General features: G+C 37.4%; 1 protein-coding gene across 1 annotated transcript; it reads left to right on the top strand.

Moving 5' to 3' along the window:
• The first annotated feature begins 52294 nt into the window (after nt 1-52294).
• LOC149220210 (UDP-glycosyltransferase 86A1-like) lies at nt 52295-52693 on the top strand. Its single transcript, XM_089387023.1, has one exon. The coding sequence runs from the start codon at nt 52295-52297 to the stop codon at nt 52691-52693; it is 399 nt and encodes a 132-aa protein (XP_089243149.1).
• The last annotated feature ends 19396 nt before the right edge of the window (nt 52694-72089 follow it).

Genomic DNA, 72089 nt, shown 5'->3' with positions numbered 1-72089 from the left:
AGAGGGAAACTCCATCAAATGTGGATGTTCTTTTGGAAGCAACATAAGTAGAAGGATACTTGTGAGGATTAGTTTTTTTTGCATTAGGACATGCAACATCTCTACCTTGGGGGAGTTGTTGGGTCTAGTTTTTTATGCCTATTTAGTCTTATATTAAACCATAATATGGTCTTATTAAACCCATATCACACCTAATTTTCTATATTTTATTTTCATTTTGGTTTAAAAATACATCAGAAATGTATTTAAATCATTTCCTTTCAGTTTGTGAATATTTGGAAAATTTTGTGCATTAAAAGGTTAATTTTACTAGATTTTACAGAAAGTTAGGCATTCTGGTAGTCTCTTCTTTTTTGAGGTATTTATAAATGATTTGGGTGAGGGGGACATGGGTTTTGTTCCTTTTTTCCCTATATGGTTAGTTTCTTATTGGTTTGGTGAAAAATCCCTCACACGTGGATGGTCAACTTGGCCAATTTTGAGAAAAATACCATGTTTTAGGCCTCAAAATTAGAATAGATTTGGAATTCGTGGGATTTTGCTTGAATCTTGGCTCTCCAAGGCAGGAATTTGGCCCAATTAAATTTCTAAAATGTTAATTAGTTAATTCGGTAGAGGTTTGTTAGGATTTTAGTTTCATACTTTGATACACACACACATGTGAAGACATTTAGAAGTTCAATTTTCAAATTTTGGATTTGAAGCTTTTTGCTTGAGTTTTTAGTTCTCGGTAGTACTATAGCTTTGGAATTGACTTATTTATTAATGTATGTAGCCTCATTGAGTTTATCTAGGTGAGAGTACTTGAGTACATATGTTGGAGCTTGGAGGGTGCCCATTCTTCATGCTTTGCACCATTATTTCATGTGTAAATTTGTTGTAGATACTTTTCTAGTATAATCTCTTTGTTTTCTTCAGTGATTTTGTAATTTATGTACTGATCATATAAGTTAATGGTTCGATATTCATTGACTCATCATTGTATCCTTTTATGCTATTTTCTTACTAATTATTCACTAATTTACTACTCAATTACTCATTATCTTAGTTTCATATTTTAGAAGCTTATTTGTAGCATTTAGTTTCTTTTCCTAAATATTTAATTTACTTTTACCATGAATTTAGTAAACTTTATTAAATTCAAGTGTCTATACATATTGAAAAATAAGATATAATGTAGGGGTTAATATAGTCACTTTTTCTCTCAAGTCAGCATGGTTTGATGGCTTTTGTTACATACTTGGCTTGAGATTTTGATGCCTTTGTGCGATATAGATATGGAATTACAAGAAACAATTGAGTTAAAAAATTGGATTTGATGAATATCTATTTGTGTCTTGTTATGAGATGACTTGGTGAATGGGTATGCAGGAAACTGACCTAACACGAATGTTCATTTGTAGAAAACCAACCTAGTTGTGGCTAATATATTTTCCCTCATGTCCAAAGATGAAGCTCGCCATGAAGGGTATGCTATCTTACTTTGTAGACATGGTTTATCATATCAAATTTGTAGTTTTTTGCTACAAAAATGCCCCCCCTTTCACAGCTACCTATGTCTGTTGGCAATGTCATTTACTAGATTGGATATATTTCCATTTGAAAATTACATTGGATAAAGTATTTATATGGAATATATTTCTTTTCCACTGTAATTTCATTTTATGTTGTAATATATCTATTGAATTTCTCAACTCAATCTTTGACATACTGGGCTACAGGTTTATGAACAAGGATTTATCATATTTCAATTTTGCATTGGAGCTTGGTTTCCTAGCTAATGAATGCAAATATACTTTCTTCAAGCCTAAGTTAATATTCTATGCCACTTACTTATCTGAGAAGATCAATTACTGGAGATTTATTACCATCTATAGCCGCATAAGAGAAAACCCCGTGTGTCAAGTGTATCTTATATTCAAGTACTTTGAGAACTGGTGCTAGGATGAGAATATGCATGAAGACTGTTTCTTAGCTTTATTGAAAGAACAACCACAGTTTCTGAATGAATGGAAGACCAAGCTTTGCTCAATTTTTTTCTCTCTCGGTGAGTTAATCTTGAATTACATCTAATATAGCCTAAATATCTAGGTAATATGATGTTTGATATTTTCATTCAATATTTATTGGATGATTTTCTATTTCTTATTATGTGTGAATGGTTTCTTCTGGGTACACTTTCTTTCCTTTTGTAGGTATATGTGACAATGTACTTGAACAATTTCCAAAGGACAACATTTTATGAAGCCATTGGACTGAACACAAAGGGTTTCATATAGATCACAATACTTAGAAGCCATTTTGTGTGTCTAAAATTTATTTGTAGTGATGTTTTGTGTGGGAGGGATTTTAGCAATGTATTTTTCTAACTGATGCAGACAAACCAAACTACAACAAGGATTTTTCCTTTTGCTTGGATGTTGAGAATCCATAATTCAAAAAGAAACTTGATAGGATGGTAGACATCAACCAACAGATAATAGCAATTGGAGAAAGCCAAGCTCCTAGCTTTGTGAAGAATCTCCAAAGAATTCCTCTTATAGTTGTTTTAGTGTCAGAATTAATAACAACTTATTTGATGCCACCGTGGATTCTGGTTCTTTGGATTATGTTGATTTTGAGCCACATGTTGTGTACTATATGCATTTCATACATGCAGAATTGCACGGTTGCACTATATCGTTGAGAATGGAGCTTTGTGACTCTATGCCTTTCTTTGTATTTGTTTGAATTTTGAGATGTCCTACCATTTTATAGAAAAGCATTCATATTCTGGTAGAAGATTGTCTTTACATATGCACACACTATATGAAAAATTAGAATTATGTAATCTAAAGTTCTCAACAATAGAAAGTCCCTGTGTATTTTTAGTAAACAAAATATTTAGACTTAATAGGTGTTTTTATTCCATGATTTGTACAAACATTAACCTCTCATAGCTTGAAAAAAGTGGTAGAGAAATTATTAATCTCTCCTACCTCGACAGAAGTGGTGGTCAAGATCAACACATACAAGAAATTTTTGGTGGAATATTATCAAAACTGATAGAGGGATATGCAAGAGTGTACAGTAAGAACCTTGACAAACACGCCCATTGAAGCTTGCAACATTGTTTATAGGAAGAAAAAAATATGTTTCTTTTTTCTGAATGTGTAAGTTAGTATATTACAATTTAATGAATATGTTTTCCTATTATCTTATATGGTTTTATACTTTATCAAAAAAAATCCAAGACTTCACAATACTTTATAACTTAGTAAAAGAATCACCTAGACTTTACAAATTTTTATTATTAAGTGAAAGATTCACCAAGATCTTACAAGATTTTATATTTTGATGAAAGATTCTCCATGATTTTACAAGATAATATAATATGGTGATAGATTCGCCAAAAAAATTATATATACATATTATATTATTGATAAAATTGCCTTCCATTTTTCCGATGTATCATGGGGATTCACCCATTTATTATGCATATAACTTTAGGGGGGTTCTCAAAATTTTCCCCGGAGGTGGACTTCAGTGTGGAGAACAACTGGATCATGGGTTAATAATTCCAGTTGTGAGGGTGGAAGAAATTAATTAATCAATACAAATTCACAAGGAAATATTAATTTATGATGACTATCATGACAACATGCATCGGTGATAGGAAACCTACCCATGCTGGAATAAAGATATAAACCCATTGTTGAGTATAAATGAAACTACATGGAGAAAATAATTCATTATTATAAAATTACCTTGTTAGGATCGAATTGACTTGGGTAAGAACATATCATGTATGGCCTTAAGAACCTAAGTTCAAATACATATACAAAGTGCCATATGGGAAACTAATCATAAGTTATCAAGAAAAAAAATAGAGTATCAAGGAGGGATGTGACATATGGTATCAGAGCCCCAATCACCACACTGGCCTTTAAAAGAAACCACCAAAATTATAGAACAACAATTAGTAGCTATCTCATATTTGAAAAAACAAATACTATCCATGGGACATCTAAATCGAAAATGATTCGAATCAGCGCTGACATAAAAATTGGTTCCTTTGGCAGATTGCTATAAACTCACATATGCCACTTAACTATGCAGAACATTCAGAATAAACAAAGGAATTTCAAATTCCAAGTTCATTATGAAGGGAATAAGATGGAAATCCTTTTTACCAAAATCTCTCTTAGAATACTCCATCGAATTTGTACAGTGTTGGACCCTTTCCCTATTAATGGGTTGTGGAGATTGCAGAGACAAGACAAATGATGTTATCAGGTAGAGAAGTGCAACTGTTGGAGGAAGCTTTTTCCATCGGCATTGTTACCAATTCTCGAAATAGTGAAGTCATCCATGTAGGAATCTATTATCCTCCTGAGTCACTCAAGGCAAGTTCAGTTCATTCACCGGTTTCTAGTAACCATTGTTTATGCATTTTGGTTTCCTCGAAAAATGATTGGGCAGGCTTGTCTATGTGAAAAAGGGATGAACCTAATGTATGGATATTGCAGTCTTCATGGCGTATGTTGGGCATGGAATCCCCCCACAGTATGTTTTGGGGCTTAAATCCCAAGTTTTAGTCAAAGGTTTTGTAAGACTCCGTGAATTGTGGGTGTGGAGTGCGAAGTATAGGTTAAATCAAAGGGTTGTCCACCCTAAAATATTGTAATGTAATGTAAATTCATGTTGGCCTACCTAGGGTCCGCGGACCATGGGATTGCATAAATAAGAGTGAGGTTCTAAGTGTAAAGATAGCTAAGGAATAAGAGAGAAGAATACGAATGGTTCAAGCTTAGAGTAGGAGTCTAAGTGTATTGGGTTGTAGTAGTAGGAAGAGGCTCTGCAGCTGAGTGCGCAGAGGCCTAGTAGAGTCCGCAACTGAGTGCGCGGACCCCTGTAGCTGAGTGCGCAGGGCGGTGTTGAGTCTATAATCTGGATTGAAGATTAATAAAGAGAAGTTGATTCCTATTTTTGTGTATCTGTTGTGCATTGCCTTCTTTACGTTTATACTATTTTATTTATCGCACGCACTGATATGATTGTTGAATATGTTGTAATAAGAATTAGTATTATGTAAACAAGTTAAGTAATCGGATAATAATAGATTAAATAGCAAGGAACTTGGGTATTATACGAGTTGCGCCCCGAGTAGGGCTGCGCGGAAGCAGTATTGCAAGTTGCGAAGGGATAGCAAGTGTGTGTAGCGACGTGCACGAAGGGTCAAACTGCGGAGCTCCAGAAGCTCAGCAAACATCCCCAAGGTGCAAAAACCTGGTTCTAGCACCCTCCCAAACTACTTCGGGTGAGACCTCAGTTCGTGCTCTGTGGACTATTGTCGAAAGGGCCAATAGTATGAGGATTTGCTTGGCTAAATCACCTCCGAACCTGGTTCAGGCCCATATAAGCGAACAAATGGTTTCGTTGTTGGGATCAGGATCTGCATAAAGGATGTCTGATGTTGTGCCACTGGAATCCAACGAAGAAAGAACTTGAAGAGTGGTTGGACAAGAAGATTCGCGAGTTCACGTGAAAGAAAACAGAAATCCGTGATTATCTAAGGAAGAGTGGTTGGAGTGCTACTTGTACACAGAAATCCACGAAATTTTCTTTGCATCGTTTCCTTCTGAGTTGTATGAGTAGATCGCGAAGTTAGCAGACAGCCAGGGAAGGTGTAGGCTCAACAAACCAATAGTGTGGACTCTGGAATTAGTGCGTAGACTAGAAGCGTCAGGAGATAAGATCGCGCGAGCTGTGGACCATTGGCTTGATCGAATAATAGGAGGATTTATCACTGAGTTTGCGGTAGACACGACCGTCAGCTATAGTGAGGCAGAGTGACGTTTTCTCAAGGGACCGCGAGGTAAGTATATTAAATCTTTGAACACTTGGATTAAGATGCTATTGTGTGAAAATTAGGTTATGCGCATAAATTAATGTTTGGGACTACGCGAAATAGGAATATTTACATAAGTGGAAGTAGTGAAGAATTGGAAAACAGTCCCTTAATTTCACCCTCACGGGAAAGCGAGGAAGAGCTCGCGAAAGTTTCTCTGAGAAGCGCAGTCATTCTGATAAGGCAACATATTCCATGTTTACCACCTCCACCCACACCACCACCCATCTCACCCTCCTCACCTCCATCTCCACCCACCCCACCTCCGCCACCACCGCAGTTCAGTATTACAAGTGCGATCAAACTACCGGTATTCATAGGAGTAGGGAATGAAGATCCAGACCAATTTTGGTTCGTGGTAAGAGTAGTATGGGAAGCACAGGGCGTCATGGATGATAATATTAAAAAGGCTATGCTGGTGAGTGCACTGCAGGATCACGCATTAACGTGGTATATCAAGCATTCTAATGACCACCCGAACACAGGAATCGCAGAGATCCAGGCCGCGCTGAACAGGGAATTTAGCAGGCCAAAATCAGAAACACAATCAATCATCGGGTTTAAAGAGATCATGATGCTCCCGAGTGAGACCCCCTGGGATCTGGACCAAAGGCTGAAGAGTATGATCCGCGAAGCCAATATGACGTTAACGGATGCACAACATTGCGCATGGTTTGTGGCCTCACTTACGCCACACTTAAGGATGGCGCTGTCACAGCAAAAACTTTCCACCCAGGCCGAAGCGTTGGAGATGGAAATGAGATTACATGAGACCCCTATACAAGACCCTGGGTTGGGAGTCCAACAAATCCACATGCAACTGCAGAATCTGTGTCTAGAAATGCAAAGTTTGAAATAGGACAGGACACCTCGGCCGGAGGTGCGCGAGGAAGTATGGTGCATAAAATGCAAAGGCCAAGGGCACGACAAGGACCACTGTCCAGTGTTCGCGAACTACTTGGAAGGAGGAGGCCGATGTCATTAAGACCGGAGGCACAAGCAGGGCCGAGCACGGCATCTATACTATGGTGCGTGATCTTACTAAATAGGAGGAAAACACACTACGAACAATTGTCATCTGTTGCAGAAGTATACGTAGATGTCCTAGCAATTGTTCTGTAATTTTTGCAGGTCAGTAGGCCATGACGAACGCACCTGCCAAAGCTATGAACTAATGATTGATTGGACTCCTACCTATAGGGTGCAGAACGAAACGCGAGTCCTTGACCCAAATGCAGGGATGGCACGCGCTGGATTTCAGCAGTGCGATCGAGGTCAAGGTGGAATGGGACCAGGAAGGGGTCGCGGACAACTAATTTGCTACAATTGCAGAGGGCCAGAGCACTATGCCCACGATTGTATAAACCCGCCAAGTAAATCATGTTGGTACTGTACACAGTTTGATCATGAGGTAGAAGACTGCCCTTCACTGATAGCGAGGATGCACGAAAAGGGGGTACTCTAGCCCCTTCCAACTCAGAATTTACAGATGATGAGGTCTGAGCCATGTGAAGAAGACCCGAATGTAAACATGATGCTCAGGAGCGGTATGACCATGGGAGATGATAAGGGGAAGTAGCCAGAAGAAAGTGCATGGGTTTGCAAGGCTCCTACAAAGGAACCTGAGTTTTATTTAGAATGCGTGAAGGAGACATTCATGGAAGCTAAGAAGAGCTTCACGGAGGCCTCCACTTCAAGTAGTAAGGATCAACTAGAACTAGGGATGGATCCTTCAATGCTCACTACCTTTCTAGAGACATGCATGAAACTGTTACACGACAGAAAGGCAGTCAAAGGACTACAGGAACTTATCACTAGGTGTGTGGGGTCAGGAGAACCACGTGTGATCTGAAAACTGGGAAAGCATGCATTGCGCACAGGAAGGGAAATGAGGTTGACTGCGCAAATCGGCGAGTATGAAATGGATCAGGTAATCCTGGATTTGGTTTCGGATGTGAATGTACTACCAAAGAAAACATGGGAACACATGGGTAGACCCATGCTACAATGGTCCCCTATTCAGTTACGAATGGCAAACCAACAGAAGAATTTTCCCATGGGAAGATTGCAAGGGGTAACAGTCGATATTGAAGGTGCGAGCGCGTAGGCGGATTTTGAAGTGACAAAGATTGTCAATGACAATAATCCCTGTCCTACGCTACTAGGAATAGATTGGGCCACTGATATGAATGGAGTCAATAATCTGAAGAAGCGCAAAATGATCTTTGAGAAAAAGTCACTACACGTAGTAGTACCACTAGATCCAGTAGAAGGAGCGCAATACACTGAACCTCTACGTGATGATGATAGTGATGACGATCGTTACTGTATTTACAAGATAACTGCGCGAGAAGAATATTGGGTGAATCCAAATGTAGATGGAAGGATTTCGTGGGAGCGCGAAAGCTCTTGCACTTCTAATTCGAACGAAGAGATAGAGCGATGGCAGAATCGGTTGCATGAAGTAACAATGCTGAATTGCAACATGATGACTAGATCACTTCATTGCGTGACAACAGAGGCAAGGGAGCTGTCGACATATGATGTATTGTCAATGGTGGATTAATTCCTGAGAAAATTTGAAAGTGCAGTACCATAACAGCAGCGGTTCGATGTGCTGAAGTGGGCACTGTGCGCAACACCCGCACGGTGGTGGGGTACGCATCAAGGAAATTTTGAGGATTGGCGCGACTGGAGAAGAATGTTGCACCAATGATTTGGGAAACCATAAATACGGCTAGTAGACAAATATGACGGATGAGATGATCCACGCACGCACCTCGCGAAATGGACCAAGGTCTACAGGGAAGAGCCATAGCCTGAATGGCTACATTTATTCTACCATACCCTGGACGTCATACCCATGAATTGGTATACGGAAACAGAGCTCCGCCATGGTACGGGCGAATGGGATGTTTTGCGCGAGGGATTTTTGTTAACGTTCACATTCGAGGATCGTTGGTCGGATATTGTTGATGATGTGCTACAAGAAGTAAAATTCGCTATCTTCAAAATACCAGAGGAGCCAATGGGAGTAATTCAGCCAGAATGGGCGATATAGTTAAGCTGCGCACTAGAGTGTCATAACGTGAATGTTGAGGAGGAGGATTAGGACCCACGAAACATTAACATTTCAGAAACGGAAGGCTATCGTGAGATTCGTGGACCATTATTTGAAGACCTTGACATCACCACGCCACTAAAGACGAAGCAGGTCAACATTGGAACGGAGGCAGAGCCGAAGTACGCAACGCTTGGGGACTATTGGGAAAATTCCACGGTCGATAAAGTCGCTGAGTTACTCCGTGAATACGAAGACTTGTTCCTGGCTAAAATTACAGACTTAAAAGGGATCGTTGGTGATTTAGGGATGATGAAGATCACCCTGAAACCTTATGCGAAGCCAATTAAGCAGTAGCCTTACCGCTTGAATCTAAAGTACAAAGAAAAGGTCCACGACGAATTAGACAAAATGCTCGCAGCCGAAATTATTGAACCAGTGGAAGAATCCAACTGGGTGAGTCCTATGGTAGTGCAGGAGAAAAAACAAAAGAGTGAAATAAGAATATGCGTAGACCACAGGAAGTTGAACGACGCCTGTGTACACGATCCATTCCCAACACCATTCAAAGATGAAGTACTAGAGAATGTTAGTGGTCATGCAGCATACTCATTCATGGATGGATTCTTAGGGTACCATCAGATCAAGATCGTGCCAGAAGATATGAGCAAAATGAACTTCGCAACAGAATAGGGCTGCTTTCAATACACCATTATGCCGTTTGGACTGAAGAACGCACCAGCTATATTTTAAAGCATCGTGGTGGCTGCATTCAAAGAATACATCAACAAGTTCTTGGAGGTCTATCTGGATGATTGGACTGTATTTGGATTAGTTAAGAACCATATAGCGAGCTTATGCTTGATGCTGGATACTTGCCGCTAACACCAGATTGCGCTGAACCTTAAGAAGTGCACATTCCTCGTTCCTTTTGGAAACCTGCTGGGACATGTGGTCTGCAAACAAGGTCTGATGGTGGATCCTGCGAAGATTGTCGTTATCCTAAATTTGGAAGCACCGTGAAGTGTTAAACAACTGTGCGCTACCTTGGGACACAATGGATACTATAGGAAGTTCATCAAAAGTTATGCCCAAATAACTGTGCCGATGGAAAAGCTATTGAAAAAAGATGTTACATATTGCTGGAATGGTGATTACATGAAAAGTTTGGATGTCCTGAAGGGGAAACTGGCCTCTGATCCAATCCTGCTCTTCCCAAAATGGGATGTGGAATTTCATGTACATGTCGATGCGTCGTGTATCGCATTGGGAGTCGTACTCACACAGGAGGGCGCAGAGGGTGTGGATCACCTGATCGCATTTGCGAGTCGAAGATTGTCAAAAGCAGAAAAGAACTACTCTACCAACGAGCACGAGGGGCTGGAAATGGTGTACGCGCTCCAAAAATATGGAGACTATTTACTTGGAGGACATTTCAAGATGTATACTGACCATTCCGCGTTGAAATACCTGGTGAAAAAGCCTGTGTTGGGGGGGCGAATATGCAAATGGCTTCTACTATTTCGAGAATATGATTTTGATGTCATAGTCAAGTCAGGACGCTTAAATGGAGGACCAGACCACTTGTCATGAATTGAGACGGGCGAGGAACCAACAAATTTGGAGGAGGGACTACCTGATGCACAACTCTTTGCAGTGTGCGTCGCGGATGGACACTTCGAAGATATAATCCATTTTCTAACAATAGGAACTGCGCCAAAGGAACACACAATCCAATAGAAGAAGGAATTGGTGGTGCGCGTAATGGATTTTTCTATCATCACGGGGCACCTCTACAAGATGGGCAACAATGAGATATTGTGAAGATACATCTCTGAATTTAAACGAGGTCAGATCCTCGTGGAAGCACATGGGGGCGCTACAGGAGGACACTATGCAGGATGCGCAACTGCACAGAAGATTCTTCGCGCAGGGTTATGGTGGCCGAACCTGCACCAGGATTCAAAAGCGCACTGTAAGGCTTGTGATATATGTCAAAGGACGGGAAAACCATCATGAAGGGATGAGATGCCACTAAATCCCAAAATGACACTGTAGTTGTTTGAGATATGGGCAATCGACTTTGTGGACCCAATCAAACCTCAGGGAAAGACAGGTGCATGCTACATCATAACCGCAACGGAGTACCTAACACGATGGGTGGAAGCGCAGCCGGTCAAGGACTGCATGGTCGCTACAACTGCAAAGTTTTTGTTTGAAAACATGTTGACACGATTTGGCTATCTGAAAATCTTAATGAGTGATCGTCGAACACATTTCTTGAATGAAACCATCAACACCATCACAGAAGAGTTCCAGGTGTATCATCAGAAAAGTACACGTACCACCCACAAGCTAATGGGACAGTAGAGGCATTTAATAAAATACTGGAGACTATGTTGACCAAAGTATGTAACGTGCAGCGGAACGACTGGGACCTACACGTACCTGCTGTGTTATGGGGGTACAGGGCAATGTGTAAGAAATTGATGGGACAGACACAGTTCTGGTTGGTCTATGGTACGAAAGTTGTCATGCCAAATACATCGTACCTGGTCTACGAATAGCAGCACTCACAGGCATGACGGACTGCAGAGCTCTAGAATAAAGGCTCACGTAATTAGAAGAACGATTTCTTGCTTGATTTCATCAGTAGGTAAAAAAACAACATGAATAGGCCTGGCACGACCACCATATCAAGTTGCGCACCTTCAAGGTAAACGACTTAGTACTACTGTATGACAGTAAGTTTGAAAATTTTTGGGATAGTTTAGAATGCACTTGCTAGGACCATATGTGGTAAAGGAGGTCACAGATGTAGGTGCGGTCCAGCTGGTCAAACTAAATGGAGAACCCTTCCTAGGCAAAGTAAACAGTAGTCACTTGAAACCCTACATGAGTGGGTCGGCTCTCTGACTAACTGGCTGAAGCACAATCTTCGCAACCGGAGGAGCCGAATAAGGGCATGAGACTATAAACACAGGCATCAGATGCTAGTACCAAGGCAAGGACACGATTCAGACATGGATGATTCAGAAGCAAGAATGCAGCAGGGCTAGCAAACTGAAGAACAATGCGTCGCGAACCTCCAAGCAGTATGCGACCAGTTGGAGAGGCCCCGCGCCAAGGTCGCCACACCAACAGAGTGACTCGGGACGAGTCATGATGATTGTGTTGGGGGCCCGTTGGGCATGGAATCCTCCCACGGGATGTTTTGGGGCTTAAAGCCCAAGTTTTGGTCAAAGGTTTTGTAAGACTCCACGAATTTTGGGCGCCGAGTGCGAAGTAGGGTTGTCATAGGGTTGTTCGCCCTAAAATATTGTAATGTAATGTAAAGTCATGTCGGCCTACTCAGGGTCCGAGAACCATGGGATTGTATAAATAAGAGTGAGGTTCTAAGTGTAAAGATAGCTAAGGAATAAGGGCGAAGAATACGAATGGTTCAAGCTTGGAGTAGGAGTCTAAGTGTATTGGGTCGTAGTAGTAGGAAGAGGCTCTGCAACTGAGTGCACAGAGGCCTAGTAGAGTCCACAGCTGAGTGCGCGGATCCCTGTAGCTGAGTGCGTAGGGTGGTGCCGAGTCTGTAATCTGGATTGAAGATTAATAAAGAGAAGTTTATTCCTATTTCTGTGTATCTATTTATACTATTTTATTTATTGCGTGCAATGATATGATTGCTGAATATGCTATAATAATCATTAGTCTTATGTAAACAAGTTAAGTAATCGGATAATAACGGATTAAATAGCAAGGAACTTGGGTATTATTCAGGTTGCGCCCCAAGTAAGGCTGTGAGGAAGCAGCAGTGCAAGTTGCGAAGGAATAGCAAGTGCGTGTAGCGATGTGCATGAAGGGTCAAACCGTGGACCTCCAGAAGCTCATCAGACATCCCTAGGGTGCGGAAACTTGGTTCTAGAACCCTCCCATACTACTTCGGGGGAGACCTTAGTCCACGCTCCGCGGACTATTGTGGAAAGGGCCATTAGTATCGGTATTTTCTTGGCTAAATCACCTCCGAACCTGGGTCAGGCCCATACAAGCCAACAATGTATCGCATAAGAAGGTGGGTAAGCTCATAGTGGCCTAGTGGTGCGAAAGACCTTTGTAGAACACTGTGTTAGAGAATATGAGGTTGGGTATCGGAAATGGGGTCACAGATCCACGCATGATTGAAGAAGACGAATCCATTGAAACGAACCTGAGTTACACTATTCAGGACTCGGTGGTCTCCTTCTACTGGAATTATTAAAAGCCACGTCCTCATGCTTGCTTAGTAGATAGGAGCTAAAGAGCATAAACATAATTTTTGCTTTTAACACTTCAATTATTGGAGAAGATGTCATTCGTCTTCATATTTGAGAAACAAAGGATATACATATATTTGTTGATAATTTTGATATCCCACCATAGTTAATATTGGATTCCAACATAATAAATTATGCTGGTTTGAGAGCGCCATCTTATGTCAGAAGATTTGATGGTTTCCCTTATGAAGCTATTCCTAATGCTTATTATGCTTGTGGCTGTTATTTTACTCTTTCTAATCCTGACAAGGTTCCTTTCCACCATTTGATCTATCCAGTTCTAGAGGATGGTGGGATAGTAGTACATGTGACATTGGATATGGGTGGCCAACTAAGGTTGGATCAGATGTTGAATGGCTTGATGATATTGACGACAGAACAAGGTTTGAACATGTATGATAATTATATATATTTTATTACAAACTTCGTCATTTCTTTGCTTAAGGTTGTGTTTAATCAAAGTGGGAAGCAACACAAAAGAGTGTTGAACCTTTCCTCTCAAAAAACTGAACCTGGAACATGTGTAAAAGAACTGAAGTAAAACCATGAAACTTATCAATTCATTCATCTTTTAGAACCTATAGATGCCTTGGGGCTGGCAGTTTTCAAACTCACCAAAGCCCATATAGTAATTAGTGTATTGTTAGTAGTGAAATGATGAGATTTTGAACATCCATGGACTCTCACTTGAGTTGTTCTTTTAATCTTGTGTCCTTCCCTTGGTAGTTTTATATATGAATAATGGGGGCAGGATCCTCAAATGGGAAGCTTGAGATTTGTTGTTTGAAGACTGATGTCTTCAATGACACTCTCTGTTGAAAATAGCAACAAGAAATGATAAAAATAGAAATGCTAAAAATAGCATTGCTAAGGATAGAAATTCAGGATATTCCAATTTTAATTTGTCCTTGAATTAAAATTGAGAATTAAAATTCGAATTTAGTCTCACCAGCTGTTTGAAAAATACTGAATTAATTCATCCAGAGTTAATTAGTTAGAGAAATTCAAACATGAAGTCTTTGTGAAGTCATGCAACAATTATCCCTTTGATTGAGGAAGTTATCCCTTAATTAAGAAGATAAGGATGCGTTGTATTTTAGTTGTAATGCGTTAGCTCAGTTAACTGAGTTAAGTCCAGTTAGATTAGTTCCAAATAGTTTGTGGAACTGATTGTGAGTTCAATCAGTTAATGCATGCATGCATAAACTAGAGTACTCCAGATAACTGAATATTCTCTCATAAATAACTCATGCATGTCAGTTTAGACAAAGACCTAGTTGAGATTAAAGATAGGGATATTGTACTATTAGTTGGAGGAATTTTCCTATAAAGGAAACTCATCCATGTAGAAGGAACAAGGTTCCATGAGGATTGTGCAATTTTACAGGGTGTGAGATTAGCATGACTGATCAGTGTTACACTTGGTAATAGTAGGATCACCCAGGAGAAATAGCGCAAGGAAATAGGAGGCTTGGAGGGCAGAGGAGAAGGCTTGTGAGAAGCCTTGTTTGCCTGTGAGCATCCAGGAGGATTGTACTGAGAGCTGGTTAGCTGTGGGAGCTAAATCTTTGTCTAACCTTGATGTATTTCCACCTTGCATGATAATACAGATAGTGGGGTTTTTAACTGAGGCTTTCTCCTCAGTATTTTCTGTGTTTCATGTGCATTGATTCTTCTTCTTATGGCTATGTGTGTTCAGCTCTGATTCAGCTCGATCTTTAAGCTTCCTGAAGTTTGATAGTAGAAGGAGATTATAGTATTTTTCTTTGGTGTATTGCATTATCGAGTTAATCTATAGTGATATTTTCTACATAGATCTCAGTGGTAGATTTGTAGAGAATTTGTAGGAAATTCTACATGGTATCAGAGCTAGATTTATCTGAGCTAGATGTGTAGAAATTTATACATGGTATCAAAGCCAATTTTATTAGAGCAAAGGTGATCAGAGCTATGAATAATATACTGAGAAGGGAAATTCGAAGTTTGAAGTTCGGGATTGAAGGTACAAATCGAATTCATCTCATACTTCAAGTTGGTAAATGGCATTTTATGGCCTGAGACTCGAGTATGCCTTGGATGGCAGCTTGAATTACATAGCATGGAAATATCGCATGGAAGCAGTGGTAGAAGACAATGGTTTGAAGGATTTCATTGATCAAGAAATCCCCAAGCCAGCTGCAGCTAATGCACAAGAGTTGGCTGAATGGAAGAAGTGTGTGGTGAGGGCGAGATAGGTCATCCTTGAGGGAGTTCGAGACCATATTGTCTCGAGTCTCCATGGGAAGGAGACTCCGTTTTTAATGTGGAAGACATTGAAGGACTTATGTCAGAACAACAGTGACCAGACTAGTGCTAAAGGAGAAGCTTCAAAAATCAAGTGTGAAAAGGGAGACATTGTTTCTACATATCTGAACAAGCTCACCACCTATAGAGATGAGCTTGGAAGTGTAGGAATAATGACAGTCGATGATGATATGGTGAGTCTTGCTCTCCTCAGTCTTCCTAAGAGCTGGCATAGCTACCAGGACTCAATCAATGGAAGAGAGAAACTATTGGATTGGGAACGACTATGGTAAAATCTCATGCAGGAGGAGATCAGGAGGAACACACGAGATGGTTCTTCATCCAAGGAGGATGAAGAAAATCTGTCCTTAGCGAGTAAGGCAAATGAAATGGAAGGAGAAGGATTCTCATCCCAAATTGAGTTCTTCTCATGGAGGGAAGAAGGGTGACAAATCTAAAGTGAGATGCTTTAATTGTCATGAGATGGGTCATTATGTGACTAATTTCCCATTGAAGAAGTCCAAGAAGGGATCCTCAGAAGGATCTGAAGGTGAGGCATTGGCCTCTCAGTTCGAGATGGACTTCACCCTCATCGCATGCATGGTTTCTTCGATGATGGGTTGTGGTTGGTTTCTTGACAGTGGAGCCTCATTCCACATGACTGGCGATAAAAGTTTATTCAGTACCTTGGAGGAGAAAGACCTCAAGATACTCATAGAGATGGGTGACGAGGAGAGGTATAGTGTTTTAGGAGTGGGCATAGTTACTTTTCAGAGGGAGCATGGAGCTTCTATCACCTTGACAGATGTGAAGTATGTGCTTGGAATGAAGAAGAACTTGGTATCGATCGCGATGTTGGAGGACAAAGGCTACGATGTTGTCTTCAGTAAGGGAAAGGTTTTCCTTATACACATCACCATGGGACAGGTGAAACAGATCGGTTCACGAGTACATAACATATATGCTCTTAAGGTTCAAGATACATGAAAAGCCTTGAGAATCATGGAAAATGTTAGAGACTTGGTGGTTGAGAGGGAGAGTAAATTACCTCTCAACATGCAGCACCAAAGGAAGTGTCAGACAATTGTGGAAGAGCCACAATTGAAGAAGTCAGCAGAGGGATCACATGCATCCATACCTCCAGGTGTGAGGTGGGGTGATGTGAAGTGATAGTCCCATGAAGGCTGAGATAGGGGTAGGATCCATGAGGTACCAAGCCTCTTTGATTAGACATTGCTACGGGAGCCCTGACGAGGAGTAGCAGGACTAACTAAGTGCGTAGAGAGAGATGGGGATGGAGCGGCAAATAGAGCTTCAACATTAGAGGGTGTTTCTAGCCCAACAGGGAGGTCAATTGAGAGATCAGTTATTTACTTCTCAGTAACTAAGTTGCAGTGCAACAGTGGGTAGCACGATGCAACATGATGAGAGGAGGTGTAGTGCTAGGAGATAGGACTAGAAGCAGCACGTATGCAGCAAGAGGAATCAGTGTGATTGATGCAATCATTCATCAAAGTGACACAGGCTAGAGTAGTCAGATACTGAAGAGAACAGAGGTGCAGAGTTTTCAGTTGACAAAGGCAACAACAGTCAAAGACTTTGATGACAGAGGCATCACTCTGATTCACATTGGATGTTTTTTTTGTTTCTGGAGTTGTTGGAGCAACAACACTTGAGAGAAGTGTTGAATGCATAACATTCCAAAGGTTCAAGATCAGGATTGAGTTGAATTCCTTTCTTCTTGAGAGGGAGTGTTGAAAATGGCAACAAGAAATGCTAAAAATAGAAATGCTAATAATAGCATTGCTAAGGATAGCATTTCAGGATATTCCAATTTTAATTTGTCCTTGAATTAAAACTAAGAATTAAAATTTGAATTTAGTCTCACCAGCTGTTTGAAAATTAATTAATTAATTCATCCTGAGTTAATTAGTTGGAGAAATTCAAACATGAATTCTTTGTGAAGTCATGCAACAATTATCCCTTTGATTGAGGAAGTTATCCCTTAATTAAGGAGATAAGGATGAGTTGTATTTGAGTTGTAAGTAGTTAGCTCAGTTAACTGAGTTAAGTCCAGTTAGATTAGTTCCAAACAATTTGTGGAACTGATAGTGAGTTCAATCAGTTAATGCATGCATGCATGAAACTAGTGTACTCTAGATAACTGAATATTATCTCATAAATAAATCATGCATGTCAGTTCAGACAAAGACCCAGTTGAGATTAAATACAGGGACATTGTACTATCAGTTGGAGGAATTTTCCTATAAAGGAAACTCATCCATGCAGAAGGAACAAGGTTCGTTGAGGATTGTGCAGTTTTATAGGGTGTGAGATCAGTGTGAGTGATCAGTTTTACACTTGGTAACAGTAGGATCACCGAGGAGAAACAGAGAAAGGAAATAGGAGGCTTGGAGGGAAGAGGAGAAGGCTTGTGAGAAGCCTTGTTTTCCTGTGAGCATCCAGGAGGATTGTACTAAGAGCTGGTTAGCTATGGGAGCTAAAGATTTGTGTAATCTTGATGTATTTCCACCTTGTATGATAATACAGATAATGGGGTTTTTAGCTGAGGCTTTCCCCTTAGTATTTTCTGTGTTTCATGTGCATTGATTCTTCTTCTTATGGTTATATGTGTTTAGCTCTGATTCATCTTGCTTTAAGCTTCCACAAGTTTGATAGTAGAAGTAGATTATAGTGTTTTGCTTTGGTATATTGCATTATCGAGTTAATCTACAATGAGATTTTCTACATAGATCTCACTGGTATATTTGTAGAGAATTTGCAGGAAATTCTACATGGTATCAGAGCTAGATTTATCTGAGCTAGATGTGTAGAAATTTCTACATGGTATCAGAGCCAAGTTTATCAGAGCAAAGGTGATCAGAGCTATGAACAGTATACTAAGAAGGTAAATTCGAAGTTTGAAGTTCGGGATTGAAGGTACAAATCGAATTCATCTCATACTTCAGGTTGGTCAATGGCATTCTATGGCTTGAGACTCGAGTATGCCTTGGATGGAAGCTCGAATTACATAGCATGGAAAGATCGCATGGAAGCGGTATTAGAAGACAATGGTTTGAAGGATTTCATTGATCAAGAAATCCCCAAGCCAGTTGCAGCTAATGCACAAGAGTTGGCTGAATGGAAGAAGTGTGTGGCGAGGGCAAGACAGATCATCCTTGAGGGAGTTCAAGACCATATTGTCTTGAGTCTCCATGGGAAGGAGACTCCATTTTCAATGTGGAAGACATTGAAGGACCTATATTAGAACAGCAGCGACCAAAGGAAGCTGGTGCTGAAGGAGGAGCTTTGGAAAATCAAGTGTGAAAAGGGCAACACTATTTCTACATATCTGAACAAGCTCACCACCTACAGAGATGAGCTTGGAAGTGTAGGAATAATGACATCCAATGATGATATGGTGAGTCTTGCTCTCCTCAGTCTTCCTAAGAGCTGGCATAGCTACCAGGACTCAGTGAATGGAAGAGAGAAACTGCTAGATAGGGAAGAGCTATGGTCAGATCTCATGCAAGAGGAGATCAGGAGGAATACACGAGATGGTTCTTCATCCAAGGAGGATGAAGAAAATATTTCCTTAGCGAGTAAGCAAGGAAACGGAAGGAGAAGGGTTCTCATCCCAAATTGAGTTGTTCTCATGGAGGGAAGAATGGTGACAAATCTAAAGTGAGATGTTTTAATTGTCACGAGATGGGTCATTATGCGATTAATTTCCCATCGATGAAGTCCAAGAAGGTATCCTCAGAAGGGTCTGAATGTGAGTCATTGGCCTCTTAGATCGAGATGGACTTCACCCTCATCGCATGCATGGTGTCTTCGATGATGGGTTGTGGTTGGTTTCTTAATAGTGGAGCCTCATTCCACATGATCAGTGATAGAAGTTTATTCAGTACCTTGGAGGAGAAAGACCTCAAGATACTCATAGAGATGGGTGACGATGAAAGGTATAGTGTTTCAGGAGTTGGCACGGTTACTTTTCAGAGGGAGCATGGAGCTTCTATCACCTTGAGACATGTGAAGTATGTGCTTGGACTGAAGAGAACTTGGTATCGATTGCGATGTTAGAGGACAAAGGCTACGATGTTGTCTTCAGTAGAAAGGTTTTCCTTAGACACATCACCATGGGACAGGTGAAACAGATCGATTCACGGGTATAGAACCTGTATGCTCTTGAGGTTCAAGATGCATGCAAAGCCTTAAGGAGCAAGGCCAATATTAGATACTTGGTGGTTGAGAGGGAGAGTAAATTACCTCTCAACATGCAGCGCCAGAAGAAGTCTCAGACAATTATGGAGGAGACACAATTGAAGAAGTCAGTAGAGGGATCACATGCTGCTTTACCTCCAGGTGTGAGGTGGGGCAATGTGAAGTCATAGTCCCATGAAGGCTGAAATAGGGGCATGATCCTTGAGGTACCATGCCTCTTTGATTATACCTTGCTATGGGAGCCCCGACGAGGAGTAGTAGGACTAGCTGAGTGGGTAGAGACAGATGCAGATGTAGCGATAGAGGGAGCTTCAGCATCAAAGGGTGTTTCTAGACCAACAGGGAGGTCAGTTGGGAGATCAACTACTTACTTCTCAGTCACTGAGTTGTAGTGCAATAGTGGGCAGCACGATGCAACATGATGAGAGGAGGTGCGGTGCTGGGAGATAAGACCAGAAGCAGCACAAATGCAGTGGGAGGAATCAATGTGATTGATGTAGTCAGAGATCAAGTGACAGAGGCTAGAGCAGTTAGATATTGAAGAGCACAGAGGTGTAGAGTTTACAGTTGACAGAGGCAATAGCAGTCAGAGAATTTGATGATAGAGGCATCGTTCTGATTCAAGTTAGATGTTTTCTTGTTTCTGGAGTTGCTGGAGCAACAACACTTGAGAGAAGTGTTGAATGCAGAACATTCCAAAGGTTTAGGATCGGGATCGAGTTGAATTCATTTCTTGTTGAGAGGGTGTGTTGAAAATAACAACAAGAAATGCTAAAAATAACATTGCTAAGGATATCATTTCAGGATCTTCCAATTTTAATTTGTCCTTGAATTAAAATTTGAATTTAGTCTCACCAGTTTTTTGAAAAATAATTGATTAATTCATCTTGAGTTAATTAGTTGGAGAAATTTAGACATGAAGTCTTTGTGAAGTCATGCAACATTTATCCTTTTGATTGAGGAAGTTATCCCTCAATTAAGGAGATAAGGATGAGTTGTATTTGAGTTGTAATTAGTTAGCTCAGTTAACTGTGTTAAGTCCAGTTAGATTAGTTCCAAACAGTTTGTGGAACTGATTGTGAGTTCAGCTAGTTAATGCATGCATGCATGAAACTAGTGTACTCCAGATAACTGAATATTCTCTCAGAAATAACTCATGCATGTCAGCTCAGACAAATACCCAGTTGAGATTAAACACAGGGACATTGTATTATCGGTTGGAGGAATTTTCCTATAAAGGAAACTCATCCATGTAGAAGGAACAAGGTTCCTTCAGGATAATGCAGTTTTACAGGGTGTGAGATCAGTGTGAGTGATCAGTATTACACTTGGTAACAATAGGATTACCCAGGAGAAATAACTCAAGGAAATATGAGGCTTGGAGGGTAGAGGAGAAGGCTTGTGAGAAGCCGTGTTTGCCTGTGAGCATCCAGGAGGATTGTACTGAGAGTTGGTTAGCTACGGAAGCTAAAGCTTTGTGTAATCTTGATGTATTTTGACCTTGTATGATAATAAAGATAGTGGGGTTTCGAGCTGAGGCTTTCCCCTGAGTATTTTCTGTGTTTCATGTGCATTGATTCTTCTTCATATGGTTATGTGTGTTCAGCTCTGATTCAGCTCGATCTTTAAGCTATCGCAAGTTTGATAGTAGAAGTAGATTACAGTATTTTTCTTTCGTATATTGCATTATTGAGTTAATCTACAGTTAGATTTTCTACATAGATCTCAGTGGTAAATTTGTAGAGAATTAGTAGGAAATTCTACACTCTCTCCCCTGTTTTTGTTAAGGATTACATTTTTTCTAATCTTACGATTCATGAGATAGTATTGGTAAAATCTTTGGTTTTATTATGATCTAATTGCTAAGACCATAATGGGATATCAATGCCAGTTCTAAGGAAAGTGTGTACCACTATTTTAAAAAAGAAAAAAATTATAAATTTTTGGAGGTTGAATTTAAAGGACCAACAGCCTAAACGCCACTTTAATTTTTATTAACACCCCAGGTCTTGAGTAGTGTTGTAAGGACCAGTTGAGACAAGTGGTGAAAGGCACAATGAGATGAAAAGAATCACTCCAGTCAGGGATATATGTGGTGGAAAATCTAATCTTTTAAAAGGGAAAATGTGCTAAATATAATGTTTCCTAAGAAATGGAGGTTCAAATGTTCCCTAGTTACACAATAATTGAATGAGGTACAAGAATCATCATTGATTTGGAGGAAATAAAATAAAAACTCGAACTAAGAAGTTGAGAATATCAAGTATTTATAAGAACTTGTCAAAGTATGAAGGGTACCTATAATACATGATTCGAATGATGTATATCAATATACATAGAAAATGGATTTAGAGATGCAGTTAAAAAAATTATTAGCTCACAGTTAAGGTATACAAAATATTGAGTTAATGACAGAAGAACCATGCTATATGTAAGGAATAGTTCAAATCCAAAGTATGGTGAGTCTATCAACATTAATTGAGATACCATGCTAGGGATGTAATTAGGAATGTGAATGAGAGGTAGGGATTAAAGGGAGGATACAAGCATCGTTAAGTACAAAATCCTCAAATTTGAGTAGGGTCACATGTTCAAAAATTTAATCTTGTGACTAGGTAACCAAGTATAGAAAATTGAACTCTGGCACCAGCAACATGGTTTAGAGTGAACATACAAACTAACTAGGTAAAATATTTTTAAAAATGTGTGGGAAGAAAGTGAAAATTGCTACAAGAAAACCGATGGCGAAATTGGTGACCTCCTAAATGCAAGGAGTTAGACAGAATTTCCTGACGGATGAATATTATAAATCTCCACATCTAAATATCAATAATCATGCCAAATGTAATTAAACGAAAAATATTATACAAGAAATCAAAGAGAAACACGATGAGAATTGACTTGATTAAGGTCATGATTAAGGGGATCTGACCCATTAGATGTAGGAACCATGAGTGGATGACCTACACCTACATTTGTAAGACATTTTCATAACAAATGGGAGGATACCAAAATAAGGATTTCAAATTTCATTAGCTCCCAACAATAGCTAATAAATTCTAAACCAATGGTAATTACAGAAATGTAACAATCTCAAGATTGGAATTAGAAGTTGATAGGGCTGAAGGGAAAAAAAAGGTTGTATATCGTGTGAAACACAATATGATGAAATTTATGAACATGGAACTATAGGTAAGGGTGAACAAGTAAGAATGGGAATTGTGGATTCCACGTACATGTTATCTTAATCATAACCCAACATATAGTAACTACATGAGTGATAAAATTGTACTTAAATTATAATAAGCTACCAACATGTCCTTAGTAATTGTTATTCTGCTATGAGCAATGTGCTAAGAAAAATGAAATTTTGTATCTTGAAGTTATAAATGAGCATGGCTTTGGGTATTGAAATAATGAATAGAATAATGATGTTGACGTCATTTCGATGCATGTGAATAATATGTTGAATGCAATTGGAGGTTATAAAACATACATTCAATGTGTATGCTAGAAAAAGAGCATGGAATGAAGGTAAAATTGAGGGGGCATTCAAGTTGAGTCGGCTTCCCAAATGAAAAATAAAAAATTGATTGTAAGCGAAATCGGCAATGCAATATAGGATGCAGTTTCCTTTTGGCTGGGAGAAGATGGAATTTCGCTAACCATGCGAAGGATTCCGTAAAATACTAAAACTGCACAGAAACCACCGAATTGGAACTATAGCATACTAATCAGTATTTATTTTCTTCTCATTGTCATGTTCAAAATTGAAAAGTCTTTGAATATATCGTACTTACCAAAGAAAGTACAAGATAATCTCCATCTAATTGTTTGGAAATTTCTACAGGTAACATTGAGGGAGATCTCTAGCAGAATCCATGGTATCCGAAAGGGTGGACCCGACTGCGAAATTGAGAGGTTGCTTAGGATAAAAAAAAAAATTAGTGATGCCTAAGTGCAAGAAGTTGAAAAGTGGAAAATTCATCCAGAAAGGTTTTACCTCTGCAAAACATACATGGGGGCAGAAGAATATATCCAACAAGGTTTCCTAGAAAGGAAACTGGACAGAGAACACCGAGGATGATGTTAATAAAAGGGGAGGAAAATGAAATATCCCTCTGTTGCATTAAAACTACTCTGGTTAGACTGAGTTGGGTTAGAAAGAATGGCGTAAAAGCCAATGAAGAATATTTCATTAATTATGTAAATGATTTTTTTATTAATAAATAAATATATGAGATGTGTACTTGGGAATGAGACACATGAGAAAGAGATTCTTGCCAAAATAAAATAAAGATAAATCTCATTAATAAATAATATTTGATATTTATTTCATGATAAGTAATCTAGAATAAAATTCTAGATAAACTTAATGGATGGGAGAGAAATATCCATTAAGTTTCTTTGCTCGAGAAGGATGCTAAGCTTGGAAAAGCCTAAAAGAACCACTGGAGAGAAAGGCGGGTGTTTATGGAAAATCCTAGGCAAGTGGATAAAAGATCCATAAAAGAGGGACGCCACTAAAATAAACCTTATCATGAAAGAAGAGAATTAAATACCCATTGAAGGGATCAACAAGAGGTTGTTGAATCCTAGGCAAGTACTCTGACTCAGGGGTGAACTGAAGAAAGTGAGTTCTTGGTTGGGTGGAGGTGCTTGACTCCCAAGTGTCTCTCTATTGGTTGTTCTAGTTTGATTATTTACATTAAACTATTTCATTATTTTGGCTCTAAATGTTGGTATGTATTTTAGTAAATACTTCATTCGTTTGACTTTAAACGTTGGTATGTATTATAGTAACTACCCTATGGTTGTTGGTCAAAAATTAGAGAGAGTTGCGAATCTGAAGTGATAATGATGTACAATAGGAAGCTAAAATATTAAGCATGGGATCTGAATGATTGTACTAGTATTACAGGAAAAGTTAGATATATATATTGAGTTGATTAATTACAACACTAGGTATAATGATTACTTATGTATAATGAGAGATAGGGAAAAAATTTGGTCCCTCATAATTATAATCATCTCCTATTAGGAGAATCTTTTCGATGGTTATTATAAACATTTTCATATCATATGCATCTATGGTTGTAGTGGAAAAATTATGAAAATTACTAGCTATCAGTATTCTGCTGCGAATTGGGTTGCATGTATAACTATATAGACAAGCTACAAGAAATGTTGAATGGATATCTTCTAGGACTAACTACCAACCCATCATGCCACATCTGCATGGCTGGATTGGTTCTTATTAACAATTTGGGATTTTGTAAATTCACAGATTTATCTTGATTTCAAGGTTGATAAGATATATAAACCTTGGTTAAATGGCGTGAACAAGTATATCTATACAAAATATGTTTAGAGGAAAAGTGGGTGGAATTTGGTATGCAATATGGTTATATGGTAGAAAGTAAAGATTCTAGAATTTAGAAGCATAATGTAGCAAGAATGTTAATTAAATTGGATTCAATATTTTACTATTGGGTTAGAGTGTATAACTCACCTTGTGTCTGGTCAATAACTATAAGAGAATGGACAAGTAGAGGAGTAAGGCTTTTTAGGTTGGAACACCTATAGAAGGTTGTAAAATGAACCTATAGGTTGAACAACAAATATGTGCAACGTACGAGAATAGTTCCAAAGAAACACTTAACAAACATAGTGGAGTACATTAGAATCCAACTCAGTACTTTTTTTGCAACTAACAGGGTATGGTCTAAGTGAAACTGCAGTAACTTGGAAAAGTGTTTAGCATGAATTCTGAAGTAAAACCTGACAAGTCACTTCTAGAGGGTAGCATAGAAGAGTAAGTTAGTCAAATAAAAACTAGTAGGGGTTGGAAAAATAAGATTCACTCATAGCAACAATGATTAAATTGTACACCTGTAATAGAATCACAAACAATTTTGTATTGACTTTTATGGAAATTAACTTAATCCATTAAAACATTCAATTGAAACCAACCACAGGAAAATCCTTTCACCTTCATGATTATGTAGACATGAATCTGCATATAAAATGTAAATATTGAATTAAACATTGTAAACCCTACTATGGATAGATGGTTGTCATCTAAATATAGCTTTTACCAACCAGCAGTAGGTTCTACTGTGCATGCATTGAAAATTATAATCCTTACAAAAAGGCCATAAATTAATTCTGGCGATCTACTTGTAAATATATCCATATGATAATCCCAGTAGCATTTTAATGGGGATTTGATTCAAAATAAGGCTGTAAGGATGATTACATCTTATTAGATTCACACAATCATTATTCTCTACCCATTCACATCTTGTAGTTTAGTTAAATGACATTCACCATAACTATAATTGGAAACCTCCATTCGCACATCATGAAGTGAACGAAAAGATCAATTCTAGAATTAAGCTGATGCAAAACTCATAAGGAAACATAGTAGAAACATTAAATAAATTTTTAAGTTAAGCCCGCGTGGAGCATTATCCTAACTTCTAGTAAGAGGACCAAATTACAAGGGGTATCAGGAAAGAAATTGTGTGAGTAACCCCAGTGCCCAAATGCTACCAATAGAGAAGGGTAAAAGAAAATGATTCACTGGATATAAGTCATAATTCAAAGCAGAAATTAGAGTGCGATTCATTATAAGAGGAATTCCTAAAAGGAAAAAGAACAATGCTCGGCTCCAGGATGTCATGCTAGGCTCTAAGGTGTGGCATTCGGGGCTATTGAGCAAAGTGAGCATCTGACCAGGGAAGAAATCTTGCGGCTCAAAACTCAAAGTAGCCAAGTGAGATTAGGAAGGACTTCTGAAGTCTTTTCTCTACGCAAGAGCAATAGCATTTCCAGGAAGTTAAAACATAGGCAAGGTAACTGACCTATAGATAGAAAAGCACCCGTTAGCATTCGTCGAAGCTGGGGAAGGACTGGTTTCATAAGAAAGGAAGAATGTAAGCGTACCTTTGATGGGAAACCATTCGGAAATAATAAATATCAATTAGATAATGACATTAAATGAAAAATAGAGAAAAATACTTTGTTTTGGGAATGATGATAAGAGAGAGATCGCATTACCTATATATGTGCTGTGAAATAAGGGGTTTCAATTCTTGCACTGAACCAAAATGTAAGGTAAATAAGAAAAAGGGGAACCAATGAAAACCAAATTATTCTAAGTTGAAGTATAAAAATACAAATAGGGTAGACCAAGTTCTAATCCAACCAATTTAACGTGAGAATGGCCAAGTACTGGGAGAAGATTCACCATAGTTCCCTACTTTTGAGGTCGTACCTCTATCACAGCATGCTCCTTCCATCCTGCACCTGTAGGTGCAAAAACATTAAAAACGTAAACCTCTCCACATATCAATTGAAACAAATAGGGAAAACAAAATTCGAACAATGAATGGAGTTATTGAGGTTAGCAAGATGCTTCAAAATTACCTGAAAGCATGAGAAATCAATTCATGGTGGTATATTCCTCTACGAATATAGGAAAGATAGATTTAATCAAATCATCACAACGTCGAATGGATGCGAATCAGATAGTATCGAATTACTGAAATGGAGCGCCATGCATTTGGACACAATCGACAGACGATGGGACGTAGTGGTGAACTATACAGAGGCCACATAACACCATTGCAGAAACCTTGGCTCGAGCGACAGAGCAACAAAAACAAACTAGGGTAAGTTTAGTGGAAGGAAACCTTAGGTTTTGTGCGAACATGATGAGTCGTTGATGGGTAGGTAGCGATCTAAATCATTGATATTTCCCACCTTGAAATCAATGAGTCCCATGTGACAAAGTACTCAAATTCGCGTGGAAATTACACATGTAGTGAGCAGGTCGGAGGTGGAATTCAATGTGGAGAACAACTGGATCATGGGTTAATAATTCAAGCTGTGAGGGCGGAGGAAATTAAATTAATCAACCTAGCTTCACAAGGAAATATTAAGTTATGATGACTGTCGCGGCAACATGCGCCAGTGATTGGAAACCTACCCATGCTGGAATAAAGGTATAAAACCATTGTTGAGTATAAATGAAACTACATGGAGAAAACAATTCATTTTTGTAAACTTACCTTCTTAGGATCAAATTGACTTGGGTAAGAACATATCATGTATGGCCTTAAAAACCTAAGTTTTTTAAGTTCAAGTACATATACAATGTGCCATATGGGAAACTAATCATAAGTTATCAAGAAAAAGAATAGAGTATCAAGGAGGGATGTGAAATAATATGTCTTCTTTTAAGAAATTAACTCTACATGTTTCATATATTCATAATTACTGATTTACATAAAACATTGGATATATTTATAATTACTCACATGCATAAACCTAATTATTTTAAGAAATATACATAAATCCAATTCTACGCTTTACAAATATTTAATTTTAAAAAATTGTATTTATTATTTTTCTTATCATATGGCTGATAATTTATATTTATATATATATATATATATATATATATATATATATATTTTCTACTAAATTTTTTTAACATCTTAGCAATTTCATATATTTTAATATTATTTTTAGAACTTTATATTCATGTTAATTTTTATATATTAAATTTGTCAATTGGAGTTATCCCATGTGGTTGGAAGAAAATAATGGAATCATCCCCACCCAAATTCAATTTTGGTAAGTGACATGACAAATGTTGATAGTATTGAAAGTATTTGTATACAACATTGAACATGTGAAGGCATCACAAGTTGAAAATCATAGAATTGGGTGGGGAAGGAAAAATGGATTTCACGTTGGTTGATAGGGTTTGTGCAAGTTGTGTATGTTTCCCAACCTCCACCATTGGTTAGGAGTGCACTTTTACATTCAAGGATGGGCCGCATTGCGGTGATTTCACCTCTTGTTTTATACTAAGAGTCGACAGATGGGGGCATAGTTCTAGGTTTGTAGCTGAATGGCCCCTCTATTGCGTCAAGGTCTGAAGTATGACCAATATTTCAAATGTTGCCTTTTGAGGTTGGGTTCTATTTGGTCTGATATTAGTGTGATGGGTGTGCACTACAGGGATTTATTTCGAGTTCCATGTTCCCTCTGCCCTTAATTCTATAGCATGCTTTATCTTATGACCAGTGGATTTGATGGTGGCTTCATTCCCTGTGCATAGATGGGTTCTTTCTCCTTCAAGAGAACTCATCCACTCTTCATGGTCTGATCAATATGCCCCTATAGCAAAGAAGGATCAAAACACCTTTCAAATTTTTTCAAGAATGTTAGTGGAAAGACCTCTACTCTCTTGACAAGGAGCACAAACCTTGTCACTATTATGAAGTAGAGCATAGAGGATAAATGGGGCATACCTACAAATCTTGAAAGTCTAAAACATTAAGGGAAGTTTCTCTAAGATTCCTCCCAGATCAAATATTCTAACATCAAAAGTAACTCAACCATAGTCTTGAACTCAAGGCTACATGGAGGAGCTTTAGGACCTAGGATACAAAATGTAACATGTGTCTCTTTCAAGGATGCAGAGAAGGGGAATTATTCTATCCCAACATAACAGATTCAAAACAATCCAGGAACCTACATTGTAGAACAAATGGATGAAGTACTATTCATGGAAGTCAATCTTCGAAAGGTGAATTCCCTCTTCTTTATCCTCCATTCCAAGGTTATTATTTGTAGCTTTAATGGATTTTGACCAAAACCTGAAACTTTACACTGGTGGGTTTTCTCTTCTTGGACACTCACCTATGACATTTATTTATATTTTAAAGGATTTTCCAATGTCCAATTTGATACAGATAAAGGTTTGGAGTATGTTCTAAATGAAGGGTCATGGTTTTGGGATAGAGTTGGGATCTTCATTACTTCATGGTTCCCTAAGTTTGATGCCAAAAATATGGTGATCTTAACTATGACAATATGGGTGATACTTCCAAACCTTCCTCTCCCTTTATGCCATCATAAGATCCTAGAGGATATTTGAAATACTCTAGGCAAATTAAAAAAAATGGAACTTGAAAGGATAAAGAAAAGCTTTTTACTTTTTCCAGAATATGTGTGGAGATAGACATTAGCAAAGGCCTACCATATCACATAATATTGAAACACAAAAAATTTCATTAGTCCCAAGTTCTAGATTATGGGAACATGACATTTCGATGTTGAATATGTTTCCAAACAATACATTTGAATAACAAATGGCCTAAAGCTAAAAAAGAACCCAAAAAATAAAATGAGGCAGGCCAAAAGGACAAAAGTTTTCAGATCTGCATCTCACAGAAGAGGAAAAAGAAGATACCATGGAGATCCATCCTATCCAAATAGAAGTGGATGCATTGGCTCAACATGGAGACCAACCAGATGGGGATGTTGTGAAACAGTCAGTAAGCATTACCATTATTGAGAAGGGTACTAAATATAATGGTTTTTAGGCACTTGATGGGTATGGGGGCATAAAAAAATCTCATGGATCTGTGAGCTCAAACTCAGACAAAGAAGCTTCACAAATGGAAATAGGAAGATAATTGGCGATGGTTATTGTTGAATCAAATTGGATGGTCGGCAGAAAGTGCAAAAAATAAAGGGAAAAAAGTGAAGTTAAGTGAGAATTTACATACCTAACTTCATTTTTTTTTTTCATTGTAAGGGTTTTTTACAATTGTTTTTTTCTTTTTAGCTCAATGTCGTGAGGCATATTTCTGGAATGCTTACATCATATACAAAATGTAATTTTTTTTCCTTTAAGATAAAAAAAATTATGGGTGTCTTTTCTTTGGAAAAAAACATTGTGCTTGTGGGAATAAAAAAAAGGAAAATAGACTTAAGACTCTTAATTACTTATCAGAACTACCAAAAAAATAATCCAAGGTGGTTCAGTAGAAAAAATTTCTAAGAGTTGGAGACTTATAAATCTAATTTCTTGAATTCAACTACTTTTAACCCTTAATTTTGTTATCATGTCTCATACTTGGAGGACTAGAAATCATGTTGCAAACTTCTTAGCCAGTTTGGGTTGTGTTCAAAGAGGAATATGTTTTGAAGTAGTTGGCCTTCGGACTCTCAATTAGATTGGCACAGTAACCTGCACAACATTTTGGAAAATGATATATCTAATTCTCAAGGGACAACTAATAATAGAGATCAAGCCTCCTTGATGGGGGTGAATTTAGAGGACAATGATGGACTGGGGGGCTGTGTCTACCACCCTAGGGAGGTGAGATCATTAAAAGGAGGGGTTAGCATGGAAACCCCCATGCATGAAGAAGCATGTGACTATACAACCTCATGTGAATCATGTTAAACATCATTGAAAAGAGGAGATGGGGATGGTAGGTTTTCCTGTGATGCATACCTCCAAGGAAAAATCTTGGTGCCCCCAGATTGAGGTCTCTCCTACTTTTTGGGTGTTCTCTAAGTTAGCGAGAGGCAATTGGTTGAAATTACTATGGGAAGATAACTGTTTGGGTCCCCTGGGAGCGAATCTGGATGACAAAGAGGGCAGAGTGAAATTGTATGTCAGTTGTGTTAACAAAAGCCTTAGTTCTTTGTGGCTCTATGCTAAGGAGGCTTGTTGGGAGTTTAACCATATTGGGGCGACAACTCACCATGGCTTCATTTCTTTCATTGTTATTGCAACACAAAGTCTCTCATCTACCACCTACTCACATCACACAGGGGTCACTACTTCTCGAGTAAATATGAAGCCTTCTTGTAGTTATAATTTCACTATAGGTATTTTGTTTGGCTACAAGTATTTGAATTTGGTGTTAGCTTCTAGTCTTGGAATTGGCGTTGGTTTCTCACATGGGCCTAGTAGTTGCTTCATTTGTGTAGCTATAGAATTGTGAATCTATACATGTGCTGTGGTAGTACTTCTTCCATTCTTGTTAGGCCTTGCATGCACCAATTTATGTTGTTGGATTTTCCCTCTTTGGAGTTGGGTTGACCTTCCTTTGGGTTTAATCCTCTTGGTCTAGCTGCCAATTGTAATATTTCCTCACCTCTACACTCAATCCTTTTCTCTTGACCAAATCTATGTTGATTCCTCTTCTGATTCCTAGTTGTTGACATGGTTGTTGATAGTTTTTCATTTCTTGATTATGTAGTACATACTTTAATTATGCTACAATTGTTAATACTCTTGGGGTTTTTGACAAATTCTTCTATAAGAGTGTGGTAAAAGATATTTGGTTTTCCACTGGGTAGATTGAGACAGCTTACCAAAAAGCATGCTTAAGATGGTTGCACGATGATATACTACAAAACATGTTTTTGAGAGATGATAAAATATTAGCTTAAAAAAACTATATATATAGATATATATATATATATATATATATATATATATATATAATCATAACAACATGAAAAATATAAAAATTATGGAAAAGCTTATTTAATATTCTAACTTTATATATATATATATATATATATATATATATATATATATATATATATATATATAATTATATATATATATATATAAACATGGTCATAGAAATTAAATAAATTAAATGAATATTGATAGGTATGAATCCATAATAATCATCAAAATACATATTTCATTATTTTTTTATACATTTTACATCACTAAAACGAAAAATATAAATCATAAAAACTAACTAAACTGTAACTTTATTTTAAATTATTATTATTTTAATAATTATAAAATGAATTAATATATAAGTTAAACGTACTTACATTTGGAAATATATTGAATAACATTCTTAAGCATGGAGATTTAACGCTACTTTACTATGGAATTCTTACTTTTCAAATAGAATTTGTTTTACTATGGATTTTCAATACTGTATGTCCAGAAAAACCATAAGTCACTTCATATAACACTTCTTGATATGACAATTTTTTAATTAATTAATTTAATTAAAAGGAAAAAAAAACACAGCTACTTTGAAGATAAATCTCAATCTTTAATTTGTGTATAATATTAATAATATTCTAGAACATTTAGTTAAATCCTACCATGTGTATTTTGTAATACTGATTCCAAAATGTTAATTTAATTATCAATAATTATTATGCCCATTTAACTTCCATAGAATATTCTAGAATATTCATAGTAATATACACAAATCAAAGCTTGAGATTTATCTTCATAGTAATTATGCTCTTTTGACTCATTTAATCTAATTGATTAATTAAAAAAAAATATTACGTGAACAAGTGACATATGAAGTGAGTTATGGTTTTTTTTGGGTGTTATTAATAAGCCATGATAATGGCCCATAATAATCTAAAAAAACTATTTACAGATTAAGAATCTCCATAATAAAATAGAAGTGAGCATCCATAAAAAATTCCACATTTATTTTAATATATAAATGATTAATTTATTTATTAATTTTTATTATTTAATTTTAATAGTAATAATAGTAGTGTGAATAAAATTAATATTTATTTAATTTTATGATTTTCTTAATTTTAACAATATTAAAATACATTAAGTATACTTATTAAAAATTAAACTAAAAATATAAAAATCATATTCCAAAATACATACATCTATCCGATTAATAAATTCTTATTTTTGTTTTCAAACTGTTATTAAATATAAATATCATCAAAACCACCCAAGGTCTCATCCATACCTCCTTACCTTCTATTATCAACGTCCTTGTCATTCTCCTCAGCCATATTGGATTTACCCACTCATAAAAATCGTGATTAATGATTAATAATGGCACGAGACTTGACGACATGGTTCTGACAAAAAAAATTGTATCTATGTGCTGCTAACACAGGAGAGTCCTTGTATACCACGAGCCTGGTTTTCCTCTTCGTTTAGTACTTTAATCAATATTACAGAAATCAATATTATCCCCGTCGTCTTCCTTTACCCATCCTTTTCCCACGCGGGTCCCGTTGATTCAATCGGTATTCAAATACCAAACGACAAACGTATTGTCTACGAGTCTCTGGCTGCTTTCTACTGATTTTGGATTATTTTCTACTTCTCCATTAATATAAAACGAACGCTTGGCGCAACACTGAAACACTATTTTACAGGTAACGCTTCATGAAGGCAATGTCCCTGAACTTATCTGGATTACTGATTTGTGGAATATTCGGTAATCAGACGGACATAGACGTCTTACCTGTAGGTTGTCGTTTAAGTTATCGTTATCTTATATTAACCTGCAATTTACATGGAATGCGATGGAGAGCAGAGTTATTATATTGTTTAATACTGTTTCAGTATTGAGCATGGAATATCCCTGTAACAACTTTGTTGTTTGTTAGGCTTACAAGTTTGTTAAAATGGTTTTCAGCTTGGCATACCGAACACCGTCTCCTTCTAGTTGCGTCTATACTTGGCGTGGTCGACTTTTCAGCGGGAATGGATTTGATGGACAATGATACTATATTACTTCTCACCAAACTCATACGAAATTCCCATGCGAAGGAATATGTCACGATGGCCTGCCATACTCTACTTTGGTTACCTAATGTTCTTCGTCAATAGTTGGCATTGAACAGACTTAATCAAGTACGGTCGATGGGAATCATTATAATATTCGGCGACATGGAGACACGTCGAATATAGATCCAGTCAAATCTACTGGGCGTCTGAGATAGATTTAGAGAAAAACTGACCTCTATAAAGTTATTACAAAGACTTTAACGGTGTAGAAGACTGACTTTAATACTCATGCCACGCTAAATATAGGTCACTTGATTGAGACACATAGAAGCTCACCTTGCTCTTTATATAGACAAAGGCTTGGGTTCTCATAACCAGCAACTCAACTATGGATGAGAATAATCCAATGGCGCTCTTCATTACGGCATTGTTTTGCTTCATGGCATCAGCAATAGTGCCTCTGGTTGAGGCTAACTCCTACTATTACAAGTCTCCACCACCACCAGCCCCATCTCCTCCTCCCTATCACTACAAGTCTCCACCACCACCATCCCCTTCTCCTCCTCCACCTTATCACTACAGCTCCCCGCCACCTCCATCCCCATCACCTCCTCCTCCATATCACTACAACTCCCCGCCACCTCCATCCCCATCACCTCCTCCTCCATATCACTACAACTCCCCGCCACCACCATCTCCATCTCCTCCTCCCACCTATTATTACAAATCCCCTCCACCACCATCTCACTCCCCTCCTCCTCCTTACCACTACAACTCGCCTCCACCCCCATCCCCATCTCCACCTCCTCCCTATCATTACAAATCCCCACCTCCACCATCCCCATCTCCTCCTCCGCCCTATCACTATAAGTCCCCCCCACCTCCATCACCATTTCCTCCTCCCCCTTATCACTACAACTCCCCCCCTCCACCATCCCCATCTCCCCCGCCGCTCTATCACTATAAGTCCCCGCCACCTCCATCCCCATCTCCTCCACCACCCTATCACTACAAATCCCCGCCTCCACCATCCCCATCTCCTCCTCCTCCCTATCACTACAGATCTCCCCCACCACCATCCCCATCTCCTCCTCCGCCCTATCACTATAAGTCGCCGCCACCTCCATCACCATCTCCTCCTCCCCCCTATCTCTACAAATCCCCACCACCACCATCACCATCTCCTCCACCTCCCTACCACTACAAGTCTCCACCCCCGCCGTCCCACTCCCCTCCTCCTTACCACTACAAGTACACATCTCCGCCACCTCCTCCCTACCATTACAAATACACTTCTCCACCGCCGCCAATCTACTGAGAAGCTTATGATGAAATACAAGGTAACGACTTTTTTTGCTTCAATTCGCTTTTCTTACAGCAATTCCTTGTATATCTGCACAATGATGCCATTAATTTACTCTTGTTAAGGTTAATCATATTGTTTTCCGGGCAACGCAGGCATGAGAGCGATGAGTGCAGTCGAAGCTTGCGTGTTCACAACCTGGTGAATGTAACATCCCTGCAATTCAACAAGAATAAGATAATAAGGCACCCTTCGTATTAATTGGAGTCTGTAATAAGCATGGCCGTTTAGTTTAGTTGAGATTGGAGCCCAATCGTCATTGTGGGTACAAAGTTTCTGAATAATATTATTTCTACATTTTACTGTTTCACAAATTGCCAAATTGCTGAACTCATTTATGAACGCCTCTCATATATATTTGGATATATGCACTCTCGTTTCCAATACACACACAGTCAGTCTCGTTACGCCGTCTGAGCTTCGCTGTGATCACCATTAGATTGAGATAGTCAATACCTTCCAGCGTTCGACGCAATTAATGGATTTTGCAGCTACAGCGTTCCTCGACATCATAAGCAATCTCTTGCCATAAGTTGATAACAATTATGACGTCACTACGTATTATCACTTCGTGGAACCGGATTACCGTAATTGGTTTTAACGATTTTGAACGATTTATTTATTATATAAAATATTAAAATTTAAAAATAATAATTTTTCAATGATATCATAAAATTATTTTTTAAGTTGAAAATATTGAAATGACTGTTTTTCTATTTTCAAATGGTTCCGGTATTTTTGCGAGATTAAAAGATAAAATAAAATAAACAGGGTATGTGGTCTCTTATTACTATTGAACTTCAATAAATTTGCTGGAATTTGACGATCTCGTTCAACAAAAACGGCAAAGCGCTCTCGTTCGCATCACACCCCGCGGCCACTCCAAGACGTGAGGTCTCATAGCATCATGTAAGGCTTCAGCTTATTCATTCCTGAACCCACGCAGCTAACCCCTCGACATCCGGGCGACTTCCATCTTTTCTGTAGCTGTCCGTTGCTTCACAAGTCTGACATTTTCGCTAAACTCAACATGAGAAGAAACTTCCCCAAAGTATAGCTAGGTATATATTATTTCTTATTCTAGTTGAGGAAAGCAATGAAAATTTTTATAGGTGTTGTTTAGGAGTGGTAAATTTGTTTGAACGGATTTATTTATTTATTTATTTTTTTTTTAATTTGGTAATAAATTTTGAGTATTTTTTATGGTTAAAATAAATTCACTACCATCCAAAACTTTTAAACACCCAAAAATTTCTAGGCACTTAAAATTTTAATATTTAACCATTGTAACCTAAATTTACAAAATTTTATAAAAAAGCTACCCAAACTTCCCTAATTTTCCTGAAAAATTTGAAGCCTCCTAAACTACTGCATTTTGATATTTAAAACCTCACAAAAACGAATACAAAAATTTGAAGCCTCCTAAACTACTGCATTTTGATATTTAAAACCTCACAAAATCGAATACAAATTTTTTCATCAAAATATGGTAAAACAATCGTGCAAAGCACTAGGATTCGAACTCTCGCCGTTCAACATTAACCGAAAGCTATCTTTGAGCTTTAAACTTCCATTTTCCATGCAACGGGCCAGGTCGGATATCATCACTGTTCGGCATGAATTCTCCTGCAATCATAGTTATTATCCAATTAACGTCTAGCAATTACTTCTCAGGTCTGTAACCGGCAAACGACACATTCATGGCCTCCCTGACGGAGCCTCTTTCGGTATTTATGGTCTCTTGCAGAGTTTCAATACAAATTCCTTTACCCCTCACTATGGTGCTTTGTAGATTAAAGACAACGAGATCCAGTGCTAATTATGGGTTTCAACTTTCTACTGCCATCAGAGGGAAAAATGAAAGGCAACCGTTTGTTGAAAAGCTTGAACGAAATGCCTACTAGGAAGGGCTAATAGGGGAGAAAGAGAGCAATACGTTTGACAAAATTCCTCAATCACTTGGGGAAGGAATCAAGAATTTTTTTATTTTTTTTGCAAAAATATGTTTTTGATTTATATTAATAAAATATATAGTACAATTTTCATAGTTTTCAATATGTTTGCAAAAATACTTTTGTATTTACCTTACATTATTATTGTTACTACTATATCTCTTATGAATCTTGTATAATCCATAACCTCTTATTTTTCATTTATTGTTCAAAAAATAAAAACCATCTTTCTCTTAACAAATATGATAGGAGAGATCTCTTCAATCAAATATTTTGATGTTCCTCACATTGTCCAAAAAACATACCATCATATCTCCAAGCTCTAAGAAAAGTTTACGCTGCCAACATTTGTCATGGCTCCTTGTTCATACACCCAAATAAAAATGTACCAAGTTCCTTATCTATTCCTCTCTTTGATAGTAAGTCACGTACCAAGTTCCTTATGTATTCCTCTCTTTGATAGTAAGTCTGCAGTCCAGTTCTGCTCCCTATAAATGTGATCGAAATAGATATGATGATAAGTGCTTACCAGCGTCCTGATGTGTTTCATCCAATTGGTTAATATAGGAGGATTGAAACTATTATATCCTTTGACCCAGTCTATGATTCCCTTTGCATCACCATAGATCTAGTGTTCCAAGCCCAACTGTTTTTCCGTGATCAATCCTCCCCATAGTGCAACGATCTTTGCTTTATTATTTGTGCCTTGACTCCCTTCCCACCAGAGGTAAAAGAATTTCCCTAATTCTATAACTATGTAGGCACCACACCCACATTTCCTCATAGAGCATGCACCATTGAAGAATCCCATTGGATATGTTTGCCAAATGTCTTTATGTTTGAAAAATCTAGATTTACTGCTATTCTTTTATGGTCCATATTCCTTGAAATATGCAACAATTTTAATGACAATAAGTGTGTTTTGGTTGCGCCGGACAGACCAAATAAGATACAAAGGAAGAAATTTGCATCTATCATGTGTTTTGAACCAAATTCTGAAACAACACGTCAATGATGGATAATGCTGTAGTGGTAAAATGCGGAAAATGTCCAATATTGCTTCCCAAAGTGGTTTTGCATAAGGGCAATGCAAAAATAGATGAACATTATCTTCTGTGGTATTCTTACATAGCTGGCAGATCCCCAAGTCAAAGTACCCTCTATGTTGTAGGTCGTTCCAAGTCAATATCTAGTCCACGATAACCAACCAATTGAACCATTTTATTTTATTAGGTATTTTCCCTTTCCATATAACCTAAACTTGGGTTGGAGACTCATTCCCCTTCTCTTTCCTTTGCATTCTGTTGTTCTCTTTTACCATCAGATGTCCCTTTTTGAGGATACCCCCCATATCATTTGGTCCTCCTGATCATTAAGCGAGATACTTGCATTTTTGAAATTAGCAATATATACTTCCCATTCCCAAACATAATCCCCAGGCATCTATATATCCCCAGCTCAAATCCATGATTGTCGGTCAATACAATGATCATTATGATAGACAATTTGTTTTTGGAAGATAATCTCTTTAATAGAAATTAGCAAGACCCGAAAAGATATAAAGCTTTATTAGAGTCATTGAGGTTGGTCAATATTGAATGACTTGGATCTTGGTTGGGTCCAAATGCACCCTATGTTCATCCACAATGTATCCCAATTATTGAATTCTCTACATGCCAAATAACCAATTCTATAGATTAGCATAAAATTTTGGTTGTCATAGGGTGCTCAAGACCTGTCAAATGTGTTGGAAATGTTCCACCCAAGTTCTTTTGAGGTTGAGGATTTCATCCAAATATACAACCACAAAAGAGTTTGTGAACGATAGGATATCATTCATTATCCTGATGAATGTTGCTAGAGCATTAGTCATGCCAAAGGGCATGACCAACTACTCAAAAATGCCTTCTTTAGATTTGAATGGTGTCTTCCATACATCTGTTTGTTCAATTGTAACCAAGTAGTAGTATGAATTCCAATCAATAATGCTAAAGAAATTGGCACCCTTAAGATGGTCAACATGATTTCCAATCATGGGGATTGGGTATTTTTCTTGGCAATGATTTTGTTTAGGGATCTATAATGAATACAGAGTCTCCATGTCCCATCCTTCTTTTGCACTAATGCAATTGGACTCCCGTAAGATGAGGAGATCGATTGAATTTGGCCCTTTTGGATGAGATAATGGATACAATGCTTTATTTCCTTATTCTCTAAGAGATAGCATCTATATATTCAACCATTAGGTAAAGGAGCACTATATATTAAGTCAACTGATTGATTTACCTAGTAGTGCAGAAGCACCCTCATAGGTGGAGAGAATACATCTTTACATATGTCTTTACAATATTCTCCGACTTGATTTTGTTGTGTAGAGAAGCCTCATGCAGAGGTTGTGATGGTTGCACTGACCTTCCTTTCAACTTCTGACTAAAACATGAAGAGAAAAAACTTTCAAGTTTGATAGATTATCTTTTGTTTTCTGTTGAGATCAATGAAATTATAGTAGTTGGGACTACCTTTGGTATCCTATAGAGCTAACTTCTAAGAGTAGAAATGACATTGTGGAAATGAAACTCATAAATAATATGGGTTTTACACATATAAGGTTGTATTAAGAGAACATCACAACCTTCAAGTGTGGAAACATCACACAATACATCACCTTTGAAGGGTTAATTCCATAGGATATGTAACACTATTGCTAACATAGATGTTTTTTCCATGGATTAACCAACCAATGGTGTATGGTAGGGGGTGTGGAAATGTCATAGCTTCAATCTCTTGATGACCATAGTTGATATCAGGTTCTTTTGGCTGCCACTATCAACGATGAAATGGAGTGGGGGCTGCTTCACCCATATCTGTGGATAGAAGAGGTGATCCCCCTCTTCAACCTCTTCTAACTCGTGTAGTTGTATCTTTGTGGTCACTGTGGTAGCACTAGGCTTTTCATCGATGGTTTGCCTTCATTTATCCTATTCTGAACAAAAATTAGAGGTAGAGTCTATTTTATTTCTTTAAAGCTCCACAAATAATGATTATTTTGAGCGACATTCATCAATGTTGTGCTAGAGGAATTTGTGGAACTCACACCACTTTCTAATGTCCTTTTTTGTCTTCTCATTACCATTCTTTGCTTGCGAATTGGGGTAGTTATGTTGATGTTGGCTCTCCTTGTTTTGTTCCTTTTCTGTGAGTTAGGACCTCCTTTTCAAGCCTTTTTTTGTGGTTTATTTGTAGATCCAAATGCCATCTTATATCACTGCTTAATTTTCTTCTCAATTTTGATAGCATATCAATAAGTGGTTCTGAGTGAGGATATGTCTAGGAAATACATCTCCATTTGGATGTACCTATGTAGGTCACTATGATATTCAAGACCAAATGTTAGTAGTAAATTTTAGAGCGGTTGTCCCCGAAATATACTTTTTAGGACTAATGATGAATCCACCTAACAATAAAAAGAAAAAGAAAAAATCTGCAAAGCCCTATAATCTCTAGCAATAACCCTCATATCTGCAAAATATTTGTTAGATAAATCTACAAAAGAGTTCATAAAATATGAAAATACATGCAAAAAACTATAGGAGAGAACCCAATGGAAATAAATTTACTTTGTATTGCTATTACCTATGGAGTAGTACATAAATGACCTGTGCCTTTAATGTCCTCCTCCATGGGAGGGTTCTTTTGTGTCCCTACACTTCATATGGGTAAAGAAGAAGAAGGGTAGAACTCAATGTGGAGAGATCAAGAGTTATGAGATCAAAGTGATGACGATAATAATGATCATGAGTGTAAGGTGAGGAAAAACCTCTTTATTTGTAATAAAATGCTAAGATAGATCTATATCTAGTCAAATAATAAAATATCATTAGACCAAATCAAGGTCTAAGCATTGTGAGTGTTTTATTATATTTAGGAGAGAAAAATATTAATGAAATGGTCAACCATATTTATTTACTTGACTAACTCAAAAAATAATGATTAATTTAGTTAATAAAGAAACATAAGCAAAATATTATTAAATGAAAATAATTTATTAATTATTTCTATGAGATAAGGTCAAAGTAAGTTACAAATATTTACTAAATAGTGATTTAATAATTATTTCATAGGGAAAATGTGTAATGATTAATGAAAAATAAATAAATAATGATTTATTTAATTATTCCTCGATGATACAGTCAAAATGGGTTAGAAATAATTAATAAATAACTATTTAATAGTTATTTCAAGGGAGAGAAGCTAAATGATTAAGAAATAATAAATAAATATTAATTTCTTTAATTATTCCTATGGATGGGTACAAATATTTTTAATTATTTTCACAAAATGTGTAAATATGAAAATAACATGAAATTAAGTAAAGAATTTATGGGTTATTCTCAAGTGGGGAAACAAAAATAACTTAGGAAGAGTGGCTCTCTAAATTATTTTCTAAGTTGAAACTGGGTTTCAATGTTTAAACCCATACTACATGCTATATTTCAATTATCCTAGTCGAAATGAATAGGTGATCACTTTTGGGTGATAACAGATTGACCGCCAATGTATGATTGTTAGGAGCACATCATATGACTGAAATACATTGTAGGTTCACTTTCACTAGACACTGAAGGGGGAGTCAGATGGAGAGAGAGAGAGAGAGAGAGAGAGAGAGAGAGAGAGAGAGAGAACTATTGTAGTAAAGGGAAAAATAACATGCGGAAGAGGCAAATCTTACTTCTCAAAGAGAATTCTCCATATGGTATGTACATGAACTCAGTGAGGTGGGGTAGGAATACCCATACCCACCAAGATAACTTCGTGCAAATATTAATAGTGTTTCCATCAATGTCGGGCTTAGAAAAATAATGCATGATACATGGTGTGTTGGCATTAATGGGCCAAATAATAATACAATGGTAAAGCGAGTCCCATATATATGTGTCTAGAATACAAAGGCCAAGACTGATACAATGAATGTTGTTGAACTGAGTACATATGATCTAAAAATGAGATCTTAGATTAATATTAAAGTATTACATACTCATGTGCACGATTTGCCTATATTACTTCGTGCAACGGATCGAAAATATTGCAAGTAATATAGACAATGAGTAGTTAGAGAAACATAATAGACAAACACACATAACACAGCAAATAATCAAGGAATTCACCCAAAACTCTTGGGTCACGTCTCCTGTTCCGGCTTTCAGTGATGACCTCTCTATTATGTCTTTAAGAGCCGAGTTTTTACAAATGTGAGCTCAAATTGAGTTTCCACACAACAAGAACAAAACAACAAGACTTTACTTGGATCTCCCAAGTCTTTCTGAGTACACGGACTCTCCCTCTCACTCTTTGTCTCTATTTTCTCTCTTTCTCGGCACTTCCCGCTACTGTCTCTATCATTCAATGGCTTTTAAGCCAATCAATGCTTGTCTATTCATTTTCCCTTTCGGGCTCTCTGACTCCTGGCCTCTATCCGCTCAAATCCCCTCTGAGCTTTAAACAATTATTTTTAAACATCTTTTAGGGATGGTGGCCACCTATTTTGTAACGGAAGGGACCATCAGCGTGTTAAAATCCCAAAAATATTGTTCCTCTGTTTACACAGAGAAATACACATAAAACACTGTAAAATCCGCAAAAAATCCTTTTATCATACATGAAATATTATGGAATCCACCCTAAACTCCATCAGGTCCGCCTTTAAATCGCTATCGCAAATCACTCAGTGGTGGTTTCCTTCGTATTTGAGTTTATAGCGAAAAACCCTAAATACAAAGGAAAACCCCGCAAAATGCTCCATATCGGACTTCAAATATTATACTATCGCTTTCATAACCCTTTCGGGTCTGACTATATATCGCTATCACATAACCCTTTTGGCTTCCGATCACCGATTGCTCCGATCGGCCTTCTCAGCTATCGATGCATCGGCATATCGCATGGTCCCTGGCCTGTGGCATGTTGTATCGACCCCGCTCCTTGGTATTGCTGCGATGCGATATATCACGATCGCATATCTCATGCTCTTTGGGCCTCCCATAAGTCTTTCCCTTTGTGTTTTAGCGATGCAATATTGCAATGTAACCTAGGTTGTTGATCTGCGTGCTTGATCAACAGTCCTTGTTAAATCGCACTAATCGCTATCATGATTTCCAATAGGCCGCCTCCGATGGACTCTGCTTGCCACCCCGACTGTAATATGCCAATTAGATCTGGACCGTTGATTGACCATATCCAACGGCTCCTGTGCAACATTGCTTTGGCCTCTCATAGTCTTTGTTTCCACCATTTCTTCTTGCTTTTCCCGTGCGATAGTGTTTTCCATGTTCTGTGAAGGTTTTTCCCATGTGATAGAGTTTAAGTATTGAAGACTTAGAGGGTTTTTAGGATCCATTTTGGATCACGCCTTCCCAATGAAAAGCTTTTGGACCACCAAAAGTTGGTTTTCTAAGCATCAATCAAGTGAGGATATAGCTTCCTCACTTGCCCAATTTCTATCCATCATGCACTACTTGGTTTTGAACCTTTGAGTCTGATTCTCAGGTACTCAACATCCCCTTTGCGCGTAGTTCTCACCTTCCTGTCCAGAACTGTGTCTTCCTACAACTCATTGAGATATTTAGGCAACAGATCATTGATAGAAGGTAACTGACTTTGCTCTTCGGGATCTTCAACCAATGAAGGTTCATACAGTCTCAAGTTCTTTGTATTAATGACTCAATAGATATGCATATAAGCTAGAAAATCAAGGCGAAAGCATTTTCACCAATTTTCTCAAGTATCTTGAAAAGCCCATACATTATTGGTTTCAGCTTCTTACCTTCACCTTGCATTCTATCTTTGTTGATGTATAGACAGACTTGATCACCAACCTAGAAGCTATGCTCAATTCGATGCTTGTCATGCCTTACCTTGTACATGGCCTGGCTTCTTTCCAGTTGTTCCTACACTGCCTGGTGAATTTCTTGGATCTGTTCAATGAACTTGGTTGCTTTTTCCACATCACTATGTCCATCAACTGCTATGTCTTTACCAAAGACAAAATCCAAGGGAGAATTTGGTGTAAAACCAAAACAAGTCTCAAAAGGAGATCTCTGAGTAGAAGAGTGCTTGGCACGGTTGTAAGCATGTTGCACATAATGCAAATGCTCATCCCAAAGCTTGGGATGCTTGCTAGAGTAGCCTCTGAGCAACTGGATCACTATCCTGTTGATCACCTCTATTTGGCCATCCATTTGTGGATGAAAATTTGTGCTCTTATTTAATCTGGTGTCTATCAACTCCCATAGACTTGACCAAAACTTCCCAACAAATCAGGAATCTCGATCAGATACAATAGAAGTGGGTAACCCATACATGCTGAAAGAAAAACTTCGCTGTCTGTTCAGCTGTAACCTGCTTGTTACAAGGTATCAAAATACACATTTTGCTGAACCTATCCACAATAAAATACAAATAATCATGACCTTTTCTAGATTTTGGCAATCCCTCAACAAAGACAATGGAAACACTTTCCCAAGGATGAGAAGGAACTAGAAGTGGAGTGTACAAGCCTATTTTTCTATTGTTGGTCTTGCTTTTAGCACACATGGTACACCCTTTAATATATCTAGAAATTGTTTCATGCATTCTTGGCCAATAACAGAACCTTTGTAGCTGTGCAACTGTTTTACTTACACCAAAATGACCTGATATAAGAGAAGTATGTGCTTCTCAGATTATGTTAACTCTTTCAGTTTGTGGAATGCATAACTTTCCCAAATTATATAAGAGTTGGTCCTTAACATAATAATCCAATTCTTCTACTTGCTTGCCATGATTTAAAGTTGCATATACATCTTTAAAATCTACATCTTAAAATCTACATCTTGAGCATATTGTTCAATGTAGCTTTCATGCATTACTGAGTTATGCTTAAGTATAGTAGATGCATTTATGATTGGTCTTGATAGCATATCTACAACCTTATTATGCATGCCATTTTTATATCTGATGACAAGATGAAACTATTGTAGGAAACCCATCCACCTATAATGTCTTGATTGTTGTAATTTAGTTTGTGAGTGCAAATATTGAAGTGGTTGATGATCTGTATGTATAATTATTTCTTTGCCCATTAGGTAATGTTTCCACTTTTTCACACTCTGTACTAATGCATACAATTCTTTATCATATGAGGGATAATTAACTACTGCAGAATTAAATGTCTTAGAATGATAGCATATGGGTTTATCGTGTTGCATCAACATTGCTCCCATGGCATAGTCACTGGCATCTGTTTCAATCTCAAATGGTCGTTGAAGATCTGGCAATGCTAGTACTGGCGTTTTACTAATTTTTCTTTTAAGGTGTCGAAGGCTTTCTGCTATTTGCCTCCCCACTGAAACACCTTGTTCAATCCTGTTAAAGCATGTAAGGGAGCTGCAATAAAGGAAAAGTTAGCAATAAACTTTCTCCAATATTGTGCTGCTCCTAGGAAACTCCTAACTTCTGTAGCAGATTTGGGTTTAGGCCAGTTCACAATGACTTCAACCTTAGAGGGATCTACCTTCAATTCACCACCCCCTCCAATATGACCCAAATAATTTAAAGATGTTTTGGAAAATTCACATTTTGATAACTTCACATAGAGATTTTCTCTTTTCAAAACATCTAAAGTCTGCTTTACATGCTTCAAATGTTCCTCCCATGTTTTACTAAAAACAAGAATGTAATCTAAATATACAATTAAGAAATCATCAATAAAAGGTCTGAGTACATCATTCATAACTCTCATGAACATGGCAAGAGCATTGGTTAAGCCAAAAGGCATAACCAGCCATTCATACAGCCCTTGCTTTGTCTTGAAAGCAGTCTTCCATGCATCTTGTTCTGCAAATCTAACCTGATGATAGCCACTACGCAAGTCTAACTTGGAAAAGTAAACTGCTTCTTTCAATTGATCTAATAGATCATCAATGCGAGGAAGAGGATAACGATTCTTGATCATTATTTTATTCAGTTCTCTATAATCAATGCACATCCTCCACAAACCATCTTTCTTTCTCACCAGTACGATTGGAGATCCACATGGTGATGTGCTTGGTCTTATGAACCCTTTATCAAGCAGCTCCTGTACCTACTTCTTGATCTCTGCATTCTATAAAGCAAATAACCTTTTATACCTGTGGCTGTGGCTGTTGTTTCATCACCTGAATCTGACCCCAAGTCCTTCTGAATAACAACAACATTCTTCTTCTTCTTACCACTGAACTTCTTAGGTTTCAACTCCGGATGCAAAGACCATCATTGTGCATCATCGTGTCCATCCTTCTTGCAATGAGTGCATGAAGGTTTTTCCTTCTGTACAACATTTGTCTTCCTCTCCTTCCACTTTAGCTTCTTCTTTTCCTTGTTCTTGCTTGCAGAGGGTTTTGATGATCCCCCAACTTCTGGGTTCACATTCTTGCCTCTAGTCTCTAGATGTGTAGCCTAAATGGATACATCATCTAGGCTAGTGGGATCAAACATGAGAATGGTGTGCTTCAAATAGCTATGCAGACCACCTATATACTTCAACAAAGTTTCAAGTGAGTCTAGAGATATGCCTAGAGTTAAAGCTCTTTTTCTAAATTCTTGGGTATAACTTTGTACACTTTGGCCCTGTAATTGGTGAAGAGTTTGACAACTCATCATTGCTTGCTTCATATAAGCTAGAGGATAGAATTGTTTTTTCATGGCAGAAACAAATTCAATCCAGGTAGAAATAATTTTACCATGTCTCTTCAGATCAGCTTGTGTCTTGCCTTCCCACCACACTAGTGCAGTTCCTCCAAGGTGAAGGCTAGCCATCTAAATCTTTCTCCTTTCTGAATAAATGTTCTGCACCATGAAATGTACATCAATCTGTATAATCCAGTTATCTAGCTTTTTTGCATTTAGTTCTCCATCATAAATTGGCAAATCAAACTTTACATCTAATTTAATCAAAGATGTTTTCTTCTTTTTCTTATCAGGGCTAGGAGATGAGGATGATGAAGGAGATGGTGGAGGAGATGATGGAGGAGGCTTTTCCCCTTTCCCTTTTCCCTCTGGAGGGTCAACTAGAGAAGGTTCTTTTGCTCCCTTGTCTTGTTTGGGTGTTGAAGTGCTTTCACCTCGACCCTTCTTAAATTCCTGATACATCTCTTCCACCATGGCTCGCATGGCCATAAAACTGTTCATGAACTGAGATTCTATTTCCAATGGAGCTTCTTCAGCCATTCTCCTCTGAGGATAGACTCTTCCAATCTTTGGATTAGCCTCAACAAGTTCTCCTTCTCCTAGTTTGAGCTTTGACCTAGTTAGCATACAAAATCCAGCACAAGCTTGTCTAACCTTAACAAAACTAAAACCAAAAGCTTTGATACCACTTGATCTGAAAATGAGATCTTAGATTAATATTAAGGTATTACAGACTCATGTGCAGGATTTGCCTATATTACTTAGTGCAACGGATCGAAAAGATTGCGAATAATATAGACAATGAGCAGTTAGAGAAACATAATAGACAAACACACATAACACAGCAAATAATCAAGGAGTTCACCCAAAACTCTTGGGCTACGTCTCCTGGTCCAACTTTCAGTGGTGACCTCTCTATTATGTCTTCAAGAGCAGAGTTTTTACAAATGTGAGCTCAAATTGAGTCTCCACACAATAGGAACAAAACAATAAGGCTTTACTTGGATCCCCCAAGTCTTTCTACGTACACAGACTCTCCCTCTCATTCTCTGTCTCTGTTTTCTCTCTGTCTCGGCACTGCCCGCTCCTGTCTCTGTCATTCAATGGCTTTTAAGCCAATCGACACTTGTCTGTTCGTTTTCCCTTTCGGGCTCTCTGGCTCCCGGCCTCTGTCCACTCAAATCCCCTCTAAGTGTTAAACAATCATTGTTAAATGTCTTTGAGGGATGGTGGCCACTTGTTTGGTAACGGAAGGGACCATCGGCGCGTTAAAATCCCAAAAATATTGTTCCTCTATTTACACAGAGAAATACAAATAAAACACTGTAAAATCCGCAAAAATGCCTTTTATCAAACTTGAAATATTATGGAATCCGCCCCAAACTCCATCAGGTCTAGCTTTAAATTGCTATCACAAATCGCTCAGTCATGGTTTCCTTCATATTTGGGTTTATAGCGAAAAACCCCAAATACAAAGGAAAACCCCGCAAAATGCTCCATATCGGACTTCAAATAGTATACTATTACATTCATAACCCTTTCGAATCCGACTGTATATCTCTATCGCATATCCCTTTTGGCTTCCGATCGCCGATTGTTCTGATCGGCCTTATCAGCTATCGGCGTATCGCATGGTTGCTGGCGTGTGGCATGTTGTGTTGGCCCCACTCCTTGGTATCGATGTGATGCGATAATGTGATGCGATATATCACAATCGCATATCACATCGTCTTCAGGCCTCCCGTAAGTCTTTCCCTTTGTGTTTTAGCGATGTGATATTGCGATGTAATCTAGGCCATTTATCTATGCACTTGATCAATGGTCCTCGTTAAAGCGCGCTAATAGATATTGTGATTTCCAATAGGCCGCCTCCGATGGACTCCGCTTGCCACCTCTGACTACGATATATTGATTATATCTAGACCGATGATCGGCCAGATCCAACGGCTCCTATGCAACATTGCTTTGGCCTCCAATAGTCTCTGTTTCCATCATTTCTTCTTGTTTTTCCCGTGCGATAGTGTTTTCCACCTTTTGTTAAGGTTATTCCCATGTGATAGAGTTTAAGTATTCAAGACTTAGAGGGTTTTTAGGATCCATTTTGGATCAACATAAGACCAATTACCCCCGAGTTGATGAGGGGGAGATCATAACTAATGAAGCCCTCCTGAATAGGAAAGGGATTTGAAGATTGAATGATCGAGGTGAAGGAGGGGCTCATGTAGTGCGATTTATGATCAGTAGAAACTAAGTGAGTTAAATCTACTGAACTATATATGAGGTTATATAAAAAATTATTGATAGTCGGGCATATGGGGGGCTACTTGAAGGGTCACCCCCTCATGAGGTTTTGAACATATCACACATGCTCGGTGAAGGTAGGGAAAATATATTGGAGCACTGGACCATCAAAAGTATGATTCTTGATCATGGGATAATGAGTTAGAGTCGAGCACACAAGAAACAACCAATTTAAAGGGCAATGTTGGTTCCTTTTTCTTGATTCGAGTCACCTAAGAATGAAGAAGATGATTCCAAGGTACACGAACCACTAGGCCACTCTCCTAGATTAAATATGCTAAATTCGATAGGGGAGGGCACATTAGAGCTAAGGCAATGAGGAGTCCTTAACAAAGGCATGAGGAATATAGTAATATGATTGATATAGAATTACACCAAGGAGTATGATGGAGACTGAGCAACCGAGTGGGCTTATGACTTCCTTTGTCATAACATGCAAGGGAGACGTGGTAGAAATTAATATGATTTTGCAAGGAAAATAATGAAATAATCAATAATAAGTGAAATACCACTAGCATGATTGGTTTCAAAAAACTTTATTCTATAAAATGACCCAAATTTAAACAGATACATAAAATCCAACCATATTAAAAATTGATGTGGCTTAAATTGGTGCAATCTTCCAATAATTTTAATGGTTAAATATTTATAGATAATATAATAATATTTAATAAAATAAATATTAATTATAATATCTATGTAAATTATTATTAAAAATAAATAAATAAAAATAATAAAATCAAATAATAATATAATTAGATAAATGAAAACAATAAAATCAATACTAATATATTTGATATTAAAAAATTATAATCTTAGCACTAAAATCATAAAGCTAGTTTAAATCCACAATATTTATTACATAAAAAAAATGATGCTAAAATACGAAGAACTAATAGTATAACGGTTAATAGATGTAAATACAATATCAATATATAAATTACCTTGTTTAATTATAGCTCATGAAACTTATTACAATGTTAATATAATGAAAAATATCTTGGTGATAATGAAACTTATTACCATGTTAATACGATGAAAAACATCAAAAGATGGAAAAAAAAATATGACAAGACACGAATATGCCAAGGAAGCATTGTTTTCTTGTTTTAAAAAAACGTAAATTAGATATACAAAATGAAGGATGTGTTAAATGTGCTTACATAAAAGATGTTCTTAAAGAAACATGTTTAGATAAGAGTAATGCAATGTTGACTAAAAATGTGTGGATTTTTGTTTGGTAGTTAGTTTATATAGCTTTTGATTTGATTAGAATGATTAATCTATGGTTTCAATAGCTATAATTTAAGGGCATATAAGTCATTAAAATTACTCAAAATTATATTTAATTTAAATACATTGACATTTAACATAAATAACATTTTTTCCATAAAATTTCGAATTGGTAACCTTTATACTATAGAGTACGTCAACCTAACATATTATCACTATTCTCTCTTTGCCCATGAACATATCGTAAAGAATTATAAGTATGATGCAATGCTATTATATTACATTACAATAATTAAAACCATTATTAGTCCCTGCCTGGGACTATAGCGATCGATAGATCGTTGACTGCCTATTAATCCATTCGTTGACCATGTTTTTTTTTGCGTTATCATCGTTTAACCAATGTTTTAGAATGACAATTTTCGTCTATCAAAATTTTAACCAAAGTTTTTGGCTGGGCAAAAAATGACCTCTTATTGCAGGCTTCGCTTATACCAATGTAAAAATGTGGTGACAAGTTATATTTTATCCAAAGTCTGGAAAATTGTGGTGACAAACATGAAACTTAGGCGCATGAAAAGTTTATTATATAGCCGCCACCTCTCACCTCTCAGGCAGCTGGCTACCACTGTCTGCCACCATCTGCCACCTCTCAGGTAGCTGGCTACCACCGCCTCTCAATTTCTTGCCACCAAACACAATATGAAATTAGTCTTTACCATCTGCGGAGGAAGGTTTCCGGTTACGGTGGTCGCTGTTGGTTATCTAAACACTCGGCTTCTCCTGACATATGTTGGGGTTTCGCAGTGCTCATGGCGCGGATTTCGTCCGCGATCAGGTTCTTCAACCGAGTTAAACCAGGTATATCTTGCAGAATGTCATCATTAAGGTTTCTCTTTTGTTCTTATTTGTTGTGTTATGGTTTTTAACCTCTGTTTCTCCTCCCAGTTGGGGTGGAGGGTTTTTTCAAAGGCAAAGCGTCGGGCGAGGAACTGGATGAGACCGTTGTTCGGCTCCCTGAACGCGAATAAAACAGGCCCATATGCTTTCTGGGTATTTACATTGTGCATGGTTCCTTGCTTGGTTTATGAGGTGAGCGCTTCAGCTCCATAGGGAGCTCGCTGTATGATTTATTTTGTCGAGTCTGTAATATCACAAGCTTTTGCTTAAGCTTTTTCGAAAACTGTAAACACTTGTGATAGTTAAGGTTTTCTATGCGGCCCTCCGGTCTTTATAAACTTTCTGTTTTTATACCGGCATGTCAACCGGGGTTTCATGTTTGTATATGTCGCCGAGGGTGGTGAATTTCAAATCCTGGCTGGTAATGGTTACATTCGTTTTTTGAAGACAGTTAAGAAAATAATATTTCTATTATGACTATAATTACAATGTTTGAATGTATTATTTTCCATCCTTATTTCAGAGCCGAAGTTTGCAGTGGCAGGAGTGACAGCAATGGAGGAGTGGCAGAAATGGAGACTCCTTTCATCTGTGCCTGCACCACAGAAGACAAGGCAAGCACTGAGAGCAGAAAAGACATGCGTGAGAATCGCTGCAAAAAACACATGATTGACTGTGAGAATCGCTCCAAGTGAGGTAAGTTTAATGGTTAATGCTCATAGTCCAATATGTTACCATGTTCTTCATCTGATTCGCAAGCATACATCAACAATGTTGTTCAAACAACTGCTTTAGACATTCGTTGTGCAGAGATTTCAAATAACTTGGCCATGGATTTTGATAGGTCTTTGTACAACGAAGGATTTTTACAGTTTACTCTCAATACAATGATGCAGCCAGTGGACGAAGTAATCGAGACGCTGAACAAACAGGAGGACAATCAAATTTCCCGCATCATTGCAGATTCGTTTCTGCCATGGACGGTGCTCATTGCCAAGAAATTCAACGTTCCTCTCATCTCGTTGTGGACTCAGTCCGCTGCATCGTATATAATATATTATCACTCAGATATGCTCATTTCCAAAGGACATTTCCCCTGTAAAACCCACGGTAAGACTCAATCCTAAATACTTTCAGTAGACTGCCATTAAACCCCGTTTCTTTGGTTTATATTTAATTTGCTACTAAGGACTGAAATGTAATGCGTATTCCCAAAATAAAAAGAAAATAAAGAGATTGAGATTAGAGTTAAGGGAGTGGTAAAAAACAGACACTTATGCTAGGAATAGATTTTTTGTTTTGCTTTTGATGCTGAGAATAGATATATCGCTTCTCTTGAATTAATTATACATCTCCACGTAGAACACCTTGTATGAATGTATTCGCATTGCATCAGAGTTGGTGTATGAATGTGTTGTACTGAAATCATTATTCAATTGCGTAGGAGTGAAGCAAAAGTCGTGGTTTTTTAATTTAATATATTGTAAATCAGAATTCTAAAATGGTTTTACATAATATTGAATTTATTAATTATGAAAATGAGGTGTTGTCTATGAGGATTATTTAAATTTAAATCTTTAGATTTATACATGAGTTTAGAAAAATATATATTAAATATTTGAAAATTAGAGTGGTAAGGAACCTGTATTAGATAAATATACTAGCCAAATTATATCACAAAAATACAAAATTAATTATCAAAAACCATATTAAAAATAAACTATTGAACTGTTGCCAAACAAAATTACTTTGTTCACTTGTTAAGTGACACGACATAATTCTTTAAATCTATAAGATATTCTCTAAATATTAGGCAATCACATAGATAATATATTCACCAAATATTAGGCAATCAAACAGATAAAATATTCCCCAAATATTAGATAATCAAACGTTAAGATATTCCCCAAATATTCGGCCATCAAACCGATAAAATATAGAAGCATGAGGACGTTTCTCTTGGGGTAGTTAGGGTAGCTAGTGAATTTGTTTTCCTTACTGCACAACGTTTTGGCCAAGCAGATTGCTCTACTATGAGTAAGTTGGTTGTGTGCCGAGGCCAGCGGTCAGCTCGCAATCCAACCAAACATAAACACGAACCATGCTGAAAAACGAAGCAATGACATGATTAGTTTCATCCTGTGGTCTTCTGACATACTGACTATGTGTTTGGTTTTTCTTGATGCCCTTCTAACACAGGTAAGATATTACTCCTCCAGTTGCAGACATTCCAATCCTATCGGGTCACCATGACACGGGCCGCAGACACACATGCTTAGCTAAGCTCACATGTCGATATCGTGCTTTTGTTAGACATTCCCTCATTCATAGGGTTCCTGCTACACATGTTATCACCAATTTTCTTACTATTAACTCAATAAAATGTGATTTCAACCCAGCAACAATATTGGACAACGACAACAATCACAATTACACGTAGTTGGTGGAACTTGATTTTGTAACTTGATTTTGTATTGTAAATTTTGAAAGGTTTCGAAAATACGATGAGCATAAGCTAAGTGAAATCCTTGATTTTACTCATATTTATTTAACTTTGTTAATTACAGTTTAAAAATGCTATAAGTTTTATAATTAATTTAAAATTAATATAAATAATAAAACATAAATCATAATAATATTTTGATTTTTGAAATTATTATAAAGTATGTCAACATATCTATTTAATAATGTGTATAAGAAAATAATGTAAACAAGAACCCCAAATAGCTTTTTTGAAAATTGTCGTTGATATGAGACTTTCATAATATTAGGGAGATGTAAAATTTTATGTGTTCAATTTCTAATTGAAATACTTATTTTTTTAAATAAAATAAAACAAAAATATTTTATATTATAATAAAAAAATAAAATGAATATATATATTGGTTAATTTTAATTATAAATATTATATAATATTAATAATATTATTTTTAAAGTGTTTTTAATGTTATAACTAAATATGAGTGGCAACAATTGTCACACACTTGCAACAACTGTAATACACACTGGGTCAACCCCAACCCCACGAGAATTTCTTTTCAGATAACTTGCTAATTTTTCGGTTATATAGGCAGGGACTACCGGCTGCATGCAGCACTTGTTTGATTATTGCAATAAAATTCTTTGAATGATACTTATCTAATCCATTTAAAAAAATATGACTTTATTTTAGTTTATAAACAATGGTGAAACCTAATGTTACCACTTTCATACACATATATCATGGCATGTAGAGAAGGATTTCATACATATAATGTGTTTATATGCTATGAATATTAATTTTATTAATTTTATCAGTAATTCAATCATAATTATAAGGATACAATTATATCAACTTTAGATTTCTTTAATGAGATTTATTAATAACTTTATAGTAATGATTTCTTCTAAAACATTTTACTTTTTGATAACATTAAATGTGTCAAAGTTTTGAATATCTCCCTTAATATGTTGTGTAGTTGAATGACATCAAAATTATCAAGTTTAGGCTTGTGTGATCTATATCTACATTATAAGAAAAAAAATTGTAATAATCACATCAAGAAATATTTGTCAATGTATTTTGAACCAACTAGTGTGGTTCATCGTGAGGACAAGATGAAGAATGAGATCATGGCAACGTGTTAAATAGATAGATGGATCCTTCCAACATCTAACTAGAAACGACTATAAAAAAATAACTTCTTTTGATTGGGTCAAAAAATAAGTGAAAAATTAATTTAATCATAATTTAAATAATTAAGAGAGATGTATATAAATAAATATTAATATTATTTTTTACATAAATTTGAAAATATATTTGACTAAACTAAATAAATTAATCTTTTAATTTTATATATATATATATAAAAGAATACTAGATTCCAAAATAAATTTTGATTTGATTAAGAATCAGGAGAAAATTAATTTCCTTTCGTATATATATGTGTGTGTGTGTGTGGATGGAATATTATAACAGACTCCGTAAAATGAGGCCAAGGGTTTATTATTAAAATAATAGGAAACTTTATTCTAATTACAAAGCTTAATAAATAAAAAATCAACTAAATAATGAACTACCGAAGAGAAAGGTAGAATATAAAAATAAATTAAGATCAATAAAAAAAATATAATATATAAAAATATAAAATATAAAAAGGAAAATAAATCGACAAAGGGAAACAAAGAGGAATCAATAAACCCAAGGGGGAGAAATCAGAAGAAACTAAAATCAAGGAGATAAAAAGGGGAAATAAAGGAAATCGACAAAACCACTAGACCAAGAAGGAGAAAAACTAAGAGGAAAGGGTAGGGATCCAATAGCTACTAATTTTCCATTTGTCATCCCTGTTTAGATTACTCGATCTCCTCTCAATTTCAATGGCTTCCCTAAACTTACGGTGATGAAAATGAGAAATCTTCGCAATAACCTTAGCCTCCTCAATGCATATATGATGCTTAGTCTTCTCAGTATGTTCAGCCAAAGCTGAAGAGTGAGTCCTCCCATGCTTCAGGTCGACTGTGTGTTCCTTAATCCTCTGATTTATAGACCAATGAGTTTCACCAATGTATGAGGTTCCACAAGAACATGAGATAACATAAAAACATTTCATATCCATGGGGTCCACTGGGTCTTTAACGGACTTTAAGGAACTTCTAATGGTGTTGAGGTGTCTAAAGGTTGATGGAACATTATGCTTCCTCAATATTCTCACAATCATGTTTGTGGCCCCTTGGATGAAAGGGAGATGCACCCCTGAATTACGATCATTGGGGTCTTTCTTAACCTTGGGACCTTTGTTAGATTTGAGGAAAGCTTTAAGACCTTATTACCTACAATATCCATTATTAACGAAAACATTAAGGAGATGGATTTTCCCTTTGGAAAGGTAGTCTTCATCAGAAATTCTCAGTGTACGAGTAGCTAACGTGTTGAGAACACCTAGCTTTTGAGCAAGGAAATGACGGGACTTTGCATGAGGATAATTCTTAGTATGATTTTTCTTCTGAAACACTTGGTGGGAGAAAGAGCCATCATCCTTCCTCGAAATGAGGACATCAAGGAAAGGTAGGAAACCATTAACTTCCTGCTCCATGGTAAACTTTATGGAGTTAGATTGATTATTAAGATGCTGGAAAAAGAGATCTAACTTTTCTAGACTGTGTGGCCATATTGCGCAGGTGTCATCCACAAATATTTTCCAAATCCTCAGCTTAAATTGAGCTAAGGCGAGAGCTTTGGATTCAAATTCTTCCATAAAAAAATTAGCAACAATAGGGGACAATGGGGATCCCATGGCCACACCACATTTTTGTTCATAGAACTCCCCTTCAAAACATAAAAAAAGAAAAAGAAAAATTAGAAGGAATATCTCGACTAATTTAGCAGTGTCGGGATCAATGAGGCGATAAACGACCTCAATGGCTTCCTTAATGGGGATGTCAGTGTAAAGGGAGACTACATCGAAACTGAGAGGATTGTCTCCATGATCAAATTTCATGCCCCTTAACTCATTGACAAATGACGAGGAGTCTTTGACAAAGGACTCTATAAGGCCAACAAGGGGCTTAAGCTTCATGGCTAAATATTTAGCTAGAAGGTAGGTTGTCCCACCTATGGTTTTGACAATGGGTCTAAGGGGGGGCTCCTCCTTATGGATTTTTGGAAGCCCATAGATCCTAGGAGTGATAGGGCTACTCTCAATAAGCTTGTGGCTAAAGGAGCTAATAGTGCTACTGGACTTTATAGCTAGAGAAACCACTTCGGAGATCCTCTTCAAGGGATTCTTGTCAAGCTTTATGTAGCTTCCGCTATTATACAGGTGATCCAACATATTCTCCTGATAATTCCCTTTATCAAGGATTACAATGGTCCCGCCTTTATTGACTCTCAAGACAACAATGTCCTAGTTCCTGTTCAAAGATTTAAGGGCATCAAACTCATCCTTGCTAATGTTATTCTTATGGGGCTTTACTTTCCTAAGGATAATAGCATAGTCTTGCTAAATAATATCTTTAGTATTACTCGGTAAGCTTCGATCCCAAACTCGATGTCACACATAATATCATCCACTGGGATTTTCTTCGGAGCAAGGGAAAAATTTAATCCCTCCTCCAAAAGTCTAAAGACCGGAGGGGCAAAGGAAAAAATCGACAAGGTGATTACCTTATTATGAGAAAGAGGATCATCATCATCATCATCATCACCCTATTGTCAAACTCCAAAGAATGACCCTCATCATCATCATATTAGCCCTATTATCAAACTCCAAAGAATGACCCTCATTCAAAAAGTTACATGGGGTGCTAAAGGTAAACGAGGAGCAATTAGAATCAAAATCCAATGACTTCCCAAAATGGATATCACCAGTAGGGTGAACATTCCTTTTAACTAAGAGAATAGAAAATAAAGGATCACCTTAGGTAGGGGAGGAACGAAAACCTGCATTGGACAGGAGGATGATCGAAGAAGATGAGGAGCAGGGACGGGAGCAGAGAACCAAGGAATGAGAAGGGAAATGGGTTGATCATGAAGGGAGAGGGTCAACAGAATGAATGAAGTCGGGGGTAACCACGACCTTGGAAGGATGGTTCGCAGCCTACGAATAACTGCCTGGACTAACATTGGTCACGAGGGATGAGTTGTCAACCAGGAACGAAGACTCTAGAGGGGGAGAAAAATAATGAGAATCACCTATAGTGTAGGATGAGGAGGTCAGGCCAACTTTAATGGATTGAACCTGAAGTGGATTTCCATGAGCCATGCATTTACTCTGGGAGCTGTCAACATTACTTGAAATTTGTTGAAATGGAGATCTAGCTAAATCGAAAACTCTAGCTGGGGAGGAAACCACGTCAGAAACGAGACGAGAACAATAACTGTCATGCCCCCAAGACCGCGGTAGTCTTCCAATCATGCTAGGCGAGGTGCGGCACCACCGAATACTTTGTTTTCACCAATACTTATGTTCGTGGACTACGCCTAACCAGTTATCCTACTTAGTTTGTGTTTCTCAACCAAGTAATTATTAATGTTTCCTTTATACCAATGAACACCCATACACATTCATTATCATCAGAAATTATAAATGAAGAACACAATTGCATAGTATAAAGGGAGGGGCAACTCCATGAACAATGAGTCTACCTGAATAATATATTATACATTCTTTTACAACAGTTACAAAGCTTTACAAGTATACTTGGGAAACACCAAGTTTCATACTTAGCCAATTTTACAATCTTCGGCAAACTCGGTTGCCCAGCTCGTCGGCGCCTCTGCACGGTCGCCGCACAACTTATCAACCCTTCGTTCACCTTGTCACATGATCGTGTTGTTTGCCCAACTTGGGTGCGCCGCAAAGTTGTCACACACAGGCACCTCTTGCACAAGACACACCTCCATTCACAATCTCAACACTTCTCGAAAAGTCACACCGTGCACACTTGCATGACGAGGGGGCACTCACCCGAGCCACCCAAGAACCCATGCCAAGTCGTCACACAAACCAGGCGCCCACACACACTGTGCATGCCTTTCTCCAACTGGCGGGTGACCCTACCCGCGCCCTTCACCCAAAACCAAGACAAGCGGTTCACCTTCATGCGGCCTTGCCCAAGAACGGGCGCATCACCCAAATCTGCGCCTTTCTCCTTAGCTGCGTCCACACTCTTGTTCTGCGCCTTCTTCACATGTTTGAGCGATGAGCGATGGATGATGGTTCAAATTACTCCAACGTATCACTTGTTTATACGGGTGGCAGGGCGAGTTAGCCTACCCAGCCGACTCGTCCTCCATGCCTTACGTACCCACACTTCTCCACAATTCACCTCGTCGGCTTTGTCTCTAAGTGTGGTCAGCCCGTGGGTTCTCCTCCACGCTCCCACGCCTATAAACAGCTCGCCCTCCTTTTATGCATACACATTATACGCCATCACATAAGTCTGAGCTCGCTCCACTATCGTTTCATGTTGTTCCAACTGCGCGCCCTCCGTCGGTCACGGTCGCACTTCGGGCGAACGCGTTCAGGACTGCAGGTCCTTACATCCTCCTCCACTCTTAAGTCGTTGTCGTCCTCGACAACACACCATCCTGGTAGCCATCCACCAAGATCAATATTTCCATATCCGAATAGTCTTATCCATGATTTCAACTCCTCCACATACTGTAACATCCCTGCAACATATGTTGAACCACATCTCCATCATGTCTCGTCCTCATCCTATAGTTTGCCGGTCAAGTGTAGAACCAATACTGACACATCTTTGCCCTGCATTGACCCATCTCGACTAATGCCAACATACCTCTACACACTGGTAACCCTCATGACTCGAACTAGTTGGGTAGCTAATCCAACCATACGCCCAAACCACAAGAATGCACATCCTTATGCCACCATCAGTCTTTCCCTAACTTCTGCTACATCTTGGATTCATCAAAGTCTGCTCTCAATCCCACGTTCAGGTCCATGAAAACTCCGTCCCATCTGCAAAATTTTCAGCCCATGGCCTTGTTGCACAAGAGTGTACAACCTCTCCATTGGCTCATACATATCCATGTCACAACAGCATCTGCACAACATCCTTTGATTCGGCACTCCCCATAGAATGTCCATGAATGACACCTCTACACATGCTCTCACATAATGTCCTTGCATAACTGTCATGCTCAATATCTTCAACCTGATGTCCATGACTCTAGTTGTCCATGATGTCCAACCCATGTAGACTCCATTCCAACATTTGGTCATCCGCATCCAAGTCTACAAATCTGTCAAAAAGAAGCCTCCTCCCAAGGCCCCTTGCTAATTTGGTGCAGCCCCTTCCAATCAAGGTCCCTACACCAACCCATCTCCAACGTTGTCTATAGGGAAAGGAGGGCCAGGAAGTTTCCTCCCTGACTCTCATCCACCCATGTATTAGATTGGTGTTGTGCCCTCAATTATCTGTGCACAGCCTCAATCTCCTCACATGCACACCCAAGCTCCCCAAGCTTGGCTTTTGTCAATTGAAAGTCATATATGCCCATAGCATACCTGCAAAAGTCCACTATACCAGCAGGATCTCTACCTTCATAATCCTCATCAATCACTACCTCTGAAGTAGTACTCGGACTCCCTTCATCTGCAACTCCATTGTGAATATCATCAGTAGAAGATGTCTCTGTCAAGTGCTTCAAGGTTCATGAGATTGCCCTCTCACTTACTTCCTTCTTCCTCGCTCTTGCAACAAAGTCAATCACCTTCCCTTCCTTCGTTGTTTGAGTCATACTCTCAAGTCCTTTTTGCTCCACATCCTCATACTTCACATTCGAATCTTTGGGATACAAAGTCATAGAATTCATCCTCGGTCTATACCCCAAGAAACTCCTTCTATTCATCAGAACCATCATTGTTCTTCCCTCAGCTGTGATCAAGAGAATGTCTCGGTCCACCATTGATATGGCTTGTGCAAGCCTCATGAAATCTTGCCCCAGCACCATAGAATGATCATCCATGTCCACGATCCTCAAGTCCAACTTTCCAAACCACGATCCCACTCTCACCTGAGTGTTCTCCATCACACCAATAACAGCCTTCATGGTAGAGTTGACTGCTTTGAAAGCACTCCATTCCCTCTCCATTTCAACTTTCTTCCCAAAAGACTTTACTGCTTTCCTTCTTAAGAAGCTATGAGTAGCTCCTGTATCCACCAAAGCTACAAATCTCTTGCCCTTCATGGTCACCTGCACAAAACTCAGCTTCAAGGCATCACCTCCTTCTGTCGGCTTTATCTTGTGTCTCACATCAGCAACCTTCTTCAAGAATTCGGCCTCAGAAGTGTCAATTGGCTTGTGCTCCAACTTGACATTCCTCCTAAGGTACTTCACCTCCTTGCTTGGCTCTTCTAAGCAACTCGATCCTGGCCTAGCTTGACTCCCTTCAAGCTTGTCCTCCATCGTGTTCTGCTCAAGTGCACCAACCAAGTACCCATTGACTACTTCCATAGAACTAAGCTTCCGAACATCCTCTGGATTTTCTCAGTAGTGAGTTCCCAGCCTGTCAATGTAGTCAAGCTCTTCCTGCTCAATTACAATGATCTTCTTACCAAGAAGCTTCTTTTTCATCTTCTCCTCAATTTGCTTGATTTCGGCTTCCACCATGGCTCTTTTCTTCCTTAACCGGGCTCTTTCATCCAATAGCTGTTGAAGACCAAGACCTCTTCGTCGGTTCTCCTCATCAAGTTCCTTGAGTTCAACATCTGTCGTACTTCCGCATTGGCTCTTGAGTTCTTCAAGTTCCCTCCTTAGTTCCGAACAGCTTTCCCGAATCTTCATGTTCTCAGCGTTCATCGAAACCCAGTTAGAACTCCACCGACCCATTTTTTCCAACACTTTGTACTGGAAGACTTCACCTGCATCATGGCTAGATTCACCTGCCATAGGTTCATCCACCATCTTTGCCTTTTAGTCTTCTCCAAGTTCCTTGCAAGACAAGAACCAGCTCTTGTTCCACTTGTATGTGAAATCAACTTCCTTCACCTGCAAGTAGCTATCACGAGCAACCCTGCTCAATCACCAACTGTCAAGTGTTTACACACCTGCTTCACCCAGCTTCCTGCAAGACTCCTCCAAGTCTTCAGACTAGCTCTGATACCAGCTGTCATGCCCCCAAGCCTGCAGTAGTCTTCCAACCGTGCTAAGCGAGGTGCGGCACCACCGAACACTTTCTTTTCACGAATACTTATGTTCGTGGACTACGCCTAACCACTTATCCTACTTAGTTTTTGTTTCTCAACCAAGTAATTATTAATGTTTCCTTTATACCAATGAACACCCATACACATTCATTATCATCAACAATTATAAATGAAGAACACAATTGCACAGTATAAAGAGAGGGGCAACTCCCTGAACAATGAGTCTGCCTGAATAATATATTATACAGTCTTTTACAACAGTTACAAAGATTTACAAGTATACTTGGGAAACACCAAGTTTCATACTTAGCCAATTTTACAATCTTCGGCAAACTCAGTTGCCCAGCTCGTCGGCGCCTCTGCACGGTCGCCGCACGACTTATCAACCCTTCGTTCACCTTGTCGCACGATCGTGTTGTTTGCCCAACTTGGTCGCACCTCCAAGTCGCCACACACAGGCGCCGCTTGCACGAGACACACCTCCGTTCACAATCTCAACACTTCTCCAAAAGTCACACCGTGCACACTTGCATGACGGGCAGGCGCTCACCCGAGCCACCCAAGAACCTATGCCAAGTCGTTGCACAAACCAGGTGCCCACAAACACTGTGCACACCTTTCTCCAACCGGCGGGTTACCATGCCCACGCCCTTCACCCAAAACCAAGACAAGCGGTTCACCTTCCTGCGGCCTTGCCCAAGAATGGGCACATCACCCAAATCTGCACCTTTCTCCTTCGATGCGTCCACACTCTTGTTTTGCGCCTTCTTCACATGTTTGAGCGATGAGCGATGGATGATGGTTTAAATGACTCCAACACATCACTTGTTTATACGGGTGGCAGGGCGAGTTAGCCTACCCGGCCGACTCGTCCTCCATGCCTTACGCACCCACACTTCTCCACAATTCACCCCGTCGACTTTGTCTCCAAGTGTGGTCAGCCCGTGGGTTCTCCTCCATGCTCCCACGCCTATAAACAGCTCGCCCTCCTTTTATACATACACATTATACACCATCGCATAAGTCTGAGCTCGCTCCACTATCGTTTCATGCTGTTCCAACCACGCGCCCTCCGTCGATCGCGGTCGCACTTTGGGCAGACGCGTTCAGGACTGCAAGTCCTTACAATAATTGACCCATGAACGAAGCGCGTCAATTTGATCGAAATTAATCCTGTTGTTGGAAGAATGTTCAGAGTGGTTAGAAAGACCATTATGAGAAGCGGTGCCTGATAGCTTGAGAAATTTCATAGATTGTTTTTTCTTCCATATATTCTCCATCCACAAAGATTTAAGAGCTGAGCATGCATCGATCTTTGCCCACAAGGTGGCGGAAATTATACAAGAGGGCTCCAAATGCAAAGAGAGAAGATGTTGAGAGAGTCGATCAAGACCACTTCTTATTATGCAAATCTCAGAGCATAACAAGGCAATACTTGCCTTCAGAAAAACTTGATGGTTTTTGGAAATATTGAGGGGATGTTTAATTCGGGCGAACACAGGAATGTGGTAAGAATTTCTACATCTTTTAAAGGATGTAAGATCTGATTTCAACTTGGAGACGTGCAAGCCATGACCTGCTTCTTCATCTTGTCTTGACGATGAACCATACTTGTTAGTTCGAAACATGTCGATAAATATTCCTTGATGTCATTATTACGAATTTTTTTTACTTATAATATAGACATCAAAATTAATAAACTATTTTCTTATAATTAAATTAAATATGAATATTGTTATTGGTAAATGCATCATCATTACTTTAACAATTACTTTCAGCAATTCTAAATAAATCGTAACCTTAATCCTCATTCATATATATAACTTCATTTCTAATCGTTTTTATCATCTACCATCCTCTTTTAGGAATTATTCATAACAATATATTCCTAAAACCTTCCCGTATTAATTACTTTTGTTCTTATATGTGGCAATGGATTAGCATATGTATTCCATGACTATATTTATATGAAGAAAACTCTCATCATGATAGGATGTCGAAATGAGATACCAAACTACACAAGGGATCTTTGAATTGGAAGGCAACCCTGCAAAATAAATCCTCTCTATAAATATAATAAAAGCATTAGATAATATCAGTTTTTTCAAGTTTATTCTCCTTGTAGCTAGAATTTTAGCTTTGCATGAGAACAAAAGTGGAACTCTTTGAATTTTTTTCATCAATTAATTAAGGATAAAATTAAACGTTGTATTAATATAATATTTATCCTTTATTTATCATCAAAAAAACACAACATAAATCGCACAAGTCATTAACAAAAGAAAATAAATAAATAAAAATTCTCAATCATCACATAATTTATTTTAAAAAAATAAATAAACCTCTCCAAAAAATCATTTTAAATTATTTAATGAAATCCACATCATCCCACTGCCTAAAACAATATTCGTTTATGGATTAAAGAAAAACATAAACGGATGAAATAACTTCAACGATTGCTCTACAAATTAATTGTATCTTTTTGCATTTCAAATATATTCAATTCATGTATCTATTCCAATGAATAGCCACCGATATCTAGAACATTCTTTTAAAAAAATCATATTTAAAATATTATATAATAATTGAGCCTGAAGTCATTATATTTTCATATTATTTTTCTATAAACACAAATTTGTATCATATAAGCAATTTCTTATATCAGGTATCTCGAATGATTAATTATATACATAAATACAATCAAATTTAAACCAAAAATATCTTCTAAATATATAACGTAAGTTAAAAAAAAACATGGGATTGCCATCGTTTTTTCCAAAAGATTGACCTGTCATATGATTTGGCTTTATTGGGAATTGCATATGAGATGATTTTCATTCTTATACGTAAGAAATTTAACTTAGCTTGTTAAAATTGTTCTTTCATCTTACTCATTGTGTTCATTTGGTTCTTTCATGGCATTCATAGTGTTCATTCAGGTGGGGTATTGGATTTACTCTTTTGTAAAATTGTTTTGATGTGTTACCTTATAAAGGCTATCTAACATGTTCTAATTATAAGAGTTTTTAAAATAGTTTATTTCAAAGAACAAAAATACTATTTTTCTTATTTAATCATATATTTTGAGTAAATTCAAAATGACGAGAAAATAAAATATTTTCGGAAGGTTAACCTATTTTTATGAAATTTTTAAAATAGTGAATTATAACATACACAAACACCAATCTATGACACAATATAGTAATTATGTCTCTTTCCACTCTATAATCTCAAAATTCCTTAAGTTGGCTCACAAATTCTCTAACACCACATATAAATGATCTGAATAAGACCTAATATGCAAACAAAAAAGCATGCTACAACTTATCCATTACTTATAATAACATAAAAATCTATAAATGCAAACAATTCATGAATTATGATTGCTAATTAAGCATATAAACACAAATATTTGCAAAAAGACATATATACCCATAACCCTTATGTTTTAAAAAAGGTTACAAAATTTGTTGTTGGCATGGGGCATTCTTCTCAACTATAGGAATTGTTGCACCAATTATTTCTACATTAGGGCACCCTTATAAAATTTGGGAAAAATCACTTTAGGAAAATTGGAAATTAATGAATCTTAGCATGTAACACTAGCCCATCTACTAATACTAGCCCCTAAAGTTTTCTCTACTCAACTTCCCAAAAAACAAGATTATTTATGCATGATTGGAATATGCCACTTAGCACTCAAATGGACCACTTTTAAAACCTATTCCCAAACTTAGCTGAAAATGCTCATGTAGCCTTTGATTTTGGATAAATGATTATATTTCTTAGTTATGGCACCTTTGGACCCCCTTAGCCCCATTTTTGTCCCACTCTTGTGGAATTATAGTCCCTCTTATCTCACAATCAATGGTGCATTATTAAACATTTAATACATTAATTTTAATCATTTACAATTCTTATACATTGGCCATACTATTAGACTCATAGCCGGATTCACATTTATACATTAAATAATATCACGGGGATCAAAACTAAGATGTTACATTCATTAATGATACATCATTTCTCATGTAGAGTTAACACCACATTGTTTCTTATGCAACTAATTTTTTTGTCTAGAGGGAATAATAGTTAACTTATGAGTGATTAACCATTCTAATTACCTCTCAATCTATTCATTATTTAGAATACATTTTTTTGTGGGTTTTAAATGTTTTATTATGATATCATCTTGAATAATTCCCTTTAAGTTTCATGGGACATTTATGGGGAGCATATGATGTCATTGTCCCTCTAAAGGTAATCCTTCTCCTATAAATGGAATATTTAAAACATCTAGCACGACATCAATGGGTCTAATGTCGTAATATATTCTACCATGATAGAAACTAGGGGTATATCATAATTGTTTCAATTAGGGCTCATGAGCCCTCCACAAGGCATTAAACCATCATTGAGCCCTTCTAGAGACAATATTTGGCTTATGATTAGGATATAAATGCACATTTTGTGGGCCATGTGTCAAGTCACATACCACCACAAAGATCCTATTGAAGTAATCTTTGATGTGCATGTGGGGGATGGACATAATTTAGATATTTTACAAAGAATGGTCTCATTTCTTGGAGCATGGTTCAAGGCTAGAAACTAATGAATTTATTAATAAGATTTGTTGTTAGGACTCATATGTTATGCATTAGCCTTATATTATCTCAAAGGCTATATAAAAGAAATATATGGCTTCGATGTGAGATATGGGATTTATTTTGATTATTAGTGCACCATGTATGTGTCATGGGTCTAATTCTATGTTTTGGGGATGAAGGCTAGTTTCTTAGGCTCCAATAATTGGGTTTAGGGATCATGGGACATGGATAGGGCCAAAACCAATATGAATTCCCTATAAAGAGGATATTTGGCCTATAAGTTATATATGAGAATGATTTTGATGTTTTCATAAGATATATGGGTCACGTAGGCTATGTTATGGTATAAATTTAAAATTTAGATAGTTAGATCCTAATAGGTATTCCTAATCATCATGGGCCATATTCAAGTCCCTAAAAAACCAAAAATTATGTATAGGGAGAACAATGTCCTTATTAGAACAATATTTAGGTTTGGAAAAACATGGTCAAGTCTCATTTCTTAGGTCATCATTAGATACAAAAATAGTGACATAGGCCCTAATAATTTCTTCTATAAATCACAAGCCCTACATATGGCCTTAAACCTTCAAAGAGTTCTTACAGATGCATTATTTAGCCTCCAATTGGGATATGGTTAGGATTTTGACATTTTGTGTTGCAAGGATGGATTTTGTGATGTAGGCCATAACTTAAATCTAATACCTAGAGACATAAGCCCTAATAATTTTCACTATGGCTAGTGGTTGATGCACATGATGCCATCCTACTCTAAAAGAAATATTGAGGGATTTGTTGGCCTACAAGTGGGATACATCTAAAATTTTGAAATTTAGCATAGCATAAATGCCTATCATGGCCTAATCCACCTTTCAGTGTTGAAAACTAGGTACTTAGGCCCCAATAGTTTATTTTATATCTCATGGGAAATGTACATGGTGATAAACCACCATAGACATTCTCTAGGGGGGGATTACATATATATGAGTAGTATATGGCAATAAATTTGATGGTTGATGCACCATGGTTGATACCATTTAAATCATAAATCTTAGGTTTCCTCCACTAACCATGTTCAAGGCCTTAATAGCAATTTCTAAAATTCAAATGGAACCCATATCCCGAGTTGGATTCTTAGGACTCCCTCAAGGGGTCATGTATGATTCTTTAAATATTTTTTACCTTCCTTAGATGCATATAATCATAATTTATGACCCAATTCCCATGTTTCTTCCCCCAACCATGTCCATGGTCCTTGATATATATATTGAGTGATTAAAATATTCATATGGTTATCATATCTCTACACAAAGTCTGAGGACGCCCTTAATGTGTCGTGCCTGGTATTTTCAAGCATCATTAATGTCCTTTGATTGTTATAAGACTAATTTAGGTCACAAGGATTTAGTCCCCCCCATGACAATTCTCAAGGCCTTAAGAACGATCAATATTCTCAAAACATCCAAAAGTAAAAAAAAATGCTACTCAAAGATTCAGGATACCATCAAGAGATTTTTCATGTTGGTTCAAAAGCTATTTACTTTCCTTGGATACATAGAATCCTCATTTAGGACCTAATCCTTATGGTTCCTCCCCTAATCATGTCTAAAGCCTTGAGGCACATGCCTACTAGTCAAATCATCTAAACAACACCCATATCATGAATTGAAGGCCATGGATAAGGCTTGATAGATCATGTGTGGTCTAAGGCATGCTCTTGTCCTTATATGCTTAGAAGCATCATTCAGAGCCTAAGGCCTAATTTTAATTCCCTAAACATCTTCAAGTCCTTAAATTTGAATAATAATGAATTTATAAATATCAACATGTCTAGTTTTAAGCAAGTCTAACTACCTTTCCATACCTTAGTTTTAAAACTCCAATCCTACACATAACAAATTAATATAACTAATTACTTATTGACTATCCCAAAATTAATCAACATTTTATGTCCATTTATTTTAGATTATACATTGGGTGCATAACACAATTGTTATTGAGTTTAGGCCAAGTGCAATCGGAATATATTTAATGTTTAAAATCATTAGAAATGTGCAATGTTCTTATTCAATATAATTATTTTAAGTGTATTTATTTTAAATTATACATTGAGTACATAATGATATTACTATTGAGTTTAGGTCAAGTGTAATGGGTATATGTATTAATATTTAATGTCACTATAAATTTGCACATGTTCTTATTCATTATAATTATTTTAAATAACTAAGAATGCACACAAAATACTATGGCTTAAAAGTATACACATTTTTATGATATCATATTCAAAAATCTATGTAAACTTAAACTATTGCAAATATACATCTTATTTATGCTATGTCTACTTCTAACTTAGACATATGAAATACATAAATTATTACAAATTCAATGTTTTTTCTCCTATTAATATGTATTCTCTTAAGAAACTAACATAACATGTTCCATATATTCATAATTAATTACTTACATAAACTGCTCCATATATTCATAATTACTGACATAAATAAACCTAATTGTTTTAAGAAAGATACATAAATCCAATTCTACACGAAAAATATTTAATTTTTTAAAAATGTGTTTATTATTTTTCTTATCATATTGTTCATAAATAATAATAATAATAATAATATATTATGCTAAAACTTTTTAACATCTCAACAATTTCATACATCTTAATATTATTTTTAGAACTATATATATATGTAAACTTTTTATATATTAAATTTATGAATTGAGGTGATCCCACATGGTTGGGTGAAAATAATGGAATCCTTCCCACCCAAGTTCAATTCTCGCAAGTGACATGACAAATGTTGATGGTATTCAAAGTATTTATATACATCATTGAACATGTGAATGCATCACAAGTTGGAAATCATAGAATTGGGCAGTGAAGGAAAAAATGGATTTCATGTTGGTTGCTAGGGTTTGTGCAAGTTGTGTATGTTTCCAAACTACCACCATTGGCTAGGGTTGCATTTTTACCTTTGAGGGTGGGCTGCATCGCGGTGATTTCACCTCTTGTTTTATCCTAAGAGTCAAGAGACGGGGGCATAGTTCTAGGTTTGCAGCGGAATGGTCCCTTCTTTGTTGCGTCAAGGTCTGAAGTATGACCAAGATCTCAAACATTGTCATCTTGGGTTGGGTTCTATTTGGTCATATATTAGTGTGACGGGTATTTATTTCAAGTTCGATGTTCCATCTACCCTGATTGTTGTAGCGTGATCTGTCTCACAACTAGTGGAGTCAACGGTGGCTCCATTCCCTATGCATAGATGGGTGCATTATCCTTTAAGAGAACCCATCCACTCTTCACGGTCTGATCAGTATGCCCCTATGGCAGAGAAGGATCATAACACCTTTCAATTTTCTATCAAGATTTTAGTGGAAAGATCTCTACCCTTTAGACAAGGAGAAAAAAACCCTGTCACAGTTCTAAAGTAGAGCATCGAGTATAAATTGGGCATACCTACAAATCTCAAAAGTTCGCAATATGAAGAGAATTTTCTCCAAGATTCCTCCCAAATAAAAGATTATAACATCAAAAGTAACTCAACCATAGTCATGAACTCAAGGTTGCGTGGAGGAGCTCCAAGAACTAGGATAGATAATGGTACATTTGTCTCTTTCAAGGATGCATTGAAGGGGAATTCTGCTATCCTAGCAGAACAAATTAAAAACATTCCATGACCATACATTGTAGAAAAAATGGATGAAGTGCTAGTCTTGGAAGTCAATCTTCTAGAGGTAAACTCCCTCTTCTCTGTCCTCCATTACAAGGCTATTATTTGCAGCTTTAATGGTTTTTTTCCAAAACCTCAAGCTTTACACTAGTGGGTTTTCCCTTCTTGGACACTCAAGTGTGACATTTATTTATATTCCAAGGGTTTTTTCATTGTCCAATTTGATGCAGATAAAGATTTCGAGTATGTTCTAAATGAAGGGTCTTGGTTTTGGGGTAGAGTTCGGTTCTTCATTACTCCATGGTTCCCTAAGTTTGATGCAAAAAATATGGTGGTCTCAACTATGATGATATGGGTCATACTTCCAAACCTTCCTCTTCCTTTTTGGCATCATAAGGTACTAGAGGATATTCGAAATACTCTAGGCAAATTCAAAAAATGGACCTTGAAAGAATAAAGAAAGGCATTTTTACTTTTTCGATAATATGAATGGTGATAGAATTTAGCAAAGGCCTACCATATCACATAATATTGAAACACAAAAAATTGCATTGGTCCCAAGTGTTAGATTATGGGAACATGACATTTCGATGTTGAATCTGTTTCCAAGTGGGACATTTGAAAAGACAGATGGCCTAAGTCTAAAAAGAACCCAAAAAAGAAAAAGAAGCAGGCTAATAGGCTAAAAGGATGGAAGTTTTTAGATCCTCACCTCACAGAAGAGGAAGAAGAAGAAGATAGGATGGAGATCCATCCTGTCCAAATAGAAGTGGATGCATTGGATCAACATGGAGACAAATGGAGGGGATGTTGCGACACAATCAGTAATCATTACCCTTATTAACAAGGGTACTAAATATAATGGCTTTCAGGCACGAGATGGGTATGGGGGCATAAAAAGAGCTCATGCATCTGAGAGCTCAAACTTAGAGAAAGAAGCTTCACAAATGGAAACAAGAAGATAATTGGCAATGGTTATTGTTGAACCAAACTTGGATGGTCGGCAGAAAGGGAAAAAAAGAAAGGAAAAAAAGTGAAGTTAAGTGAGAATGTACACACTTAACTTCATTTTTTTTATTGTAGAGTTTTTTTGCAGTTGTTTTTTCCTCTTTAGCTCAATCTCGTGAGGCATATTTATGGAATTCTTACATCATACACACAATATAATTTTATTTTTCCTTCAAGATGAATAGAATTACAAGCATCTTTTCTTTGGAAAAAAATATTGTGCTTGTGGGAAAAAAAGAAAATAGACTCGAGACTCTGAACTAGTTATTAGAACTACCCAAAACTTAATAGAAGGTGGTCTAGTAGAAAGAAAATCCAAGAATTGGAGACTTATAAATCTGATTTATCGAATTCAGCAACTACTTTTATCCCTCAATTATGTTATCATGTATCATACTTGGTGGACTAGCAATCACACTGAAACTTCTTAGCCAATTTGGGTTGTCTTCAACGAGGAATATGTTTTGAAGTAGGTTGGCCTCTAAACTCTCAATTAGATTGGCACAATAACCTCCACAACGTTTTGGAAAATGATATATCTAATTCTCAAGGGACAACTAATAATAGAG

The sequence above is a fragment of the Pinus tabuliformis genome, chromosome Q, assembly GCF_031772625.1.
Source record: "Pinus tabuliformis cultivar Carrire ecotype Pingquan chromosome Q, CPIR1, whole genome shotgun sequence".
NCBI lineage: Eukaryota > Viridiplantae > Streptophyta > Pinopsida > Pinales > Pinaceae > Pinus > Pinus tabuliformis.
This window is presented reverse-complemented; position numbering and strand designations above follow the sequence as displayed.

Bases quoted from the DNA above. Each gene is read 5' to 3' on its own strand.
- LOC149220210 (XM_089387023.1), top strand. From the start codon at position 52,295: ATGTTACCATGTTCTTCATCTGATTCGCAAGCATACATCAACAATGTT.